The 61,632-nt window shown below is 31.9% G+C and overlaps 3 protein-coding genes across 6 annotated transcripts; 1 reads left to right on the forward strand and 2 right to left on the reverse strand.

The window, feature by feature from the left end:
• Window positions 1–4,404: 4,404 nt before the first annotated feature.
• On the reverse strand, window positions 4,405–8,986 carry LOC134727276 (transmembrane protease serine 9-like). Its single transcript, XM_063591655.1, has 7 exons — window positions 8,896–8,986; window positions 8,245–8,726; window positions 7,472–7,566; window positions 6,644–6,918; window positions 5,712–5,872; window positions 5,281–5,335; window positions 4,405–4,677 (listed from the first exon to the last, which is right to left on the reverse strand). Exons 1-7 carry the CDS (start codon window positions 8,954–8,956, stop codon window positions 4,556–4,558), a joined length of 1,251 nt encoding a protein of 416 aa, XP_063447725.1. The 5' UTR covers window positions 8,957–8,986; the 3' UTR covers window positions 4,405–4,555.
• A 7,862-nt stretch (window positions 8,987–16,848) lies between these two features.
• LOC134725925 (trypsin-1-like) lies at window positions 16,849–27,337 on the forward strand. Of its 4 annotated transcripts, none has more exons than XM_063590217.1 (7): window positions 16,849–17,069; window positions 19,896–19,969; window positions 20,607–20,710; window positions 21,990–22,261; window positions 23,641–23,783; window positions 24,064–24,118; window positions 27,173–27,337. In XM_063590217.1, exons 1-7 carry the CDS (start codon window positions 17,027–17,029, stop codon window positions 27,274–27,276), a joined length of 795 nt encoding a protein of 264 aa, XP_063446287.1. In that variant the 5' UTR covers window positions 16,849–17,026; the 3' UTR covers window positions 27,277–27,337. The 4 variants fall into 4 exon arrangements, with proteins under 4 accessions (XP_063446287.1, XP_063446290.1, XP_063446288.1 ...); XM_063590220.1 differs by having other exon boundaries at window positions 27,087–27,205; XM_063590218.1 differs by lacking the exon at window positions 27,173–27,337 and adding an exon at window positions 26,743–27,080.
• A 5,811-nt stretch (window positions 27,338–33,148) lies between these two features.
• On the reverse strand, window positions 33,149–57,215 carry LOC134727277 (uncharacterized). The gene is made up of 3 exons (XM_063591656.1): window positions 57,101–57,215; window positions 38,584–38,889; window positions 33,149–33,377 (listed from the first exon to the last, which is right to left on the reverse strand). Exons 1-3 carry the CDS (start codon window positions 57,153–57,155, stop codon window positions 33,175–33,177), a joined length of 564 nt encoding a protein of 187 aa, XP_063447726.1. The 5' UTR covers window positions 57,156–57,215; the 3' UTR covers window positions 33,149–33,174.
• Between the last annotated feature and the right edge of the window lie 4,417 nt (window positions 57,216–61,632).

The following is a 61,632-nucleotide window of genomic DNA, read 5'->3' on the forward strand; positions in this document are numbered from 1 at the left end:
TCAATTAAATGTTCCAGATAATTAATACAAATCATGTGTTGAAATTTTGAAAAAAAATATTGATGGTAGTCGGAAAAAGGAATGGTGCTTTTTGCTAAAAGAAAATAAACTTCTTTTGTTTAAGCGATTTATTTAATAGAATGATAAAATGATAAAAAAAAAAATCTCGCTACATGAACTACATATTTTTTTTCAGTTTTTACATCTGGACTAGAAAAGGCTGTGTACTACAGGGATATAAAGCGACAAAAGAAAAAAGAAAGACAACTAAAAAATAATGATAAGAATAAAGTCCTGTATAACGAGAAAAAACAACTGAAACGACGCGAGAGGCGGACAGAAGAACCTTCAAGAGTAGCGTTAAAGAAACAGATTTGTAGACGACAGAAGAAGGACGAGTTTATTAAGAAAAAAGAAAAAAGAGTCGAAATTAACCGAAAGAAAAAATATTACTTTTATTGCGGTAATATCTAAATGCAGAATAAAGTTGTACAAAAATCAAAAACGGATTCAACGTCAGAAGAATGTCACAAATTATGCTATGGATATATAATTTTCTTCACGTGTATGTCGTTGTGATAGCCGGCAATAGCGTGTGATATTGTATAGACGAATATGTCTGTCTTATTTATTACTTGGTTTTGATAAAAGTCCTTTTGTAGGGAAAAGAATAAGGACAAAGTTTTGACAACAGAAGTCTCAGCGTGGAAATTCACATCAAGAAAAACAAGAAGTGAAGCTTTATCTGAAGACATTAAACGGAAAATCTAAGAATACTGGATATCTCTCGACAATTCGAGACCTACTGCAAACAAGAATGATATAAAACGCAAAAGATTAAGTCCTAAAGTATACACCAGTCACACGAAGTACGTGCTTGAAAAAACTCAGACAGAAGTCTCTATTAATTTCAAAGAAAAATACCCTGATTTGAAAATTTCAGAGATTATTTGAACGGTTAAAGCCATATTTTGTTGTACCTGTACGTCCATATGACCGAGACACATGTTGTTGCAGTTATCATTTAGAGGTTAGGTATCTATTTAAAAGTTGCATGGATTTTCGAAAAAAACACACACCAACATCTGAACATTTTCCAATTTCCACCCATCTCACTGGCCTGACAAATCATACTTTGTGTCCAAAAACTGACGGTCAAGACTACCACCAATTAAAGTGTGTGGAGCGGAGGTGCGGTGACTGTGGCGTCACAAATTGCATTCATCAGAAGGAGAACTCTCCCTAACTACAGAATCACCAAATGTTGAATGAATGCGCTATGAGTATGTTTTCGAACAAAAAGCGGGGAAAAGAAAAAGCTGTGCCTTGTTAAGGTGAATACAAAACCGGGTGAAATGTCCAAGTACTTTCTTGAATTGATATCAAAGTTTTCAGCACACGTTTTTTTGTGCAATAGGGCAAACAGAAAAACTGAAATCAATTAAGAGCAACTTACAAAAAAAATGAAGCTATTTGCATTCATGACTTTTCTGAAAACTATTCGTGTTAAGATAAAATTAAAATCCAATCATGCTTTCTTCAGAAAACGGAAGTTTCGATACATGTATCTGTGATTTATAGGCATCCAACTGAAAATCTAGACGGTCCGTCCGATCCTGAAGGTAATGTTGGATTAGTTGAGGGACAGTTTTTTGTAATAAGTCCTTATCAAGTTTATGATCATAATTTTTCACATGAGGCTCAACGGCAAAAAGCGGATTACTAAAGAGTATTAAAACTATGATATGAAAACCATGGACGAATTTACTGACGGGTGCGCAACGCAGTATAAATCAAGGCACTGTTTCGGAGATTTCAAAACAAGATTTTGGTTTCAATATAATTAGAAACTATCATTTGAAACATCCCATACCAAAGGAGTATAAGATGCCGCAGGGGGGTTAATAAAATATCAAGCTGATTTTGCAGTTACTAGAGAAAAATTGTTTATTCAAAATGCAAATGATTTTTACAACTTTTGTAAAGACAATTTAGAGACTCCAAGGCAGTCCTCTATATGCAAACGTCCAATTTTCAGATATGTTGCGGAAGTTCCCCGAAATAGAACAAGATCTTTTAAAGTCGTCCCATCAGTAAGGTGTATTCACCAAATCAAAAGTACGAGTCCTCGAAATGTTTTAGTTCGAGACTTGTCCTGCTACGAATGTTACAACTGTCCTGATGAATCAAATGCTTGTACTAGCGAAGCCGGAATGAATTTTTCGCAAAAATAAACTTTGTCATGAGACGGAGTTAACCGAAAGACTTATACTTTCATTGAATTAATACAACCCGGGATTATTTTAGCCGTTTTTACGGACGATCTAGGAGAGGACTATTATATTTTAAAATATTTTTCAGACGTTAAAAAACTAAATCAATCAACTGGGGAAACACTTTTCAAGCTGAGGTTCAAATATTTGAAGGGCTGTATTTTGATAAATTATGTGTTAATGAAAATAATATTCAGTTCAAATTAATCAAGGGAAAAAATCTTTAATTTACTTGAACAGTGTCAGATATATTGGTATTGGGGTCGAATCAAGGTATGGAAAATTTATAATGACAGATGATATGCACCATGAAATTTTAGCAGCATGTGATTAAAAAGTTTTGTACATCTATAGTTTTGTTTTAATTTATTTATGGAGAAACTTTCCGTCTTATTTTCTCTTTTTGATTTACAATACAGCATTTTGCAGGTGTTAAATCGATATCCACAACGTGAGGCAATTCGTGGTTAAAAGACTTTAAAAAAATAATAACAGAGACCAAAAAAAACACCAATAACACAAAAAATAACGAATGAAACTTAGAAATTATTGATCTAGAGTCGATTAGTGTCCTGCCAAGACTAATGTTAAACATTTAAAACCTTGGTATTGCTGTGATTTATACTCTTGTCATCCCATGCAGACTGTACAAACTATATTTAATATTACCGCCTTTGTAACCTTTTGATTTCATTATCTAGTTACATCATTTACGAAAGAAGGCTGCAATTATTATCATGATATTTCAAATTTACTTATCAATATGTTTCTTCTATGCATTTAAACAGTCATGGATATATTCCTTATGCCGACAACATGTTCCAAAACACACAATAATATATACCTACCAGTGTTTTCGGTTGATTTATGAGGTACACCTAAACATAAGATGCAAAAGCGCAAAACAAGACTTCGGCAGATGATACATGTATATATTTTTTTGTGTATCATTGGGCATATACCCCAATAAATGGAGAAGACTTCATTAGTCTAATCCATTTGTGTTTGTGAATATAAAATATGTTTAAACAAAAAATCTGAAAACCTTGTTTAGCGTAAGTTTCCAACTGGTCGTCGAACGGGTACATGTTTTTGTTGTGTGTGTACTGATTGTGTGTCATGGATGGATGCCTCCTATCCTTTCTTTGGATTAACATCTATTTTATTACATACATGACTAAACTTTTATTTTAATTGTTTATGTAAACATATAATATGTATGTTTCGTATATTATAAATCAGACATTGCTTTAAGGTATTTTTGTCATGGTGAAAATGTTTACAAAAGACTTTTTAAGTAATAAAAACTATTTTAAAATACATGAATTAATTTTGAGGGTATTGTCTTATCGCGAATAGTCTAATCCGATTTTATTTATTTTTAATTATTTTATTTGTTTTACATTTTAATAACGGTTGAGTAAGCTAAGTAACCAATATATGAAGTCATCTACGTCTGTGGTAGTTTTTTAATCATGGTTTATTGATAATACACATTGCCTTTACTTTGATCCACTGCCGTTTTAGATTTACAAAACAGGTCTACCATTTTCTTCCAAACTTGTTTCAGAATCTTATATTTGACGTATAATGTATAATTATAAATTTTAATTTTCCATTTTTCTTTAATATTAAAAACTTAAAACGTGACCAAGTGCACAATAACAAGAAAAATTGCTGATACATACTGATAAATCGCACAACAACAAAAGGACGCCCTTAATGCAAGGGGTTGAATGCCAAACAGGATAACTTTCTAAATATGGTTCCTAGTCACCCCTTGTTGCCATGTTTATCAATGTATTGTAGCCCTTAGCGAAGAAAAAAATTGTCAGTTTCAACGTCCGAATTGATAGTCAAAAGTATTTTTATTTTCAATATATGGTCAATTTATGTTCACCCAAAAAAGCCTACTCTGGACGAAAGATGTTTGCTTGGTTTTTTTCGTGTGGCCCTTTATAGCTTGCTGTTAGGGTGAACCAACGCTCCATGGTAAAGGCTGTATTTTGAGCTTTAATTGTTTTCACATTATGACTAAGATGGAGAGTTGCTTATTATCACTCGTACCACATCTTATTTCTCTGTAAACATTTCATTACATACAAAATGTAAGATGAAGAAATGAGGACTGAAAATACCGTATAATAATCTTTAAAACAAAGTTCTAATGAAAACAATTCTTTAAGTCCTATACTTATAATCAAGAGCTAGATTAGTCCTCTTTCGTCTAAAACAACTGTCCCATCAAATTGTTCGTTAAAATTGTTTCTTTTTGTTTTGGATCACGTGTTTTCGAATATATTTTGCAATATCCAATCAACGTAGTTGTATACCTTTGTGTAAACTCCTGGTTGAAGTGGTTGTGCGCATTCTGTGTAAGTTATTCCTCCCCAACTTATTATTCCTGAAAGAATTTATAAAATGTTAAATACTGCATACTAGTATATCTGTATCACAGATTATTTCAATATTTGCGTATGTATTATCGTGAGATATCAACTGTCGAAATGCGCTTCTGGTGCATGAAAATTGGTATCGGTTTTTATAATATATTATTGGTGAGATATATCTTGTGAATTTAAAACTTATCTCTGATGTTTATTTCGATTTTGTATTTTCTGAATATCCTGTTATTTTAAATACTTAGCCATATATTTATTTTCAAATACGCATACATGAAATGAAAACTTTGTCTTAAAGGCGATAACTATTTGAATGGTAAAAGACAAATTTAGCCCGAAATATATTCCTGTGTCAGTCATAGGCCAGGAGTGTCGTCAGTTCTTGTTTGTCATATTTTTATTTTTTTTATGGAAATTAAGTGATAATTCGTTAATAAATGTGCTAGTTTACTGTTTCGCCATTTTTTTAGAGTCGGGGTGATATTAAGCTTGACATATGATATAGACATTTTTAAAACAACACATTTTATAGAATCCTATATTGATCTCTAGAAGTCTTTCTTTTTTTCTTCACCATGCATATATCGTCAAATAATATTGCGTACCTCTCAAGCACCAGCGTCCATCTTCCTGACATTGTAAGGGCCCACCACTGTCACCCTTCAGAGAAAATAGTACTATTTATATATAGTTAATGAGATTCAGTCAAAGTGTTCAGGACTACATATACATTATCAAAGGTTAGATCTTGTTACTTCGAAAACAAAAGGCAGACATGATACAAATTTTGATTGATTGAATTTTGATTGCTGATCGACTAGTGTCAAATATTTCATGTTTTGAAAAATTCAAGAAAAGAAAAGAAACAATGATAGTGTTTGGATAGTTGAAATTGCTATGAAGAACATCACTGTTTTGAAAAACCAAAATACTGAATAAAAAACTTGTCATTTGCATCACATTTAACCGTTTTTTGTATAAGACAGCCAGATTTTATATATATATTCATATTTCTTTGAAAAGATAGAAAACTTACTTGACATGCGTCGACACCTCCCTGTTCATATCCGGCACAAAACATATTGTCTGTGACTTTATTTTTATAGTTTGACATACATATCTCCTGTGGAAGTATTGGAACACGGGTTTGTTGTAAAATTTGAGGCCAAGCATCTGGATCGGGTGTCTTTTTTGGTTCTTCAAATAATGAAAAATAAAAACATTTGCTAGAAGAAAGAAAAAGGTGCAGCTGCCTTATTTAATTCAAATGAATGCAGACTTCTACATTAGAAAAAAAGTCTTTCATAAAATGTGTTTTAAGTCTCATGTCTCCCGTATAACATAAGTTGTTTTCAATTTTGTGAACCGTAACCATTGAAATTAAGAGCTTTAATGATAAAATGTATAAAATTTGAAAATATATAAAATATACATTTACATAGTGCCATAGATCAAATTTATTCGTTCAGTGTATGTTATCTTGTGTTGTGGTAATATGTCTTTTAATTGAGTTGAGTCATTTCAATTGATATTTTATAGTGTTTCTTTATATGTGATGTATATACTATTGTTTCAGATAAGTATGAAGGCTGGTACCCATTGAAACGTTTAAACCCGCTGCATTTGTTTGCACCTGTTCCAAGTCAGGAATCTGATGTTCAGTATTTGTCGTTTGTTGATGTGGTTTATAAGGATATCTCGTTTCTCGTTTTTTTCTATAGATTTTCAGTTTGAATGGTTTCGCGCTACTCATGTTTGGTGAGGCCCTTGAGAGCTATCTATTCGGCATGAGTCAAGGACCTGTATTGAAGATCGCACTTTGACCTATAATGGTTTACTTTTACAAAATGTGACATGGATGGAGAGTTGTTTCATTGGCACTCATACCACATATTCTTATATCTATATAGATCACTATGCATTCAAAAGTGGGTGTTATAAAAACGATGACTGTCTTTCATATCTAACCTCTGTAGCGTCCCCATCCACTGATAGCACATACTGTTTGGTCTATGTTTGTATTATCTGGTAGACACACCGGTCGAACAGCAGAACTGTATGTTACAGTCCGGTCAAGTTTGAGTAAAGCAATATCATTATTAAAAGGTACAGTACTGGCTTCAATTCCTTGGTGTTTTATAACTTTGATGATCTTAAATGCTTGCTCATTTGTATCTTCAGCAAACGCAGAAGCATTGTGCAGGCCTATTCTAGCAGTTATAAACGTTTCGTTGTCAAACATCCTGCAATAAACGTATCAAATAAAACTCTTTTTTTATAATCCCTGACACTTAAAGCTATTGGTGTATTTTCATGATGCACCACCTTTTTCATATGTCTTTATATTCCGTTTTTGGTAAAAGTATGATGTGACATTAAGCTTCGAATATTTAATATTCTATGTTGACCCCTGATTCCATGGAACCCATCCTAGCAACGTTTTGCTTAAATAAGTTTTTTAATTACAGATTAAGCTTTCGACTTCTTTCGGATCATCTATTTTTCACGTAATCCTTCTGTCGCTCTTAAGGCTGCAGTATTAGTGTAGTGTCTATATATTTATGTTCGGAGATTTTGAGAGCCTACAGTAACTTCAATATTTTTATTTACCAGGAGTAACATTGAAGAAATTAGTTTCGAATGATGTGTCTCCAACCAAAGTTAATTAATACTTTAAATAATGTTTTATATTTTGATAATAACAAAATTAATCTGCTAACTTTAAGTATAAGACCTCTATAAGCAAATAAAAATACTAAAAAGGATGGCAAGACTCTGAAAATTAAAAAAATGTACCTTGAAAAACAGTGACCTGCTGTTAATGCCCATTGTTCCGATATTAATACTGCTGCACAAGTTGGCTGTCTGAGAAGGTTGTTGAACAAGGAAATCTGCGAAATAATTCGGTTTTAGATATGGGAAAAATAGAAACAAGACACATTTTGTTATCTATCTGAATTCGTACATAGGAAAGAGTTAAACTATTAAAAAAATTTAACCTACCACATTTAAATATACGCATCCCAAGTTATATTGTTTTCTTTAAGGAATTTGATGTTGGTTACAGATATTTGACAGTCTCGTGTAGATTTGAAAACAACTGAGAGCATGTAATTGGGTATGGTACCTCTAAATGTCTTTTTAGTTTAATTGTTAGGTCGCTGACTCATTGACTTATATCTCTCATTTATCTATACCTCTGGACAACGCGCTTTGAAAGATCAAGTATGCTAATTTCTGTATTAAATCTTAATATTAGTAATAAGAAAATGCGAAAGGTTTACAGACTACTGTCATACGGACGCACTTATCAATGCGTTATGTCAATATATGTTTAGTGCTTAGCTAAAGATAAACTGAGTTGCTGTCTCGTTGAAATATACTTTGCGTCTCCTTTTGCTCATTATTCAAAATAGAAAATAGCATGACGTTAAACACGCTAAAATTAAATAAGGAAGGAAGAATAATGTATTTTGAATATAATATAATAAATAGTAAAGACTGATCAACATTCAACATATATCAATGTATATAGTTGTCAATTATCAAAAAAGTATTTTACAACATACCATCCACGGCCAGCTTCCTTTTATAGCTTCTCTTCCTCCTATTATTCTGCTTAACGAAAATCGTGGTTCTACTTCTTGTTTTCCACATATCTCTAAATGTTCATTCCACCAATTAGCCTTCCAACTTTCAAAGTGATTTGTATTTTGTTGATGAACAGATTTTTCTGTAGTAATGGACTGTTTTGTTAATTGGTGGTTTGGTAAATTATTGTTTAATGGCACATTGTAGCTATTTAGTAGGTGACCGAGGTTTGAGACTTTATGACCATTGTTTTGGCCATGCCCATGACCGTTCGAATTGTGACCTTTGCTATCTGGGTCCTGGTCATGACCATGACCGTTCGAATTGTGACCTTTGCTATCTTGTTCCTGATCATGAACATGACCCTGTCCAAAATGCGCATGAGAATGTCCGTGTCCATTTCCATGTCCATTTCCAGAGTTATGTTCTTTTGAACCATGGCGTTTAGAATAAGTAATATCTAAAACAAAGAAAGGTGTTTAAAACTGTGAATACATCAGTTTTACTAAATGATTTAGGATCAAAGCTTAATTCTTTTTAAAAGACAGATGGAAACAAAAAAAATCATTAAAAACACAGACCGTGGAATTATAAGATGTTTTAGACTAAAGACATATATTAATAAATACCTGTTACTGCCAGGAGAAACAAATAAAAAATACATAAAAATTTTGAGTTAATATCAACCATTGCGTCAGTTGCTCCTTATGATTACCAACACCTAAGTATTATAAGCCAAAGATTTTATATGTTTATCTTTACGGTATTGTAAATAATCGAGGCTAAATTTGAACATAAATACACTCATATTGAAGTTAATAAATATTTCATTATGAATAAATATACAGAATTCAATACTTCTAACTGATAATTAGAATCAGTTATGTTATAAATAGACTTCAGTATTCTTGATTAGAAATGAAAATGTTAACAACCCTGAAATGTCCACAATATGTTCCATATGACGTTGTAATCGCGTACCAAAGCTGATTATTCTAATAACTCGTCCAATGTTTGACCAAAAATAATATCAACACGTTGTCATATTTGAAAATTTCCATAAGATATCATTTAGTCCATGATGCATCTCTTATTAGCTCACCTGGCCCGAAGGGCCAAGTGAGCTTATGCCATCACTTGGCGTCCGTCGTCGTCTGTCGTCGTAAACTATTTCAAGAATCTTCTTCTCTGAAACTACTGGGCCAAATACTTCCAAACTTTAACTGTATGTTCCTTAGGGTATCTAGTTTATAAATTGTATCCGAAGTTTTGATCTATCAACAAACATGGTCACCATTGCTAAAAATAGAACATAGGGGTCAAATGCAGATTTTGGCTTATAACTAAAAAACAAAAGCATTTAGAGCAAATCTGACAAGGGGTAATATTGTTTATCAGGTCAAGATCTATCTGCCCTGAAATTTTCAGATGAATCAGACAACCCGTTGTTGGGTTGCTGCCCCTGAATTGGTAATTTTAAGGAAATTTTGCTGTTTTTTTGTTATTCTCTTGAATATTATTATAGATAGAGATAAACTGTAAACAGCAATAATGTTCAGCAAAGTAAGATTTACAAATAAGTCAGCATGACCGAAATGGTCAGTTGACCCCTTTAGGAGTTATTGCCCTTTATAGTCAATTTTTAACCATTTTTCGTAAATCTTAGTAATCTTTTACAAAAATCTTCTCCTCTGAAACTACTGGGCCAAATACTTCCAAACTTTTACTGAATGTTCCTTAGGGTATCTAGTTTATAAATTGTATCCGAAGTTTTGATCTATCAACAAACATGGTCGCCATTGCTAAAAATAGATCATAGGGGTCAAATGCAGTTTTTGGCTTATAACTCAAAAACCAAAGCATTTAGAGCAAATCTGACATGGGGTTAAATTGTTTATCAGGTCAAGATCTATCTGCCCTGATATTTTCAGATGAATCAGACAACCTGTTGATGGGTTGCTGCCCCTGAATTGATAATTTTAAGGAAATTATCTTGAATATTATTATAGATAGAGATAAACTGTAAACAGCAATAATGTTCAGCAAAGTAAGATCTACAAATAAGTCAATTTGACCAAAATTGTCAATTGACCCCTTAAGGAGTTATTGCCCTTTAAAGACTTTTTTTCACAATTTGTTCATCATGTTGACTTACTTTAAAAAATCTTCTCCTTTGAAACTGCTGTATTAATTTCAGCCAAACTTAGGCTAAATGAGTTTCAGAGTATCTAGTATAAATTTTATATTTTATTTCCTTGTATGTCAAGAAACATAGCTCCTATGGCTAAAATAGAACATAGGAGAAAATGATTATTTTTTTTGGCTTTTGAAGAAAAAAGGACGATCCAAAGAACATTTAAATAAATTGAAAAGCCAAAATAATCACTGATGAGAGATTTAACCAAAAGAATTAAGGTGAGCAATTCAGGCTCTTGAGAGCCTCTTTTATTATTTTTATGATAAAACGTAAATAAATTTCTTATATTACTAGATTAGGGGTCTTCCATATGATTTTCTAAGCGAGGGAGGATTTTAAAATAAATAACACAGCACAAGACAGGACAGGACAAAAAAAATATTCTTTACAAAATTATGTTTATCTTTTAGTTTTATTATCAGATTTGATAAAAAGAATGATTTACGACATATGGTCAAGAATTTGTATTATTTTTTGTTTGTTTGTTTTACAACATATGGTCAAGAAAGTAATATGGAAAGGTTTATACTGGTTTTATCCACAAAATCGTGGATTTTCGTTCGTTTCGGACTTGATGTTTAAAAACACCAATTCATTATACCTCTCTAATGCAAGGCAGCCAATTCCAAGTAGCTGTCTCTGCCTTTACCAATTGGATGTTGCGCCATTGCCAATGAATTAATTGTTCTCTCAGACTATAGATAAAGAAAGCAAAATACCTAGTTGCATTCCATTTTTACAGCGGATGACCGTGAGGGCATTCCGATGTATTGCTATTTCCTAGATTTCCATTACGTAACTTTCGTTTTGGATTTTAACCGATATATAAACATGATGAATACGTAGACATCATCAAGTGTAAACTAACATTCTTTATCGCTTGTTATAAATTCCTATCTTCAATGAATACTCAGCAAATACTTTTTAAAGAAGATAAACTAATAATATTAAAATGTTTACTTTTCTAAATTTGCTAGAAGTATAGGGGGGGAGTTGAGATCTCATAAACATGTTTAACCCTGCCGCATTTTCGCGCCTGTCCCAAGTCAGGTGCCTCTGGTCTTGGTTAGTTTTGTATTATTTTAATTTTAGTTTCTTGTGTTCAATTTGGAAATTAGTATGGTGTTTATTATCACTGAACTGGTATATATATTTGTTTAGTGGCCAGCTGAAGGACACCTCCGGGTGCGGGAATTTCTCGCTGTATTGGAGACCTGTTGGTGACCTTAAAAGTATGCTGTTGTCTGTTCCATGGTCGGATTGTTGTCTCTTTGACACATTCCTCATTTCCTTTCACAATTTTATTTGTTTAATGTATAAACATATAATTAAAAACAATCATTAATATCTATACACACGCATACGGAAGAACGTTTGCAATCTCAACGAACGATGACTCTGCATGGATGATTAACGGGTTTTTTTCGGAAAAGGGTGATCTCAGGTGCTTCGGAAGGGTCCTGCTCCACATGTGGCACCCGTCGTGTTGCTCATGTTATAACAAATCCGGTAAATAGACTAATTCGGTAGGTCACATTCATGAAAGGGAAGGGGATAGTAGTTACGACGTAAGGAACATATCTTAATCATCTGTGAAACGGTTATTACATAACGGTCAACCAACTCGTGATGGCGTCCGTAAAATTTACGAAGGAATGATTTCAACTTCACCATTTGGAACTCTTGGTTTAATAGCTTCAGGTATTTCACATCCAATCTTTTATGGTAATATTCTTTACAAAGCACAAAAATGTCAGTATTCACCTCAAAAGCTTACAAAACCTTTAAACAGACTTATAAAGAAAGGATATATAGACGATACTGTTGTCAGGTCATTAAAGATTGCATATTTCGGCTTTAATATTGATTCACTTATAGGGTCTTTGCATCGGAACTAAACACATTTATTTGAAAAACAGTTGTTGGCATGACACGGGTTATCTTTTTCTCATATATTTTATGATAGTATGATACTAAACCCCTAAAGAAAATCGTGATAGGAAATACAAGCACGGGAATATCGTATCTATTGGGAATAAATATACCCCGTATGCATGTGCTGCTGGAATGTTGCTACTAAGAAATGGAAAGTTCACAATTGGAAAGCTGAAATCATCTCTTTTGTCGTAAAGTTTTGTTTCCAACCGACCCTCATTGTCAATTTATACATTTAAGTCAAGATATGAGGCTGAATTAACTGTATTTGTTGTATCCTTTATCTCTAGTTCGATGGGATACAAGTATTAATATAATAATAATAAACGAGAGTATACTGATTTATATCACTACAATATAATAGTCATTACGGTGAGGTTGAAGTCCCTGTCATTAATTTATAATCCATGCACGAACTTGTCCCAGAAAAAAAAATTATATCTGTACATTAAACTCACTTTCGGGTATAGAGATGTGACTTTTTTCTGAGACAAGTGCTTGTCGGACCATCCACAAGAACTTGCGGTCATCCGATGTTCTGTACTCGAGTACTTTGATTAATTTAGACATACATGTGATAGATTTTGTTTGACAAATATTCTAGGACATATCTGTATGATTATCCATGTCCACATTATGCCCTATGATAGACTAAACGATTCGTAAATCTAAACCAAGATAATCTTTCAAACAGTATATGTGATGGAGGGTCATTATGTAGTTCAAGAATAAGAGACCAAAACTTGCTGCCCTTTTTGAAGTTTATCTATTCTTTTTTTTAACACTGAGAATTGATGCTTTACCAAAGTGCACAATCGTCAATATTCCAATAATAGGACGATTGAACATATTTAGTACGTAATTGCTCATGAGTTGCCAGAGAAATAGAAATATTTTCATCCGAACTTCTCTTGATTCCGGAATGGAAGCCATGCTTTCATTTCACTGCGGAGTTTATCTGAATTGGGATGTTTACTCCAATTTAAGAACGCGCGTTGCAACTCATTAAGGGTTTGGGTTATGACATTTCACAAGGCACTGTTGTGTGCTATCTGACTCATCATCATTTTCTATTGACAATCAAAATGTTTTTTCCTTCATTTTGGTTATTGATGAGATACTTATTGAATTGATTGTAAATATTCTAGTCCTGCACAGATATGCATAAAATATTTGCAACTGTTCATTTAGCATCAAACTTTTAATAAATCATGAGCTACTTGTTTTTCGTTTAATCGCATGGTAGTATTTCAGTGTTTTTCTTACTGATTAAACGATATATTCTAGAGTTTTTGGTTTATGTTGGATTTATTTTAAAGAGAATTTTGTTGCGATTTAAAAAGGAGCCAGTAAATTCGTAAATGTATGATCTGACTAGAAACAAATACCAATTTAAAAGTACTAGTTAAGATCATTGATAACGTCATTCATCTTACTACTTTTTGATATACCGATTATAATGTAATTTAATTTTTACAGAACATTTGTTTCACTAATAATAACAATGATAACAAAAATGGATTTATTGGGTTTAGTTAGTAGAGTGATATATTTTGTTGACAGTTTTTCTTTAAAGATATTTAAAACCAAAGTAATCAACAATTTTAGAAAGTAATATGTCTGAACTAAAATTGTTCTTAAAAGCGTGACATCAAAACTCTGTTAATTGAAAAGACTACTATACCTTCTGGTCATTTTCATTAGATAGTATCTATTGAGAAATTAAAACAATTTGTGACCGGCGATAGATTTTACTAGATAAATTGTCCGTCCTCGGACACCTATTATCAAAAGAACTTCGACTGTTTTTATATTTCACGGTCACTTACTTTGTTCAGTTTGTATCTGTGAAACATGATCGTTCGTGTTTATATTGTAAATACGAAAGTTAATACGTCATCAAGTTTGCACATCGTACAAGCTAGATATAGGAAGATGTGGTGTGAGTGCCAATGAGACAACTCTCCATCCAAATATCAATTTATAAAAGTGAACCATTATAGGTCAATGTACGGCCTTCAACACGGAGCCTTGGCTCTCGCCGAACAACAAGCTATAAAGGCCCCAAAAATTACTAATGTAAAACCATTCAAACGGGAAAACCAACGGTTTAATTTATATAAAAAACGATAAATGAGAAAAGTGTATAAATTATATAAACAAACGACAACTACTGTACATCAGATTCCTGACTTAGGACAGGTGCAAACATTGGCAGCGGGATCATAAACGTTGTAATGGTACCAAACCTTCTCCTTTTTTCTGAAACAATAGCATAACATCACAACATAGAAAAACGCACGATAAAATATCAATTGGAAGCTACTTTATATTATTCTGAAGTATTTATTTTAACAATGTTAAAACAAAATGTGTTAAAACAGTTAGAAAATTTTCACTATTGGGTTTGTTGTTTCGTTCATAATAATCTTTTAATACAATTAATTACCGTTTAGTCTTTAGTTATTTCATTCTGTTTTTAGCTCAGCCTTTCAAGAGTTCAAGAGGAGCAGTAACAATAATCATTTCCGATTTTAACTTATTTTTTTATCGCATGCATGTGTTCTTCGCTTATATTTTTCTAAAACTTACTTACAAACTCATAGATCGAAAATACACTGACAAAGCCATGGCTTAAAATGAAAATAAACAAACAGACAAATTATAGTACACATGACAAAACAAAACTAGAGACTAAGCAACAGGAACCCCACCAAAAACGGGGGGTGATCTCCGGTGCTCCGGAAGGGTCCTCACCACAAAATTCAATCTTGAAGCCAAATATGTCACCTGAAACTACACATGCATGCAGAAAGTTTTATCTGCCTCCCTTATCTAAATTGAAGGATTTTGTGTGTGTTGTTGCTAACTGATGGACATGAAAACACAGGACCAAAAGCTGAGATAGTGTAGAAATTGATATGTCCTTCCCAAAGATGATATAAATCATGAACTGTAATAATATCCCAGTGTTTGCGCCGAAGCGTATCCATAATGCAATATTTTGCTATAAATATTCTTGTAAGAGTCTTATTGGTATATCATATTTCAGTGCATGATCTTACGAAGGAGTTAAAAAATTTTATTCAGCTAAATAAAGACACGAAGAACATGCAAAATAAAAAGTTAAATCATACATGTAAATAAGGAGATGTGGTATGAGTGCCAATGAGACAACATTCCATCAGAGTTTAAATGACATGAAGTTTAGCAATTATATGCAACCGTACGGCTCTCAATATGAGAAAAAATCATACCGTAAGGTCGCCTATAAAAGACACCGACATGAAAATGTGAAACAATTCATACGATTAAACTATCAGCTTTAATGATAACAAAACAAGATACATAAACAAATACGACAGAAATCCCTGAACTACAAGGTCCTGACTTGGTATAGGCATAAGGTTTGTGGAGGGGTTGATATTAAAAAAGAAGATGTGGTATAATTTGCTATGAGACAACTTTCCACAAGAGACCAAACGGAACAAATATTAACAGCTATAGGTCACCGTACGGCCTTCGACAGTGACCAAAGCCAATTCCTCATATTCACCTATAAAAGGCCTGCACATGTTTGTAAGCTGGTAATAGTTAATCGGACAAGATTTACATCATATCGTTATTAAAGAGTTAAATGGTTTTTTTTTTTTTTTTTATAGTATTGACTTTTATCTCTCTTATGTTACTTTTTATGGTCAATATCAAAAGTTGATGGTTGACTGATCTTTAAATCACACGATCATATATAGAATGGAATAACTTGTAACCAAGACATCCATCATCCGTAGATGTATCTTGTATTATCACATATCAATTGATATATTTATATTAGGGCAATTAATAAAATCAGTTGAGTACGAATAACTTAAAACTTTCATATGTTTATATTCCAAATTAAGTTCTACAAATCTGCCATTTTTAATTCTATTGTATGCTCCTAGAAAGTAGATCCTGCATCTTAGTTGGTCAGAAATTTTGGTTATCTCCTTACCACGTGCGATTGCTCATGTACAAAGAGCCACATTAAGGGTCCTCGTTATTTTTTTTCATTTTCATATCCTCCTTTTTGGGGAGGGGGAGTGTCGTATGTATAGAACATTTAGGGTTGGTTATGGATCTTTTATGGAGATTTTTTACTAATCGGCCCGATTTAGAGTTTGGCATTTTGTTTAGACCTATGTTTTTAAAGATAACATAACCGCTGCAATTTTATAATTTTCTATGTGTTGTTGGGTTGTTGTCTCATTATCTAATATCACCTGATATATGTTTGTCGTTAATATGACCACGTTTATCCAATCTTCACTTTTTAATTCTTGAAAAGAATTGTCACGAAGTTTTATTTTCTTACCAAAATTGGTTAAATCTAGACTCTAATTAGATGTCAATTCAGTTGGAAAGCCATTTAATATTATTCACGTCATGGATAAACAATACGAGATTTTGTTCACGCACGAAATACGTTCCCCAAATCCTTCATATCTGTATAATATGTGACGTACATTTTATTGTTCTTTAGACTCCTAACACCGAACTATTTTTGCTGAAGGGTCTTAGCGGAAGAATTAGAAAGTATATAAACTTATTATGTGTACCCGTATTCAGAATTGTTCAGGATAGTAAAGATGAAGTATCTAATTTGCTGTGTGATCTTTGGTGTAGTTGCGGGTGAGTTCGTTTTATATTCTGTCCATATGTTATGTGTGCATGTATGTTTATTTCATACTCTGTTCATTGTTTTATGCGTGTATTGTGTTCATTTTATATTCTTTTCATACGTTGCGCGCTACATAACAATCGACGAGTCAAAAATATTGTTGTTTTACTTTATAAGCTATTGTTAAACAATCAATTAAGTCTGCACTTTATTATCTCGCTTTATATACATTAACTAGTCTTCGCCTCATCTAAATAAGTAACATTAACAGGAATAAACAATAATGGAAATACATATTTTGAATATGAATTCATATTTTGACTTCTTACTCTGGTAAACTTGTTGGTAATCACCATAAATCTGATGGATAACTGGATACCATGAGAAGAGGAAGAAGAAGAAAACTAACAATTTTGTTTTAGAAGTAAATAATGTGGCACTGACGAATATATATTCACTTGCTATAGACACTATCAATTATAAATATAGGGGCAGTTTTGCATATGATTAAGAAAATGTTTTCATTTCCCGATTTTTTAAAACATTTTCCCCACAAATCTAATAACTCTTACTGACTTAGCCAAAATCTTCAAATACTGGTTCTCGTAGTCCAACCTCACGTTAAAACAGTTCATTGACTTGTCAAATTGAAAGGAACAATTACATTTGATTATATAATTTATCACAGATAACTTTGTCTGGATTATTTTGTGTTTGAATTAATCTCATTGCATTGGATCATAGTACTTTTTATAGCCTGATTTTTATTTTGCTTGTGGAGTTTTCATTAAGAAAAAAATAAAGATTTAGAATTGTAAATATTATTTTTTAATTGGCAACATGTAAATAAACGGCCTTTTATTAGGATTTATTTAAACAAATTACATTTTTATCAATGAATTATAAAAACAAATATTGACCTAAAATGAAAACCAAAGCACAATATTTCTGAACATTTGGTGAAAACAGCCTCTTTTATTTCCATGTAATTGTTATTTGCAAAATGTATTGTCTAACAAACCCTAATTTTGGAAGGAACTTTATCATAACAAACCCGAAAACTAGTTTTTTTTTATAGAAAATCCAGAAGAGTCACAGATGGACAAAATTTCCATTCAAGATTAATAAGTCAGGTGGCTCAAAGCAATTAACTTTCATCCTAGATAACAGAGACGGTCCCCGAAATTAGAACATGATTCAACAATGCCTGACAAACACATTGTAGTGATTCGACAGCAACTGATACTTTCTTTGTTTTCAACTTTTTTGGGAAAGGGGGATCATTATATGAATACGAAGATTGTGTCTGTCAACGTATATTTGTACTACTAACAACATTTTTCTATTTTCTTGTACAGTAACTTTTCTTATAATTTAATTCTAAATTCCATTTTAACCCGTAGAAAACCATGAAAAACGTTAAAGACGTCACGGTCACATGACTAAATTATGTATATGGGCTGATAAAAAAATATGTCAGCCAATCAGAAGACGCGTTACATCCAAAATTAAATTATATTTTGATAGACGACGTTGAGCGAACTTCTTTTCGCAACCAATGTAAACAAGATGGCGGTGATAATAACATCGACGTTAACATAATTTATTTTCCCTGCACATAAACGTTAAATTAAATAATAAACACAAAAACATTTGTGTGAATGATGGTCAGAGTTTTTGTAGTTTATTATTTACTAGATAGGGTATTTCATGGAGTTCATATTTTTGCGTTAACCTACCTTATTCATGCGCCATGCCTACTCAATGACACAAATATACAATTTACGTGTGATAGAGGTTACGAGTAGTGAAAATGTATTCCCTATCTCCAATTTTAAAGAATTAAAAGGATTAAACGCATTTTGAAAGGAATTTATTGGTGAATAAACTGGACCAAGTCAGTCACTAACATATCATAAAAGTCCTTCGGACTTGTTTTTGTTTGTGAGTGAATTGGTCGAGTTTATACACCAACAAATATCTTTAAAAGGGCGTTTAAGACTATAGTAATAAAGAATTCTATAATATTTTTTCCTGTTTGAACAAATATTTCATTTCCGTTTTGAATACATACTGTAACTTTTCTTTCATTGGAAGTAATATTAAATTATAGTTTTTCCATTTTGAGTAATAATTCAGTAACGACTGAATGTTTCAAAAAAAAATATTAGAAAAACAAAAACAAAGCACATATGAAGAAAAAATGCATTATAAAAAAGGCGCAGTCAAACCACCCTGTTTTGGTGTTTTTTTCTATGCTGTGTTTGGTATACTGTTGTTTGTCTATTTGTTTTTTTTTCTTGTTTTGCCATGGCGTTGGTAGTTTGTTTTATTTGTAAGTTTGAATTTCCCTTTGGTATCTTTTACCACTCTTTATACTAATCAGTAGTCAGCTATATGTTCTTGACCTTTTTGTGTAAATGCATTTGTAAAATATTTTTTTTTAAGAATTTGTTTCGAGCACTATTATAAATGAAAATATTTCATCATCAAAACTTTGTTTGATCCAGCTTAAAGTTTTCGTATTAGACTTCAAATGTCCTAAATTGAGCACACATGCTACCAAAGTTGGCATGCAAGACGGTCCAACTTTTGGTCTACATGTAATTAGGAAACAGTTTGTAAATTTCCAATCGCTAATCGTCCCAATTTCTTATTTCGGTATGCATTTCCATACACAACCAAATGTTTCCATTAACATTTCATTAGCTTATATGTTGTACTGCATCTGTATACATGTTATGATACATAGATTTCCATAGTGTTGATATTAACCAGTTCTAGGTACATACTGTTTATATTCAACGTAATAAACTGATTGTATAATTGTATTTCAGCTTCCGGTAATCATGGAGGTCCAATGAGTATAGTTGGTGGAACAAATGCCTCACCCAATCAATATCCTTATCAGGTAGGCTATTTATAAAGAGAAAGTTGAAAATTAAATCGTTTGTCTACCTATTGTCAACTTCAATGTCATCATAGTGGTTGTTGTTTGTTGCTGTATATCTGAGACTACTATAACACATGTGTTTTAGTAGTCTCAGTGTATATGTTATCTGTTTTTTGTTCATAAATCAGGCAGTTTGTTTTCTCGCTTGAATTGTTTTGTCTTTGGCACTCCACCTGCGTAAATCAAATGGTTGTCCCTAATGCAATATTGATATTTACTTAGTGAAAATCAAAGGTCATAGTACGGCCTTCAACACGGAGTCTTGGATCACACCGAACAGCAAGCTATAAAGGGCCACAGAAATTACTAGTGTAAACCCATTCAAAAGAAAAACCAAAAGTCTTGCTAAATAAAACACGACAAACGATAAACACTTATGAACTACACCAACAAACAATCATCACAGGTTCCTCACTTGGGAAGTAGTAAACAAATGCAGCGGATTTAAACTTTTAAACAGGCGCCAACCTTTACCCTAAAAAGTATATATCAATTGATTACGGTTTCATCAGGAAAATTTAACAAATATAATTATGTGTGGCTCATTGTTTAAAGATATTTTTGATCATCATTATCACTATTTTATATTATTCAGATTTCAATAAAAGGGGCAGGTTATAACCATTTCTGTGGAGGGTCTCTGGTTCGAACTGGAAGCGGTGAAATAGTTGTAGTGACAGCTGCACATTGCTTAGAAGGGTAATAATTGTGTTATGTTCTATTTATAAAAATCTAACTTCTCTAGACAAATAAATACTAACGTTTATTGCGTTTAAGATTGCATCAATTACACATTGAATTTGCTTGGTACATTGACAGGGCAGACATCTTCTTCCATGTTATAGTTGTTATTGTAAACTTTACAGTAGAGACAGCTCAGGGCTAATACATTAAAAAAATAATTACGTATTGGATCAAATATCCCGTACTTTTCTCGCGTCGAAAAGCAAGACTTTAATAGGTTTGCTGTTTCCGGCATCGGTAGTAATATTTTGAGATTAGTCCATTTTATGGGGAAAATGCTATTTTGTATGCAGTTGAAAAAGCAATAGCACATGGTCTTTTGACTTTTTTTACGATGAGTCAATGGTATGCAGTTTGAAAAGTATGAGTATTTCTCATTTCCATAGAAGTGTTTTGGCCCCGCAACTCAAGGCATGGTTATTTAAACAAATGTAATTGATTGGTTGACATGGTTTACATGTTTAGATATCGCCTTTCAAATCTTTACAATTGCATTATACTATCAAAATTACAAAAAGCAAGATATATTTCTGTGTCGGACGGTTTATTCTACAATTTTACTCCATATATTTTGTTAATTTTCTGGTTTAAATTACAACGTACCGTTCCATGGAACTTAATTAATGCAGTTAACAGGGACCATGTATTTATTGTATTCGGGTTTTCCTCTTTGAATTCGTGAAATTATTGTCAATTTTTAATGTTTGGTACGCTTATCACTATGTTCAGATTTGTTGTGCTAGAATTATGAAATGTCTGGGATCGGAATACGGGGGACATGTCTATCATGTGCTCACGACACAGTTATTTATATATTCGTTTACTAGTGAGGATATATCCCAATGTTGTGTTTAGATTTATCATATATCTTATACATAGAATGATACTTCCAGTCCATGTATTTTCGTATAATGATTTATCCTTTTGCAATTTTCAGTCTCATTCACATATGCATGTATGTCCTTTGTTAGTCTTGTATGATTTTAAATTTTAGTTTCTTGTGTATAATTCGGAGTTTAGTATGACGTCCATTATCACTGTACTATTATGCATATTTTTAGGGGCCAGCTGAAGGACACCTACGGGTGCGGGAATTTTCGCTACATTGAAGACCCATTGGTTGTCTTCGGTTGTTATCTGCTCTATGGTCGGGTGGTTGTCGCTTTGACATATTCACCATTTCCTTTCTCAATTTTATGTTCTGAATGTTTTTTTATCCATTTGAATTTTGTAGTGAACCGGCATCTAACGTTCAAGTTGTTGTCGGTAGACATACCATTGATGGCAGCTCAGGAAACCAGTATACAAAGGAATACAAATTAAAGAAAATAATCCTGCATCCTGAATACGATAGCGATACAGTTAACAATGATGTTGCAATCATGTACCTAGATGGCACTGTAGACATCAATGCTGGTGTTCAACCAATAGAACTGTCAGATAAACCAACTGTTAACTATTTTAATAAAGAATGCATTATCACTGGATGGGGTGCACTAACTGAAGGTAAGCCGTTCGGAACATATTTACTCATACAATTTCCAATGTCGATCGTACCAGATGCAAGATGTTCAGTTTATAGAACACATGTCAATAGCATTGTAATCAGTATTTAATGTTTATATGTAAGTGCTAGTCTACCGAAGAATCAGGCAGTGGTGAAAACATGACATACAAAAACCCACTCAGGTTGACATTAATTAATGTTCAAAATGTATTAAGATGCAAAAAATATACCATTCATAAAATTTGGTTACAATGCACTAGAAATTGACAATTAAGGGAGCTAACTCTGAACTTTACTATCATTCTAACCAAAGTTTGTCTAAAGATTTCTCAAGTTACCAGACACGCAGACACTTAAGACCTACCATTTCTAACTCAGGATGAGTGTTACTTCAAAATAGGATGGCTAGGTAGTTTGCCTGATTCTTAGAAAGACTAACATTTAAATAAGAGTATCACTATAGTGAAACAGATCATAAACATAGTACTTTGTTTTGAGTCGTATGAAATTCCACACCTTCACAGAAGTAATCAATCTAATCTTTTTTGCACATACCCATAACCTCTGTTACTTTATATGAGCAGACAATGACCAAAACTAACACACATCAAACCACTACTTTTAAATCATATAAAACGACAAAAACTTTACCTATTCTTGTTTAAATCCTCGTCACTTGGACTCAAGTGGATATTTGTGCCATTGGCAACTATTCCAAATCTCCTTGTTCTTATAATAAAAGACAAAACTAACAAATAACTATAATGAAAGATACAAATTGGGAATATCTATGTGTTTGAATTAATGACAAAAGTTCACCAATCACACAGTTAACTTAAAATGATTACAAGTTTGAGAGCAACAGTGGTGTAATCTGGCGCCAGAATTGTAGTTTCAATCATAAGTGATAAAGGTAAAATGGGTGTCTTTTGTCATCTTGGATTGTAAAAAACAGAGAATTTAAGGTTCATATTTTTAATATTAGTTAGCAAAATTTGATGTAGGAATGAAGAAAAGTATGTTAATTTTCATTCAAAAGAACAAATTTACAAGGTAATAACTTATCTATATTAATATTTTTACAAATGTATTTTTGATCGATTTTTAATATTTTTAAAGTGTCATTGTAAGGGTAGGTAACTCTGAAATAGTGCATTTTTTTAAGGAATCTACATGGAATTTTCTTATCTTTTATATAAGCTGGAACAAACGAACGGTAACCCTATCTTTTGATATTCTCAAAGCATTTTTTTAAAAGCTATTTTCTTGTATTTTATTTTACAATTGTATCAACTAGTTTAGGTTCTAATAACAGTATGATGTTTTTTCCCTGTATAATCAACTTTTTTCAGCTGCATTTCATTATTGATATTTTCAGGCGGTAAAAGTCCAAATATACTTCAGCATGCCTCAGTCGATTTCTTCCCTGATGTCAAATGCACAAAAGATTACGGTGATGGGTATAAAAAGCAAACAATGCTTTGTGGTGGAAAACGTGCTGGTGGTATTGATGCATGCCAGGTGAATATCTTAATCCAGACTTAATTTAGCCTGTCCCTTAGTTATGAGCAGGTTGTACAGTAGTTGTCGTTGGTTCATGTCTGCCATACTTTGTCAAATTTTCTTTCTATGAATGAGTTGTTTTTCGTTGTAATTGTTTTATATTTTTAATAAACGAGGGAGTAATTATCAAGACATTTTTATATTGGTGTTAGTCCTATTTATTGTACAATTGCTGTTTCAATTTGAAAAAAATAACGTAAGGGCAGTGTAAGTTAATTTGTTTTTTTTAATGTTTTAGGGAGATTCTGGTGGACCATTTGCCTGTAAAGAAAATGGAAAACTGGTATTAAGCGGTGAGTACTATCGTTCTTATGTTACTTTAACTTATGTTAAAAACACAGCTTGTTTGCCTTTCTTTAAACATTGCAAACATACATGCCTCTACTATTTGTAATAAAAAAAGAGTAAATTTTGCACAATTATGACGTTCTTAGTTTAAGTCTAAATTAAATTGAGAAATATGTGCATATGTAAATGCTCTTTTGTTCCGACGTTGGAAAGTTCCGGGCGGAAAAAACTAACTTGCCGAAATGTTCCGGAGGAACTTATCAACTAGTTACTTAGTTCCTGCCTCTGTTTTAAAAGTTCCACCGGAACAAACTGACTAGTTGAAAAGTTCCAGCGGAACATATTAACCAGTTAGAAAGTACCTTTTTGCCAAATTCGTCAAAACCGGAACAAACAAACTAGCCCAAAAGTTCCAACGGAACTTATCAACTAGTCACAAAGTTCCTCTTTATCAAACAAGTCTATAAAGGAACTAACAAACAAGTCAAAATTACAAACAGAATTTATTAAATAGTCAGACAACTACATTCAGAAAATAAGCTAAAAAATGGAAGAACATATCAGCAATGAACTTTTAAAAACGGAACGCAGAGACTAAAATACCATAGCCACAAATGCACAACAGAACTTATCAAATAGCTAAAGTTTCACCTTCATCAGCGAATTAGCCCAAATTGGGAATAAACTGTACCTTTTAGTTTTCATTTGATATACACAACTATGAAATACATATTGTCCAACTAATTGTTTGTTACGGTGGAACTTTCCAACTAGTTGGTTTATACCGATTGTAATGTATAGTTATTATGATGGTTGATATGCTGGAATAAATTAACTAGCTGATTTGTTCCGGAACGATGTAACTAGTTGTTTTGTTCCGGAACTTTTCAACTGCACTCGGAATAAAACAACTAGTTGGAAAGTTCCATCGGAACGAAATAACTAGTTGAAAAGTTCCACCGGAACAAAGTAAATGGCGGAACATAGTGGCTGTTACATATACACATCAAAAAAAGCATTGCACCACCTTGATTTTTTAAACCTTGAAAAATTAGCCTCTCATTTTGGATAGAATTATGAAAGAATATTTGTTAAAAAAATGCATTTTACAACTTTTTCTATAGTCAAACTTTACAATGTCAGACATTTCAAAATTAATCTTAAGATGTTTTTTAACATCATGGTTGATCGTTATACGCCAAAGAATTAGTACTTGGTGCAGTCTTTACTCAAACGGATAACCGTCTCTTAATGTCATCTGATTCCTGCCACCAGTCGACTAATTTGTTGCTGAGGTAACCACAACCATTCCTGATGAAGGGCATTGTTTATTTTATGACATGTTTGAACTTGGGGTGTCCTTTCGCTTACTTTACGTCCAATAGTATCCCATAAATGCTTGATATTGTTCAAATCCGGGCTACGATCGGGCCAAGGAAGATAAATCGAATTCCATTGGAACAATGGATCTTCCTCCACGATGCTAATTTCCAACTTTGGTGAGCTCTGCACTACATTTGATATAGTACTGGGCCACTGTATTCTGTGCGTAAGACGAGGTCATCGAAATGGTCTTATCGCACGATAACTAGTAGCGATGAGTCGATCTCGAACAGTTCTTGTTTAAAGTCTCCTGTATGGCAACTGCTCTCTTTTTATGATTGTATTGTTGTATTAAATGGGTTTCCTTCTTACCAACCTTAATTATGCTTGATTTTCCCTAGCATATGCTGTATAGGGTCTTCTTGATCATGGAAAGTCTTTAACATCGTTTGTTGCCTGATTTTTATTCTCAAAACAACTTATAGTGGAATGGTGATGAGCAACACTACGTGTTATTGTAACAGTGACATACCTGCTTCTCTCGTGCTGATAATCTGCAATCTTGCTGCAGTTAAGAGTTGTGGAGGACCCATTACAAGGTGTCAGTCACATAACTTTATAAACTTGGTTAATGAGGATAAAAACATCTGTTTTTATTGTTTACGGTTAACGTAGCTGCATGCATGTGCAGATAAGAACTTATCGAGTCGATTTCTATTGATTAAACTCGGTTGAGATTTAAAGTGTTTAACTAGTTCAATTTCAACAAATTGTATCACAACAAAATAAAGAGTGTTTTTTTACTTTGAATTTCAATTCGGTGTTGCAATACTTTTTTCCATGTGTATAAATAAGTTCTGTGAACCCTAACTTTTGCTAATGTCATATAAAAAAAACACGTCACAGATACGCAAAAATATGTTATAAACATATGATGTAATGACACGTAAGTCATATATCGCTAAGAAAATATTATATAAAGACACACAGGTGTTAACAAAATAGTGTGTAATGACACATAGATCATATGTCGCGTTAAAAATATATTATATATAATGATACGCTGGTGTTATCAAAATATCAAGTAATGACACACAGGTGTTATCAAAGTTTAAAGTAATGACACGATGGTGCTATTCAAAATTTTAAGTAATGACACGTAGGTGTTAACAAAATTTCGTGTATTCCGAGTAAGGGTTGTCCAAATTTTATGTAATTCAAGTAGGGTTGTCAATATGTCATGTAGTGACTCGTAGATGTTATACTAAAACACGAATATTTAGGTACGTCTTGATCTATATTGTAGGAGTAACAAGCTGGGGACAAGGTTGTGCTCAAGCGGGAAAAGCTGGCATCTATACCGATGTATTTATGTCTTGATCTATATTGTAGGAGTAACAAGCTGGGGACAAGGTTGTGCTCAAGCTGGAAAAGCTGGCATCTATACCGATGTATTTACGTCTTGATCTATATTGTAGGAGTAACAAGCTGGGGACAAGGTTGTGCTCAAGCGGGAAAAGCTGGCATCTATACCGATGTATTTACGTCTTGATCTATATTGTAGGAGTAACAAGCTGGGGACAAGGTTGTGCTGAAGCGGGAAAAGCTGGCATCTATACCGATGTATTTATGTCTTGATCTATATTGTAGGAGTAACAAGCTGGGGACAAGGTTGTGCTCAAGCTGGAAAAGCTGGCATCTATACCGATGTATTTATGTCTTGATCTATATTGTAGGAGTAACAAGCTGGGGACAAGGTTGTGCTCAAGCTGGAAAAGCTGGCATCTATACCGATGTATTTATGATGAGAAGATTTCTTGATGGACGGCTTGGATTTTAATCTATCTAGAGAAAGCTGTGGCCTCTCTAATTTTCTATAAATAAATTTTATGTTGCAAATATCGCTATGTTGTTTATATTTGTGCATTAATTCATCATGAAAACAATGTACTTGTGGATTTAAAAAAAAAACCACAACATTTGATTTTATATTTCAACTGTTGACGTCTACAAAGTGTTCAAGTCTTGCATAAGCATACAATAGGCAATAGACCAACATTTTGAAATCCTTTAGACACAAATCAATAAAATGACCATGCAGTATCTTTCAAACTAATGTCAGTTCCTTGCGATAGTTTTTGGTTTAAAAAAGTAAAAATTACAAAAATACTGAACTAAGAAGAAAATTCCCCTATAAAGTAAATGGTATAATCAAAAAGCACAAACACATCAAATGAATACATGAATAACTACTGCCATACTCCTGACTTGGGACAGGCATTTTTTTATATAACAAATGGTGGATCGATCATGATTTTAAAGCTAGATAAACCTCTCACTTGTATGATCGGTCGCATCAAATTGCATTATATTGACAACGATGCGGGAATTTAACAAACAGACATAAGAGGGTAAAAATGTCAAAAATAGATACAGCAGTCAACTTTATGTAATTATCTAAACCAAACAAATATGTAATAAATAAGCACAAAATGGCATATGGAACAAGCATATAATAAATATTAAAGACAAGAATACACAAATACATGATAGTAAAATATCACAATGACGGAATGTATAAGTACAGAGCCACGGCATATATATATCAAAGAAACATAAATAGGTTTATAGACAAAGCACGTAGAAAAAATGAAAGACAAGCACGTGTTTTACAATAACATAATATCGGGGTGTATAAGTACAGAGCCACGCTATATGTAACGAACTATCATGAAAAGTCATACAGACAAAGCACATTAGCAGAAATGAAAGATAAGAAAAGAAAAATTATCATAAACAATAACATAATGACAGGATGTTTAACCTCCGCAATTTTGTTAATAATTATGAAAACTAAAAAAATACTTAACAAAGAAGCACAAAAAGGCACACATCAACCCAAACAACCATAATCATTGCTTTCTTACGTAAATTGTTATTTTCGTAACGTCAAACTGTGACTTTAAATACGATACAGTTTTGATCCCATATTTAAATTTTGCTGACAATTTGCATATAGGCTAATTTTTGTCTGATTAAACATATATATAAAAAAAAAATATACCTTCATGTGCTTCTTTTTGAGTAAAATAAATACAAATTTTATGTATTTGCTTAAAATTCGGATCTGTGGGCGTATTTATCTCGACAGAAATACATAACTTTTTGTTTAAATAGATAAACACAAGCTGTTTTTTTGTTAAATTATTTGTAAATTCTGTTTTGTATTAATGTCCTTTAAATTTTGTTTTTTAAATAACCCATATTTATCAAATGTTCACGAATATAGAAATAAAACGTCATTGTTTGCGGTATATTTATCAACATTTTTAAAAATGCACTTTTTACGTTTTCATAAAAATTGGCACACATAATCTTTTTAAGTTATCAAACCAAATGGTATTTAAAAAAAAAAGAGCGGTCCATAAACTCGATTTCAAGTGATATAAGTTTGAATGATAAAAATCAGTCCAAAATTACGAACAACACCAATTTGCGTTATCAACGTCATTACCTCCCCTGTAACTGTATAGTATGCCCTTAATATCGGGAAAAGATGCAGTTTTCGACTGATTTTTCTCATTCAAACTTGTTCATTGATATTTGTAAAATTGTGAGTTTTTGGTAATGTTTAAGGAACAGGGTAAATTGGTCACAGAGTTATGTTTCCTATTTATGCTGCATATTGACGTACATCAAAGGATTGGCAAGGGTATGGGGAGAACAATAAGAACGACGAAAGATTATTTCATCTTCCCAATTGTGAACTATCTATTTCTTAAAGAAGGAACATCCCAGTAGCGCCTGGGGTTATATCTCCCTGCCGTTACGATATTCCAGAACTTGTATTTCCTTTAATGATGTTCTTGATAGGTTGTTGCTAAAACATTACAAGGAATTTATTAAACCAAGAAATTCGAGTGGCAAAACTCGTAGCATCCCATCAAAAGTTATGCCATACAGACACGCGATCACGAGCTGGTTGATCGCTATGGAATATCTTTATACAGATAACGACGAATATTTTACATTTGTCGTAGCGACACTCTCGTGCTCTTTTATCAAATGTGACCTTTGAGTCAAGACTTATTACACGCTTTGTAATAACAAGAACAACACGATGGATACCACATACAGAGCAGGATCTGTTAGTGTATACCATTCCGGAGCATCTTAGACCACCCCAGATTTTGGTTGGGATGGGTTCGTGTTGCTCAGTCTTTAGTTTTCTATATTTTTGTTTTTTTTGTTATGTACCGTATAAGGTTGTTTTTCGTTATTTGGCATGCATGTCGGTTTGTTTTCGACTTAATTTTTTATGAGTTTTGAACAGCGGTATACTACTGTTGCCTTTATTTAATATATTTTGGTATCTTTCGACTCTTTTTTGTTAGACTGTCTAAATATAAAAAAATACTGATTAAAAAAATATATTTATCCGAATGATCAACAACAAATTAACGCAATAATTTTACGTTTGCTACTTTTGATACAATTTTACTGCTTTTATATTTTATTTTAAAGAAATGATGATGTCAGAATTAGCTCAGTTTGTATCTGGACGACATTGTGGATTAAATTTTGATAAAAATATGTATTCAATGGTAAATGCCCAATTTATTTGTGTTATCAAACTAGCAAAACTCTATTGATATTTGTACTATTGTGAGTTTTGGATAATGTTTAAGGTATAGGGTAAATTGTTTACAGAGTTATGTTTCGGATCCTATGCTGCAAATTGAAAATATATGCAATGATCAACAAAAGGAAATGTAATACATACTAAGAAATACGAAACTAACATTCCTTATCATTTGTTTATAAATACATCTCTTCAATCAATACTGATAAAATATTTTTGTTAAGAACATAAACTAATAATATGGAAATGTTTTGTCGTTAGATATATTTATCAGTAAAACTTCATTGATAATATCTATGCACACGTAGCACAATACAAAGATTTTATAACTCCAACTAACAAGTTTTAAAATGCTGTAACTTTCTTAATAATGCTTGAAAATTTATAAAAGTGGTAGTTTTGGATAGCTAACAGATTACTCTTTCAAATTAATGCATTGTTAGTATTTTATGCAACAATAATGTAACCAATTATAATGTTAACTGTGTCTAAAATATTTTTCACCAAATTTCAACTTTCAAATGAAATTAGCTTCTGCATAGGTATCCCCAGAGGGTTGATTTTATTAAATGTTGTTCCAAAAGCCATTATCTACAAAAGGGTGTCTCAGATTTCAGATAGAATGTATAGAACAAATTTTATACTTAATTAAATATTATCTTCTTTTATGTGGTTAGGATGTTTACACTAATTAGAGATTTATGAGAGAATGGAACACCATAGAGACAATCTGAGACACCCTTTTGAAGCCAATGGTGTGTTGATTAAGATTTCGTTAAAATTTTCCGTATAGTTAAAGAGATGATAGAGCTAAATTCATTCGAGTGAACTTACCCAGATATTGCCGCTAATTACATAATAATTGATTACATAATGATTGCATAATAAAAATATTGCATTCATTTAAAAGATGAATCTTTTATCTATCTATATATACCTCTTTTATTATTTTCTATGCATTCATAAGAAAGTTACAGCATTTCAAAGGTTGGTGATTGGAAGTAAAAAAATCTTTGTATTGTGCTACCTTAAAGCATGCGGAAGAATATATTAAGAACGTTTTGTGACAATCCCGACAAAGTCCGGTAACTCTGTACTTGTTTTTGCAATTTTTGATAATTTAACTATCTCGATTGGATAAATCCGATAATCCACTGGTATCAATGTAAGAATCTATATATATACATGTAACTGTTATATTAATATAATATGTATCACTACACCATTATAAGTATTCATCCACGCACGAACTTGTCTCATCTCTGTACATTAACCTCAGCTTCAGGTATAGATATGTGATCTTTTTCTGTGACAGGTGATTTTGACCGTCCACTAGAACTTGCGGTCATCCGATGTTCAATACTTCAGTACTTTCATTTAAATTTAAAAAAAAAAAAGACAATGAGATAATGACTTGGAATTACAAAAATGACAAAAAAAACATCTATTCAGATGAAGTATATCAATATTTAACCGATCGGATGGAAATTCAAATGTTGTCAGGTATATGTTTGATCGTTAATTTTAGCTTCCTTCTCGACATATATCTTTTCAAGTATTCAGTGTGTATTCAACCTTGGTTTCAAATATTTGCACTTAGAATTTCTGATTCCGAAAATCTTTTGTTAATGTTTTGAGAAAGGAAGAACGAAAGAAAATACGCGTAGAAATTCAAATGACTTACATCACACGCCAGCCAGGGAACGAACCGAACAAATCAGCAATACCATTTTGAAAACACATAACCACTTGACAAATTGATTTCATTAAAATCGTATTGTGATTCTAAACTGGAGTCATAAAATTTCAATCTGAGTATGTATATAATGTTTTAATTAAAGCTCAATGTAAATGATAAATCAGTATGAAGTGAAACTGTAATGATATGTAACTATACATGAAAAATACAGACAATATATATTGATATTATGTATAGAAATATTGGCATTTAAAATTGTAATAGTTCAGCCGCTATAGTTTTACTCAGAACATAAAAAATTTCAGAAATTCTCTGATTAAATATATAATATTTTCATTGCAGCTTTTTTTTCTTAAAGGGGCAGTAGCTGACAAATAAGTATTCACCGATTTGAATCAAATCTCATATTTCATTTATAATATTCTAAAACTAGTATCTAAATTATAAAAAATATAAAATGAAAAAAATACGATGCATGTATTCGATAATATTTATCAGCATCGTACATATTTAAAACTGGATGCCATATAAAAACCATCCTTGTGACCTTCAAAGACTATCAACGGTCATATAAGTAAGCTTGCTTGTCATGTTTTGGATTTTATTGTCAGATTTTCGGTATCCTCTGGTTTTATTCATTTAAATGCCTTGAAAAAATTTGCCCGGTGACCACCAATTTTTTTTTTTTTAAATACCTTAACATGTATAATGATAAGCCATATGTAAAAGTCTTATAAAATTTTAATTATTTTTTAACAGTTTTTGAGAACTTTAACCTGTCCATGATAAAGCTATGAAGAGTCAAGAGAGAACATTTTCCCGTCAAAATTTCAATGGCTCATATCTCGAAAACAAGTACAGTGACCTATATATTTATTTTTTTGCTTTTTGGATTCCTTTATTAATTCCTTATCAATATAAACTAGTGTTTTGAAAAGTTGATTACTTTGAAACTGAGAATCGAGCTCCCATAAGCCGATAAAAACATAAATATAGATATGAACAGATAGCGAACACGTGCAATTTGATTTTTCTACGTTTGATTTTATATTATTGGTTTAAAAATATGGAGATGATCGTTTTTTTGTGTATCTTATCATTCAACCAAATGGTTTACCGTTGTTTCACGTTCAATGTTGATATTATTCATAGTTTATGCATAACCAATCTCTAGCTAAGGAGTAAAATTGAAAGTTATATGCATACAAATTAATCACAATAATTAAGTGAATAATACAACAGCAATGTTTTTCAGCTTATTTTGACAAAATTGATTCAAACTGACAACTAAAATCGAATTAGTATTTCACGATTTCACTTTTTTTAATTGAACAAGACAAAAATCATATTTTTTTAATATCTCACAGCCCCTTTAACATTTGTGACACATTAAATTTTTATAATAATCGATCATGGATCACTTTTTTTACCATCAGTTTCATAATTCTATATCTGTGAATAGGAGACAATTGTTTCGATGAATTATAATTTCTTTCTAGTTGGAGGATGCAATCTCGCACGATTGCACAGTCTCGTTTCAAGTCTCGAATTTGGCCACGTAAGACTTTATTTTCGTTTGTAATTTCTTCTTTTGTCATTGCTGTAAATAAAAAAAACATAAGTGTTATAAAACTACATACACAAATCATTTTACAGAAAATACAGGACCGTTTTCAATTATAAAGTCCACAAGGGTGACTAGGCAATACCTGAAAAGTACGATCACCATTGGTTTTCCTCCGACCGGCAGTAAAACCTTCTCAAAAGTAGTTCTTCCGTTCGGATGTGATGTACACATTTGTCGCCTCGCCCGGTCAAAATGTGGACATTGCACACGGTCATGTTTTTCTCTGGCTGTTTATGACGTCTTTACACTAAATCCATTGGATGTTGGATGTGTACGGATTGACAGTTTAGTCTTAGATGCATGATTTTTTTTATTAGTTGTTAGTGGCTTTGAACTAGCTGTCAGATAACTGCGAGTACTCTCAGATCTGTTCATGGTGTCTTTTTGTGTGTCGGGATGTATAAATACCCGGCCACGTCCACTTGTATGTTTGTCCATCTGATGAGTTAAGCATTTTTTAACTGATTTCTATAGTTCGTTCTTATTTTGTACTGTTATTCTATTGTCCAAGGTTGGGAGAGGGTTGGGATCACGCTAACATGTTTAACCCCGCTACATTATTGATGTATGTGCCTGTCCCAAGTTAGGAGCCTGTAATTCAGTGGTTGTCGTTTGTTTATGTGTTACATATTTGTTTTTCGTTCATTTTTTTTACATAAATAAGGCCGTTAGTTTTCTCGTTTGAATTGTTTTACATTGTCTTGTCGGGGTCTTTTATAGCTGACTATGCGGTGTGGGCTTTGCTCATTGTTGAAGGCCGTACGGTGACCTATAGTTATTAATGTCTGTGCCATTTTGGTCTTTTGTGGATAGTTGTCTCATTGGCAATCATACCACAATTCTTTTTTGCTCCCATCAGTATGATATTGTTCTATTAAATGGCATTATGATATATTTCTATTATGAATTACTATATACGTTGAACCACAAAAGTCAAAATCATTCAATCGCGTAGTGGAATTAACTATTTTTGGATTCTTATAAATTCTATATATAACTTTTGGACTAGTTTAAATCTCGGGTCTATTTCTGAAATTTTTTGATTTTGATTTTTTAACCCTGTATGCGAACATTGCATATGTAAATTTTAAAATTGTTTGTATGCACATTGAACGACAAATTTATGTGACGTATAAAAAAAATTCTGACGTCAGACACTTAAATCAATCAATGTGTTCGTAGATAGTAGATGTTTTTTGTGTTCTGTTAAATTGTTCCTTTTAAAATTGGTATACGATGATGACTGATGTACCCATATTTTGACTATTTTATATTATTGTGGTTGTTTATTTAACGCATCAATGTAAATATAACGGAATTTGATAAGACTGTTATTAAAGTGTGAGGGTTAGCGCTAAAGAACCAGGTTTAATCCACCATTTTCTACATTTGAAAATGCCTGTACCAAGTCAGGAATATGACAGTTCTTGTCCATTCGTTTTTGATGCGTTTTGTTATTTGATTTTGCCATGTGATTATGGAATTTCCGAATTGATTTTCCTCTAAGTTCAGTATTTTTGTGATTTTACTTTTTTGCAATCTCCAACCTGATCGTACTGTTTTGCTTGTTTTTTTTTCTTTTCTAAGAAATGATGCCAAGATATTCAATGACGATATATTTTTAATACCTAGAATTTAATCTCAACTTTTATTGATATGTCGACATTATAACTTTGACTCACCATAAAGACATATGTCTTCCGTGGAATGGCATTGAATAAGAATGAACTTATAACAATAGACGCTAAGTAAACTCTTAATTCAAAATTAATATTTTCTTGAAAAATGTATATTGAAATCGAAATGTCTTAGCTTCTAAGTTCTATGGTTTTGCTAGAACATTGTATAATTCAAGTATACAATTCATCTCTTTCCATTAAATATTCAATCCAAACCTACTTGTATTGTACTTTACATTAAGACTGACTTCACTGTAAAGGAGAATTTGCAAATTAAATTCTTTTCTCAAACTATGCATCAAGGTCATCCAGTTTATCCAGTTCAAAACTTAACATCATTTATAAGAGGGCGAAAACAGAAACAAGATAAATATTTGATAGAATTTTGTGTTTGAGTTGAAATTTCTTATTTTGCATAAGGACCTAAAATGTGTATCTGTAGGACAAACAATTAAAAAAAAAAGGTCGAACCAGTGGTAGCAAGATAATGAATTGTACTGGTGAGGTGGTACTGTTTGTGAATTACAATAAAAATGTCGAACCAGGGTAGTATGCATACTGAATCGTATGGGTGGTACTTAGAGATAACGAACAAATAGTAGTGTAACATTTTATGGTACTGGTGATACTATTTGGGGTTTGCGTAATTGTTATTAAAACAGTAATATTAAATGGTACTAACTATTCGAGGTATAAAAATATATAACCAGTGCATATTAGAAAGAATTGGGATACTATTTTAGCTTAACAATAGAATATCAAACCAGTGGTGTAATGGACATTAAATAGTAATCAGGGGGTGATACCTTAATGGGAATAACAATAGAGAAATCGAACATGTGGTAGTTTGAACATTACATGGTACTGGTTGTATCCTTTAGTATAACAATAGATAGACCGAACAATGCAGTGGAAGTATGCATATTAGATAATTATATTAGATGTCGGTTTCATTATAATACGTTATTCTGTTTGGCTAACTGTATATCACATGTTATTCCTTAAGCAATTGCAATACTCAATAAAACTTATCATTTATGATAACACGTGGTCTTACAATAAAGAGAACAGGTAAATTAAATATGAAATTGATAAAATTCGTGTTTTCATGATCCTAGCTAAAACATGTAAATGCTTCTTTTTGTAACTTCATGGGGTTGTAAAAGCGTTGACCGTACGCACATTTTTAGAATGAAGCGCTTCCGCGCTTCATACAAATAGTACTTCTGTCAACGCTTGAAGTTGACACCCCAAATGAAGTTACAAAAAGAAGCATTCAATTCTTAAGTACATTTGGTACTCTTTAATGCCAACAATTAAATAGTAAACCAGTGGTAGTATGAACATTTAGTGGTACAGGTGAATCGTCCTAAAGGGCTAATATTAATACTAAGATCGGACTAGTGGTACTATGAACATCAAAAGGTACTAACAGTGTATGTAAAAACCACATGTACAAATCTTCTGTATGAGCCGCTATTGCCAATTTAAGAACAATCAATAGCAAAATAGGAGAGTATTACATTAAAATTAAAGATATCTTCGGCCCAATCCGAAGTCTTTCAAATCCTCAGATATAGTAATGCAAGACTAATCACTTAATGTCGTATAACAAATCACGGTTATCAATCTTCAGTTGTTGATTGCAATGGTATGCCTATATTCACGACTTTATACCGTTTTTTATCCCCTTTTCGTTAATTGCTTATCATTATGAAACCGTCACCAAAGTAGTTATCCAAGATTCAATTAAATTCACTGTTGTGAAAATATTCAATATTTTGTCACATACGGTTTTATAATATTTTAAAGTTTGTGAGCATTTTCTTCACCTAGAAAGCTAACTATTTCGTGGCGTCATCAAATGAGATGGTGTTGTATCAGCTACTGAGGTGACGATTGAACTGGACAAATCCTTATCAACAATTTAATAAGTCATCGTCTATCTTGTACTTATTTTGTTCTTTACATAATTTTGAATTGTCAACTGCTAGATTTGTCTGGATTTTTCAATCAAAAATAAAAACCAGTAGTGTACAAAAGGGAGAGTGTAGGTATATAAAAACTCATCATAGATACCAGGATTGAAATGCGCCGGACTTGCGTTTCGTCTACAAAAGACTTGTCAAATACAGCTAAGGTAATCTATTCCTATATATTGTGTAAGAAAAGCTTAGGTTTCTAAAAAAATCATAGTTGTGTACACAGTTAGGAGAAAGAACTGTTATTTAAAAAAACACGATAGACTTTATTGGCATTTTTCTGTCAAGCGCAATGTTTTCCAGTTAGCGATTTTTTTCACTGACTTTTTTTTTTAAATTGTTTAATTCTGATTTTTCCCCCCTAAAGCGTCTTCAAAGTGTATAATAACTCGCCTAAGTCAACATAATGATCCCAACAAACACATGCTTTTGACATTTAAGTACGATAGAGAGCAAATTGGATTTAATAATCTTGTCTTATATCTGATATAAATATACGGTGACAGAAATTTACATTTTGTCATGGATGTAATTTGTCAATTCAGATGAAGACAATGATTTAAGCAAAGCAATCAAGCAGAAATCACATTTTGTAACACATCAATCAATATAAAATGTCGTTATAGCCCACTCACTTGATAGCCTTTTAGATGGACGATTTGCAGTTGAAATGAGAATTTTATTAGAGGTAAAATTTGCATCATGGTAAGATATAAAGCAGACTTAAGTTATTAACAAACCCGGACAACATACAATATTACTCCGTCAAATTGACAATTATATTAATAATTTACACATGTTGAAATGGAAATTGTTCGGTTCAGTTTGTTCCAATAGATTACAAAACCTGGTAAACTATGATTCAATGCTATATTCTGTATTTTTTACTGGCTATCTATGAAATGTATTGCTCAAGCTGCATCCGTTTAACGTAAGGATAGTTTTCAAAGTGCACTCTTAATAATAAGAAATATGTATAAAATGTATAGCATAATACGAAGTAAAATACGTGAAAACGTATGACGTACGTTACCGATGATCAGGACCTCTAGCTGACCCTTGGAGCTGCAAAAAAACCTTAAATTTCTTCAACTTTATCAATCAATCTTCAGCAGTAAATGTTAAGTCACCAAGTAAGGTACTTTCAGCTTACTTTCAGTTTAGAACACGACGGTGAAAAAGAATGAAAGCTAGTATTATTTCTATAGTATATCATCAAGTTAGGTACATTAACAAGCTTTCATGGTTTTTGTTTGCATTTTTTTCCTAAACTTTTAAAAAGTATGCAGTGCTTTTTCGGTTTTATTGAGTCACATGTTAGTTTGTATTTAATTTTCATTGTACATTATCCTATACGTTTCACGTTTTTTGTACTTTCGAACTTCTTGTAATCAGTGCGCTCTTAAATGTACTTACAGAGTCAGTGCGATGTTACTTATTTTTTGAATAATTAAACATTGTTAGAATAGTATAAGTAACAGATCTTCATTAATGACAATGCAAAATTGAAATATATACCTGAATATTTTCCTTCTCTATTTTTGGCTACCTCTAAGTTGTGAGAAAACTCTTTGCTGTTTTGGAGGTCATCACTCGATTCATCTACTTTAATATGAAGATGAAGAACACATCTTTTTACCAAGCCCTTAAGTTCTCTGTATCGTCGGAATGGATCCAACTCCTTGGAATGTTCATATTCATTTGATAAGTGTTCGACGATCTGTTTTAGTCTTTTGTACTCTTTCTGTAAAGTTTCAGCTTCTGCTGACAAATGTTCGTTTAATTGTCTTGGGTCATTTTTTGTGGCAACTCGATTACTACACGCTGAAAAAGTAAAATACAAAAAGTGCCTTTAAAGAACTTTTTTTTATTCTTAGTTTTTACAAAATGTGTTATATACACTGTCTTACCGCGCCTCGTTGTTTTTGTGGAAGCGTGTTCGCATCAATACCAGGTTAAGACTTTAAAATGATATATTTGCTGCTTCTCGGTTTAGCGCTCGGCATTAAGGAGTACAAGCAAAGACTGTTCCGCTCAAAGACAGAATGTGTCCAAGTAGGGTGACATGTCTGGTTGTGATTACCTTATATAACACGTACAAAAAATAGCTCAGTGTGTCAGTCAAGTTCACAGCAGTGTTAATACTCATAGAAAATTAACTTATTGTCCTGAATATGCATTTGATTTACCGTAGGAAGTGCATCATTTTTTTTTGCTACCACTTACTGCTGAAACATATCAAAACTGTGTGTTAACTGATATAAAGTATATTTTATCAATAATCGCATAATCTCTTTACAAATATTCTGTTAATCGTATAAATTGAGACGAACCAAATGATTTTTAAAAATATTCATCTTTACTGATAAACACACAGAGTTAACCATCAAATCTCGACCAAATGGATTAGCGAGAAAAACACTTTACTGGAACTTCGTGTTGAAATTTTCTTGTGGAAACAAATATAGGTAGTGACGGTATAATGTTTATCAATTGATTGTCAATCTCTGAATTTTGTGTTTAACAGGAACTTTTATGCCATAGATGCAATGTAACTAAATAGGAGCATAAAATTGTCTAGTCTATTGCTTGGGAAAATTTAATTTAAGATGACATCGGTATGACTTTTCTCCTGTAGGTTAGTACGACCAGTACAGTCAGTTATTGACAAAATTATAGTAGCTAACATTTATATCAGTTTATTGGTATTCTGCTTAATCAATAGTTTTCTAGTTCTTTTCTATCATTTTATAAATTTTTAGGAATCACTACTTTCTACTTTCATGAATGATGTCGGTGCAACTTATAAAAACATATCATTTTATCTATAGTCCAAAGTCACATTTAGCGAGACTGAAAATAGTACATTTTTTCTATTTCTTTTTCTATCATTTTGTAAATTTTTAGAAATCACTACTTTCATGAAGATTTATAGGTGCAACTTACCATTTTATCTATACTCCAAAGCCACATTTAGCGACAATAAAGATACTCAAAAAGATCATACAAATTTATATTCAATTTAACTTAGATCAATGATATAATTAAAGGATATGTGGTATGATTGCCAATGAGACTATCCACCAGATTTCAAATGAAGTGGATTTAAGGAATTACAGGCCACCTTACCTAGTCAGTCGTAAATGTGAATGTCTGTTATCTTCAAGGTGTTGTATGTTGATATTAGTTTATTTCCGGACAGAAGGCTAATTAAATTAAGAAATTCTTCCTAAAGGCCTTGTACATGTCATGTATCTAAGTCAATATAATTGACAGACGCAAGACGTATTTGTTGTGACGCGGGGAAAAACAGGAGACAATCAGATTTTCTCTTGAAACCAATTATTGCTCCTTTGCAAAATTGATAGAATGTCAACAATCGATGTGTTTATACTTCGATTAATAAGAACGTCGTATTAACAAAAACATACTGGCATACTCACAAACAAATAGAAGTGAACATTGACAAAAATCAAATTCTTCGGTTTGGTATGATTTCAAATAAAACATTTAAGGCTGCAATTGTTCAGATTATGTAAATTAGGAAATTTAACGAAAACTGAATTAAGGCAACAATAACTGTTTACCGAAGTTCAAACAAAGGGACAAATCAAGTTAAAAAAAAAAGAAGGATAAAACGTTCTAAGATGGCAAATTTTTCATTCGAAAATTAAATGACTTTTTTAATAATACTAATGCATTATATGCCTTATCTTGTAAAACGGATTTCTGCTTTCAAACAACGCGTGATATTAAAAACAAATGCCAATATTGGGATAGAAAATGAGCCTTTGTTGAAGATGGTCAACACATCACTGCAAGTTCAGTCAACGTTAAGTGAAATTGACGCGTAATTGACTAATTGGTATGATTCCAGAGATGACCTCGAACAAAAATTACAATGGTTTGTATACTACATCCTTGACTTATCCTTGAAGCCAGTTCAATAAAACAATTTTATGGTAAACAATATCTGTGTATGTGTAATGGATCTACCTATTGAAAACTTATGTCATACATTTTTTTTTAAATTACCATATCAAAATTCATTTCATCTATGTTGGTTAATGTCTTAAAGGTATATACCCCTCATTACTAGTATTCAAAATCCAAAAGTGAAAATAAGAAAGATACCTTATTTCAAAAAAAGACTATCCGAATAAAAAAGGTAGTTTCTCACACAAAAAGAACATGTTCACAAAACTCGAGAAGTAAACTAAACATTTAAAAATATGAACCCTTATAAAAATCAGTGAAGTTCATGTGCTCCAAAAGGGTTAATATTTTCCAATTAACCAGTGATATAATGTCAAATACAAATGAGCAGCATGTATTCAATGATGACATAGATGAATAACTGTGGCTTCGTGAAAATAACCATGGTCATCTGAGACAGTTTCCGTAACGGCAATTCAAATCATAATGGTATCTGTAAAAATTTCAAAGAGACTTTACCATCAGAAACATTATCCGCGAGTTAAATGAAACTCTCCAATTTTCAATATTAAAGTTTCAGATATTATCTTACTTTCCATAGATGCAAAATTGTAGTGATTACAGTGAATTTTAAACCACAGACATACACAAAACATGAAATAGTTGGGTAATATTTTTTTTGGTTTCCAATCATATCTACGATGTTCATGTTTCAATCTTATTTGTGTTACCGTGTCAGAAAGAAATAATCTTAATTTACATTCACAGTAGGTTATGGTCCAATTAAAGTCTGTCTGTTGGGGGTTGTCGTCATACGATTGATGACATATTGAGTGATTTACTGACTGATAATGAATAAATAAAACAAAATTGAGAATAGAAATGGGGAATGTGTCAAAGAGACAACAACCCGACCAAAGAAAAATACAACAGCAGAAGGTCACCAACAGATCTTCAATGTAGCATGAAATTCCCGCACCCAGAGGCGTCCTTCAGCTGGCCCCTAAACAAATGTATACTAGTAAATAAACATTCTTCAGTCAAAAGAAAAATCACAAAAATACTGAATTACGAGGAAAATTCGAAACGGAAAGTCCATTATCAAATAGAAAAATCAAAAGCTCGAACACATCAAACGAATGGATATCAACTGTCATATTCCTGACTTGTTACAGGCAATTTTTTTGTAGAAAATGATGAATTGAACCTGGTTTTATAGCTATCTAAACCTCTCAGTTGTATGACAGTCAAAACATTGTAATTGTGACTTTTTCCAAATAAAGTAAATAACACAATCAACATAATCAAAAAACCAACAATTGTCATTACATAAAAGTATCGATATCAGCATTTCAATTGTAGTTTAGAAACATTAAGTTGGATAAATAGACCGATTTTATTGTGCCAAGATGACATATGTCATGGTTCTATAAAACCTTACACAAGTTTTGGGAAGGTGTTGGATTCACTTACATTGTAAATGAAATGAAGTATGTCACAATTGTTCCCATAGGTATTATAGGAAGCATTTTAGTCATAGGGTGCATTTTGCTTCCATTATCGCTCTTCAGACTCTTTTAATTATTGGCAACCTTTTTCGGTCAATTTAAAATTGAAGTATGTATGAATAGGGTTGAAACAAGCCAATGTCGGACCTCTTCATTAACGTGTTCTTAAACAATGATGGAGCTAGCCACTCATCATTGTTTCCAAAAAAAGATTATCCGAATACAAAAAGAAGTTTCTAAAAAAAGAGATAAATAGACAAAGTACATGTTCACAACATTAAACACAAATCAGTTGAAAAACTAAACATTTAGAAATATGAACCAGTCATGACTTCACGTACACCAGACAATTAAGTAGTTTCTGGACCAGTATTGAAACATGACAAACAAGCAGCATGTATTAAATGATGTCATAAATGAAAAACTGTAGTCACGACAAAATAAACATGGTCATGTGCAACAGTTTAACATAACGTTCAACAAATTATAACTTCCAAAGAGATGACTTTAGTTTAACAATAAGAATTCGAACCTGTAAGTCGCGTCATCTTTAGCAGAAAACCTTTAATAAGGAAATAATGGAAGGGAACACAAGCCCTGGAAAATCATAGCAACTGGGAATATAAACTTCGTTTGCAGGTGCATTTGAATTATACATTGAGTAAAACCTTTACTATATAATCAGCTAAAAACAAAGGTCGTTAAATGACAAAATATGAAACAATCCAAACGAAAATGCAATTGACAACAAAATAAAAAAAAATCTCAAACATGTCAGACGACAACTAACGACAAACAGATCCTGACGTGGGACAGGCATACAACATTAAATGTGACAGATCCTGACGTGGGACAGGCATACAACATTAAATGTGACAGATCCTGACGTGGGACAGGCATACAACATTAAATGTGACAGATCCTGACGTGGGACAGGCATACAACATTGAATGTGACAGGATGATTGTAAGAACAGATCCTGACGTGGGACAGGCATACAACATTGAATGTGACAGGATGATTGTAAGAACAGATCCTGACGTGGGACAGGCATACAACATTGAATGTGACAGGATGATTGTAAGAACAGATCCTGACGTGGGACAGGCTTACAACATTGAATGTGACAGGATGATTGTAAGCGACTAACCCTTCCCTAACTCTTGGGCAGTGTGTAATAGTTACAGATCCTGACGTGGGACAGGCATACAACATTGAATGTGACAGGATGATTGTAAGAACAGATCCTGACGTGGGACAGGCATACAACATTGAATGTGACAGGATGATTGTAAGAACAGATCCTGACGTGGGACAGGCATACAACATTGAATGTGACAGGATGATTGTAAGAACAGATCCTGACGTGGGACAGGCATACAACATTGAATGTGACAGGATGATTGTAAGAACAGATCCTGACGTGGGACAGGCAGACAACATGGAATGTGACAGGATGATTGTAAGCGACTAACCCTTCCCTAACTCTTGGGCAGTGTGTAATAGTTCAACTTTGGAACAAACCTTTATAAACAATATATTCGTATCGCCGTTTGACAATTTCCTTATCCTTGATAGAAATAAGGAGGAAAGTTGTGAATAGACTGGAGAAGTAAAATGTGCTTACTGCTGCAGGAGAATAGGAGAAGAAAAGTGTATATTAATGTTTCAATATAACCAAAGTATGTGGTTTACAGTAACGCTGAAGCGCGATTAGTTTTACAGCTGATAGAATCTATGTTAGTAATTAGAAAAGGAAGTTTCGTTCGGCCTTTTGGCAGATACAATTTTTTATAAAGTTGTTTGTTAAGGTCACTTAATGACTAGCAATGCAATTATGGAGTATATAGTGTTGAAAGCAATAAAACTTGGAAGACGGTGATGGAACGAGCAATAGCTTTATTCTGGTATTTAAATTATCAACAGAAGATACTAGAAGATGTCATATCCATTAGTACGACAGAAGCTGTGTATCTAGTCATTTGAAATTGGATCATTTTTTTTCTCCAGCTTCTGAAAATGTATGCTTTTTTTATTTAGTGATCTGGTAAGATATAAAAAAGAAGATATGATAGTTTGTGTTAACCTTTACTTTTTTCAAGTTCTAAGAAATGAGAAGAAATAAGATATCACGATGAAGTTTCAATCGAATGATGAACAAGAACAAGCCAAACACACATAGTATAATAACACAAATACTGAACTCCAAGGAAAATTCGAACCGGAAAGTCCCTAATCAAATGGCAAAATCAAAAGCTCAAACACATCTATCAAATGGGAGACAACCGTGATATTTTGACTTGATGCAGGCATTTCTATGTAGATTCAATATAAATCTGTTGTTCACAAACAAGCCTTTAGCAGGAATGATCAGGAATGTGATTGTTTGGATTGCCAGATAAATCGAAAGAGAAACAGTGCCTTGAGTAAAACTCTCCAATTTTTCAATATTAAAGTTTCAGATATAATCTTACTTTCCACAGATGCAAAGTTGTAGTGATTACAGTGAATTTTAAACTGCAGACATTTTTTTAAATTGTCGGTTAATGATTAGTTTGTTTCCAATAATATCTATGATGTTCATGTTTCAATCTTATTTGTGGTACCGTGTCAAAAAACAATTATCTTAATTTACCTTCACAGTGGGTTATGGTCCATTTAAAATCTGTCTGTTGGAGATTGTCGTCACAAGATTGATGACGTATTGAGTGAATGATGTTCACAGACTGATAATGAAATAATGATAGCATCGAAACGTATATTCTTCAGTCAAAGCAATGTGATTTTGACTCTTCCCAAATAAAGTAAATAACACGATTATCGTTATCAAAAACCAACAAATGCCATTGCATTAAAATATAAATATAAAAATTTCAATTATATATTTAGAAACATTTAGATGAATAAATTTAAAAAGGCTGATTTCTTTACCAGGAGTACACCTGTTTGGAATCTATAAATTCTTACTACAGTGTTGAAACGGTGTTGAATTCAATTAAATTGTAAATGAAATGAATTATATAATTGTTCCCATAGGAATTATAGGAACCAATTCCAAATTGCACGTCGTTTCCATTATCTCTTTTCATGCTATTTCGTTTATTGGCAACCAAAATTTTCGGTCAATCATATTGGAGTATGTATGAATAGCGTTGAGGCATGCCATCAACAGACCTCTTCGTTATGGTGTACTCTAACAAACATATAGCTACTCACTTATCCTACATGATATTATAATACATCTATACCTAATACAATACAACCCTTAAGGTCGGAACAATTAGACAATAATAAAACTGATAGAAGGTGATAGATATTCAATTAAATTTACATATTTAAAGAATGCAACGGCCACGAATATACTTTTATCTTGTATGAGTTTAACAAGAAATTATTTCTATTTCTCACAAACAAGTTTTTAGCCTTTTGAACACGACTCATTAAAGGTATTACAGATTTATACCTTTGCTTTTGTCAATTTATAGTTATGGTTATTAAAACATCAAAACAGCACTAATTTGCTTTCCATTTTGTCAACTGTTGGTTTTTTTATTGGGATTGTTATACAAATTTTATCTTTAATCCTTACTAATTTATTTCCCTTGTACCAAACGATGATTATCAGATCAATTGGATTTTGTCCGTTTTATTGTTGACATATTTCAAGCCTAAACTTGATATCACTTATGTTTAGTAGCCATAGTACTTTTGGGATTATGACATTTCCTTTCGATTAAACTGTCAACGAAATGTTTGGCATTTTACAACTGTTGACAAAAATACATCATAGCAAATCTATGATTCTAAATAAAATGTTGCAAACTCCGATGGTCAAAGCATATCGCAGAAAAGATTGCTGTATGAAATGGGTTTATGCAATAATAAAAGGGATGTCTTAGTTATATAGATTTGATTATAAAAAAAGTGACCAAATAAGAAACAAGAATCATTCTGTCTTAGGAAATGATAAATCATTCTTAAAAAAAAACACACTCCGATTCAAATAAAAAATCTTTGAAACTGCCATTTGCAAGATGCTTGATTATTTTGTTGACCAACATGTTGTTAAGGTTAGAAGGACGTGTTTTTAAAAAAAAAGCAATGGGCATTCCAATGGGAACTAACTCTGACCCTTCTTGTTGGCTTGTTTCTTTATTCAATGAGTAACTTCTTAAGAAGAAAGAAAAGAAGTTAGCAGTATCCTTCAACTTCACTTTCCGCTATACAGATGATGTTCGCTCACAAAATAATTCAAAATTTGGTGACTGTGTTGAACGCATCTATTCAAACGAACTTGAGATATAGAATACAACAGATACAGTTAAGTCCGTTTTATATAAATTGACAATGACGTCCAGTTGAAATAAAACTTTACGGCACAAGAGATGATGAGTTCAGCTTCCCAATTGTGAACTTTCCAGTTTTATGTAGCAAAATTGCAGAAGCGCCTTCATGCGTAGTATAGTATATATCTCCCGGTTTATAAGATATTCCAGCGCTTTAATTTCCTTTCATTATGTTCTATTTAGAGGGTTGCTTCTGACAATGGTGCTATCAAGCCAAGAGTAACAAGGGTGCAGTTGAAATGTTCTCTTTGTAAATTTTACGGACGCCATCACGAGTTGATTGACCATAATGAAAAATATGTTTTGCAGATGACCATGCATATGTTTTCATTCTCGAAACTATAATCCCGTTTCCTTTTCCCCGAATGTGACATACCGAATTATACAATGCAGTGCAACATGTGGAACAGGATTTGATTAACCTTTAGGAGCATCTTTTTTTGTGAGGTTCGTGTTACTCAGTCTTTACTTTTCTATGTTTAGTTTTATGTAATAGTGTTTGTTTGTTTTTTAGCCATGTCGTTGTTAGTTCATGTTCGGAGTAGAAGATTGAACGTCATTTTGGTAGCTTTCACCTTTTTTTAACAGACAAGTATGTACATGTATTGGTATACAAAAAAAACATGGGACGGATAAATTTCTATTTTACCTTCTCTAATCATAAAACGGGTGTCTACACAATTTGTCAAACTCTTATTTTCATAAATTACTTTCCATACGTTCGGTGACCTATAGTTGTTAATGTCTGTATTATTTTGGTCTCTTGTGGACAGTTGTCTCATTGGCAATCATACTTCTTTTATATATATATAACATGCGTGAAATAAATTCATTGTTACTTCGGGGTCCGCATTAGGAGAGATTACTTAGTATTCAGTTTTACAAAAAGTTTTCTAAACCGTTAAGTCTTACCAAATTCTGCTTTGGTTGTGTTTTAAAGTAGGGCATTGACAATTCTTTTATTTTTTTTATTCAAATGTTGAGAGTATTGTTGTTTTCAAACAACTGTGAACTTTCTGATTTTAAAAAGTAAAATAACAAAAATACCGAACTCCAATGAAAATTTCTAAAAATCCTGACTTGTTTGCTTCATCTAATTATTGTCACTAGGTTTACATTAATCTGACAACACAGTTCCAGGATGTTCGTGATTATTGTAATAGATTAAAATACGAGGAAGGCATTGAACATTCTTAATTAGAATTAATCACAGATCTACATACCACACTCATTCGTTCAAGGCAACATTTAATGTTCACGATTTCATGTTTCTTTATTTAAATCTTTATCCAATTAGTTTCATTTCCTTAATTTCCTGTCTTTTTTTATGAAATGAGACTTTCTCAGCATAGTTTTTCCGCGAAAAGGATAAAGATAATAGAAAATTCTATATGCCATAATGGTGAAGGTCAGAGAAAATACTAGAGCGTTCTTGTTGACATTATCACTATAGCCATTGAAAATATTGAGAAAAATGAAAACTGATCATTTTTGTCATTTCATTTTTCCAATATATTTTAAGAAATGCTGTTTTTATCCTCGTGTTTTACTTCTAAATTGAGCTTTGCAAACAAAATAATTCACTTGCTTGCAAGCAGTTCAGATACCTATTTCAATTAAAAGTCTGTCATTGGGAACATAGAGGCTATCTCCTCCTGTTTTGTATTTTTTATTTGAACGTTTCTATCATAATTTATATGACTATTGAACATCGGACGGTATACTACTGTTACTTTTTTATATGGTAATCTTCCATATAAATTTATTATTTTCAATCAAGGTTATGAAGTAACATCATAAATCGGCAACAATCTAACTATGAAAAATGAACAACTTCAAATAATATGTAACTAAACAGTGTTCAGTCATTGTAAGAAATCAGGATTTTCAGAATAGAACAACATCATTATGTGCCCTTTGTCTTCTCAAATTGCTGGATTGTTCACTGGAACAATGTTATTGCATGACAGGAAACCAACAACGAACTAAATTATAATCCTGGTACCTTTGATAACTACTTGCTTTAATGTTTATCAATATCTCGTGCACAGTACATATTTATTTGATTCTTTGTGTAGGAGTGGATGAACTTTTAAATGTCATTAAGACAATATCTGGTTAAAACATCAAGAATATAACAATTTGAAAATGGAAATTAAATATCAAATTTCTAAAATGAGTAATACAGTAGAAAGAACACATTTAGAATATCTGGTCCTCCAAAACAAATGCCAATTTATTAAGAAACGAACACAAAAGATTCGGCAAAATTACGTCCTGCGTAATATAAAAACATCGGGTATGCATGGAAGCCTTGATTTATAAGAATATATTTATAGAAGAATACCATATCAATTAAATGAGATGGGAGTTGAATTTCAATGGACAGAACAGAAAGTTTAAATTTAAGCTTTGAAGTTACTATGGTGGATAAACAAAAGCAAACTATTAACTACATGCTTTACAATGGGTATAGACACAGCAAGTGAAATAAGGTCATCTTAGGTAACGTTTTATGGAATTCGACCAAAATATAGTCCTGATGTTATGGTATATGTATTTATCTGAAATAAAATTGACAATGGAAATTGGGAATGTATCAAAGAGACAACAACCCGACCATAGAAAAAACCACAGCAGAAGGTCACCAACAGGTCTTCAATGTAACGAGAAATTCCCGCACTCGGAGGCGTCCTTCAGCTGGCCCCTAAACAAATATATACTAGTTCAGTAATAATGAACGCCATCCTAATTTCCAAATTGTACACAAGAAACTAAAATTAAAGTAATACAAGACTAACAAAGACCAGAGGCTCCTGACTTCGGATAGGCGCAAAAAAAGTGGCGGGGTTAAACATGTTTATGAGATCTCAACCCTCCCCCTATACCTCTAGCCAATGAAGAAAAGTAAACGCATAACAATACGTACATTTAAAATTCAATTCAAAAGAAGTCCGAAATGTATTACTTATTCCAATGGACCAGAAAAATGAAAAATCGTCTTATCCGGATAAAGTCCAGCAAAAAAATATAATTTGCAAATAATTTGTTCGAGTTTGAGCCTATTTGTTCTCCTACGAATATTTATTCCAATGGACCAGAAACAAATGAAAAAAAAACTTTTTATCCGGATAAAGTCCAGCAAAAAAACCTAATTGCCTGATAATTTTTTCGAGTTTGAGCCTATTTGTTCTCCTATGGATATATTATGTGTAGTAGTTTTTACAACTTCTGTACTGTGATTCTTGCAAGTTAAATGCTGAAGTGTTATTTTTCATTAAGAGGATATTTGATTACTTTTTTTAATTCAAGCTGTCAACATCATCGGCATCTTTACTAGTACTTCCAATAATTAACTGCCCTTAAAATGTGGAGATATAATATTAATTGAATGCTCTTTTTTCTTGATTGAAACATAGTCATATTTCGTATTAGTATAAAATAATATGCCTTATACATCTTTATCGATAGAAAGCTACGTTTGATTAGCATATGTAATTTTCAACATAAAATACACAAATGTGGTTATACCATGTTGTTGTTTGTATCTTCACTTCTTAACACTCGTAACTTATTAATCTTGCATAATGAAACATAATGGTGAAACATGTACAAATTATAATATCTTATTATACAGAAAGTTTGAATAATGGTCCATATAAATGTAAAAGAAATGAGGAATGTAGTTTCACAATAGAAAATTTCATTATAGGAATGGTGAATTCATTGTTTTTTCGTTCACAAATAAGGTCATCAGCTTTTTCGTTTCAATTGTTTTACATTTGTCATTACATTGCCTATCATAGCAGACTATTCAGTATGGGTTTTACTCATAGTTAAAGGCCGTATGATGACTAAATGTGTTAATTTCTGTGTCATTTTGGTCTCGTGTGGAGAGTTATCTCATTGGCAATCATCCAAAATTTTAACAATAGTTTACCGATGTTCTTATCTCATTAATCTAAGAACTCTAGGAATGGTACACATTTCTTTCCCCTAAAAGGACTATTGAAATAAACTAAAACAAAGCAACTGTATGTCGACACGAAAAATTCAAACAATTTTGATGACTTAGAACGTTTTGTTTAAAACAGTCTGATTAGTTTTAACAACTTTTCTATTACAAGAAATGTTTTGATTCATGTTTGTCATTACTTTTCATGAAGAAAAAAAGCTAAACTTATTATGTGTATTCGTCATGTAGAAAATAGTTGTTTGTAACGCAGAATTATCAAAATGTCTGATTAGACTTTCTAAATTTCTACAGTTGTTTAAAAAAGCTGCAATCTGAATATGATAAAATAAAAAAATATAAAGAAGTTAGTGTAAGGAATGTGTAACATCATCAACTCGAGTATTTAACAACATATTATTCTATTTATTCAACCACACACCAGGGTTCGATTCCAAACTTTAACAATCTGATCGACACAAAGACACATTCATACTTTGATTGATATGAGACGGTATACAAGTCTTCCCTTGCTCATTGATAACTAAACAAAAAGTACGCTATACAGTTTACCTTTATTTGTGAACTAAATTTATTTTTGATAGTTTTGCATATATTTTGTTTGACACCTACAATATGCGCTTTAAGTATTCACCTTAAACCATCTATCAAAACTAAAAAAAAAATTTCAATTTTAATAACTGCAGCACTCTTAAACTAATTATATTAATATAAAAAGGTTGTGAGGTAAATGTCAATGAGACTTCAACCTAACGACACTATATTAACTTAATAAGTAATTCAACATACGGTCTACAACGCGAGACAAATGTCTCTACAATTAAATCGACTAGAGTCTTATTATGTTATAACAGACTCAAGAATATTCCATTAAACTGATATATTCCAAAAAGAATTAAAAAACAAATTTGCGATAATACGATAGAAAACAAGGACATACTATAGCAAACATGTTGAGGGGAAAGCTGGTTTTTTTATTCAGATCTCAAACTGTTCCCTTTTAATCTCAATAAGTGGATTAATGAAATGTACGGAGAACAACAACGCATATGACAACAAATTCAGTAAAATCATGTCAATCTATACTACTGGAACAATTGACAGCAAAAACACATAAAGCAGATCAAGAATAATTGAAGAATTTACACTGCTAAGTTGCTAAAAGAGACTCATGTCACCCCACAGTGTAATATTGGCAGCTGTACGTTTGAATAGAAACCATGCAGTATCGTTACAAACTGTACTACATAAAGCCACGACCACGTTAGGTCAATAATGATACGTTTTGATCTATAAATAAACAAATTATGATTGATTAACAAGTGATAATTATAACCTTCACCAAAAATGAAATACCATTTTTGTTTGATAAATTAAAGCGCAGTGGTAATTTAAGGTGGTACCTAACACTACAGGGAGATAACTCTGTAAAATTAGCTGAACGTTTTAATTACGTTGGGTTGTTAAGAGAATATTAAGCTTCACAATGATCAAAAGTAGTGTTTGTCAAACTGCTATATAACCAGTGTAATTTTTCTGATAAAATGGTTGGTTCAAATTTTTGGAAATTTCTATATTTTTGTCAAAGGGTCAAAGTAAATACTTTGTCAAAATTCTATGAAATTTAAACGAGCCAAATTTAATTTAGTGAAAGTGTTAGGTACCACATTAACAATGAGTGCCTGTTTTATGGCAAAATTTAATAGGATGTTTAACCAATTTTATATCTGTACAATATTTCTGTTGATTTTTTTTAATATGAAAATATTACGTTAATTAGCATCTAATACCAAAGCATCGAACCACTATAAAATGTTCTCAAAGAAAATGATTCAGCAGTCTTCCATTATCGAGGAAAGGAAAATTGACAATAAGAAAGAACAATTTTCCTATTCGTCTGAAAAAAATAGTTTGAACTACAATTTGGATTATTTGACACAAATTCAAGAAAACACATTTGTTCATCAATCTAGAAACGAAACATCTTTTAAGGGTGTCTGGGTTATTTATATAACATTACACTTGCATATGCATACTGTTTGTATATTGACGGGTAAAATAAGTATCGGTTTTACAGTTACCTTCTAAAAGTCAATTTATTGAAGAACATTTACATAAGAGTTTTGATTTGGGTTTTCTTCAACGAATCTTTTCATTCTCGACTCATTATATTAAATTTGTCTTTATTTAGTATTGATTGAAAAATTTAAAACAATGAAGTGGGTTTAAACTGAAAACCTTTTACATGTATTATCAGTTAAAACTTTGTAAATGATTAACAAAAATATCTATTAAAATGACATAAAAATAAGTATGAAATGTCTTCTCTGTATCATTTTATTTTTCTCATATTACTGAAGTCGCATTAAAAATTTAAAAACTAACTTGTGAGGGTTGTCATTTTCAATTTGTATTCGTGCCTGATAACATTATCGGTAAAACAAAACGCTTAATCCTTCACTGTATTGACGTTGATATAGTAATCATTATGTTTTGCACAATTCAATAGAATAACACATTATGTAAAACAAGTTCGGAAATAAAAGTGCAAATTTAGGCAATCTATAATTTCAAACATGATGAAAAATCAACGACCATGTTTCAGAAATCACAGGTTTTTCATTTCTGTAGACTTAGATAAAAGAACTTTATATTAAAATTAACACAATCTTATGTGATAAGTAAAACAACAAAATTCCGAACTCAGAGACAAATTTCAAAGGGAAAGACCGTAATCAAATAGCAAAAAAAATTATTTTTAAACACATCAAACGATTAGAAAGCAACTATTTTTTTGTCAAAAACGGTGGATTAATATAAAAAAAAAAAAAGATGTGGTATGATGGCTAATGAAACAACTCTCCACAAGATACCAAAATGACACAGAAATGAACAACTACAGGTCGCCGTACGGCATTCGAAAATGAGTAAAGCCCATACCGCATTGTCAGCTATAATGGGCCCGAATGATAATGTAAAACAATTCAAACGAAGAAAACTAACGGCCATATTTATTTTTAAAAAATTGAACGAAAATCAAATATGTAACACATAAACAAATGACAAACACTGAATAACAGGCACTTGACTTTGGACGGACACAAACATACATAAAGTGGCTGGTTAAACATGTAAGCAGGATCCCAACACTCCCCCTAACCTAGGACAGTGGTTAACCGGGTTTTATAGCTAGCTAAACTCCTCACTTGTAAAACAATATTGAAGTTCCATCTTATTGACAATGATTTGTGAACGAAACAAATAGACATACAGTAAAAATGTCAAAAATAGGGATACAGCAGTCAACAGTGTCTTATAATCTTTAATCACTATAAAACAAACAAACATACAAGAAAGGCAGACAGACTTAGCACAGCAGTAAAATCCACAGATAAAAATACAAAAATTCACTGTAGAAACAACTACACAATGACGGAATGTACAGGTACCAAACCACGTCAAATGTATATTACCAAAAATTATTTGACTACACAGTTAAAGTGTACTATAAAACGTTATTAAGATGATATACTATACCTAGGATCTACACATCATGATTTATCTCTTGTCGCAACGTATGTTATGTTCTATAAAACCAGATCGTTAAAATACAAGCACAAAGTTAAAGTGCATGTTGATTTTTTAACATGAGCTCAACGTAACTAAAATTCAGTTAAATGTCAAATTCCGAATTGAATGTTATGTATATTAATGACGGATTATGAAGCAGTATATGATTCATGTTAAAAAAACGCAGTTGTGCTATTTAGTATTACTATTGTATGTCTTACGCTTTTTGTTCTGAACCTTAATCTAAATCATACATTGCTTGTTTTGACATATAATTAGTGTATATTGTAACTAGTACGAATATAAAGGGAATCAGAGAAAGATCGGCAATTCGTTTCTTTCTTTGAATACGCCAAATTATTGAGGATTTACTGAATTTATTCCATTATCAAATTTTTAATCATTTGTAGAAAAAAAATCTAGACCCTAATTTAATTTCAGAACATGTTATGTGCTGCAGTAAAAACAAAATTCAAGTGTCATTTTTATGTTAATTATTTCAATAGAATTTTAAAATCGATTATTTATGCTTATTATGCAATTCAAATGGGATAGGAGAGATGTTTCTTGTTGATCCTAAGTGTATTTGGAGTCACTGTTTTCGTCAACGCAAGACTGTTTGCAAGGTTGCAAGGTCACGTCAATGTATTAGGTTAGGAATAGATTACCGTAACTGTATATGGCAAAACTTTGAGGAATTGTTGGTCCTCGCCGGGTGCTCTTCAACTTCTTACTATATTTTGCTTTTTTAATTTATTCTTTTTTTATTTGAACGTCACTGATGGAGTCTTTTGTAGACGAAACGCGCGTCTGGTACAATTACAAAATTTCAAACCTTGTATTTATTATGAGTTTAATTGCAGTTCTTTCATCAGGATATATACACTATATATATTAACAAAAATAGAAAGAGCGAAATTCTCTGAATTTGTTTCATTCAAGGGTCATTTTAAAAAAAAACATTTCAATATTTCTTTAAATTCACAGTATCACAGTAAAATGTATGTTTCGTAAAATTTATCAATATATTTGTTTATTTCTAAACAGATCACCTACTCATAAACACAGGAAGATAACCGAAAAGCGCAATTTTTACAGATTTTATAAATTTTTTTTGATTTCCCCTCCACAAATATATGAAGACATTGTAATCCAAAACCTAAATTCTGTTTGAAATATATATAAAAGCATGTTTTGTCTTTCAAGTACAATACTTTAGATTATTGTCATACAAGCAGGAGGTTTTAATAGCTATGAAAACAGGTTTTACCCACCATTTATCTAGAAAAATATATGTACCAAATCAGAATAATGACAGTTGTTTATATCAACCGTTCCAATAATTGATAACGTTTTATTTTGTCCGTTTTTTTTTATGGATTTCCTCCTTTTTAAATTAACCTTGGAGTTAAGTATTTTGTAAAACTTTTTTTCATCACTAGACTCTGCAATCTAACAACACCTTAAGCTTATGAAGTATGCAACAACAGGCCGTAGGGAACCTGAATCGCTCACACCTGGTGTTACCAGGTTTGGTCCAGATATAACTGGAGTATATTAATAAAAATAGTAAAGTCATTTAAGGATAATCTTCCATACAGCTGATTGTTAATTTAACACTTTGTTTTCTAACATCTGTCTCTGTTTATTACAGTTTTCAATATTATAACCAAACAACAACAAAAACGTGTGAACACTGTAATTGAGGGCAATAGTTCCTTAATGAATCGATTGACGATTTCGGTCATATTGACTTACTTCATAGATCTTATTTTGCTGATTATTTTCTTACGTTTAAAGATTTCTCTATCTTCTATAGCCTATATGATTACCACTAATGCAGAAAAAATGTAAAAATCACAACTGAACGACGATTATTCATAATATTAAAGGGTATTAACTGTACGGATTGACTATTTGACTTATTTCTATATCAAGTCTATTTGATACCATTACGTTTTTTTTCCTTTTCATCTATTTTAGTTTTAAGATTATAGCAAAAATTCCGGTTTTGAACATCGATATTTAGGGGGGTGTCTCCTTTTTGAAGTAGACTGATGCGTTTTGATATATTTGTAAAGCTTGTCTTACTTAATATGTTTGCCTAAAACTATAATTTGTACATTTATCTTGTTTATATCGCACGTGAATAATATCTATATTTATACGTTGAATATGTAGATATAATTTACTCGGAGTGTTTCTAAATTATTGTCACAACTTTCAAAAACTTGAAAATACACAACAACGCAACAAATAAAGTCAGTTCGATATGAGAGCATTACTAGATTTCTTTCAAACTTTCTCACAAAGAAAATCGGCATAGACTGTCTTAATTATAGATAATAAAGATACTCAATCATGCAAGACACCCAACACGAACATTTCTACTCTTTTATCATAATAGCTCGTAAGAAGAAAAGCCACACTACTTGTCAAACTGTAACTAAAAGTACTTACAAATGTAACACCGCATTGTATCTTAAAATATTAAACATGTCATGATAAAATATAAATAATCATTGTGTTAAAATATAAAAACATGCATAATTATTTACATTTCTCCTCTCGCTATAAACGCGATAAAGAATATTGAGGTAAACCGTATTTTGCTAAAATGAAAAATACAAAGAACTTCAAATATATCTTATTTTATAATCTGAAAATTGAATAAGTCTTAATATAAACGAAGTCTGCCTTACCTTGGACAGTGGCGGCCAAAGACAGCCACTGACTGAAAACTTTAGTCTTCCTCATTCCAATACAAATCTGAGTCTGTTTGTTTATTGATTATGGAATGAAAGTCGTTCTTACATTTCTATTTAATATAACTGAATTGTTTCTCGTGTTGATTTCCACCAATGCTACTTGTCAAATCGTCAATAATTTTCCAATTAGGTAGATTCGTCTTTTAATTTGTTCTTCTCTATTGCTAAATTCACAGCACTTTAGGCAATAATTGTGTAAAGATTTCTTCTGTTGTAAACAAAGATGTGTCGGGACAGTTTTGCATTGAAAGTTTAATTTAGCAGTAGTATAGTTCCTATTAGGCTGAAAAGTTGCTTAATTGTAGAACAAAACAGATAAAAAACATATGACGTTAATAGACCAGACAAATACAATAGAAATCGTTACCTTAATATAAACATGCAGGAGGATTCTTTATTTATGTTTTAAAGGTTTAATGTTCTTGCTTAATCATGACCTGCATTAGAATTACTCGCAATCAAATGCATGTAACTATCGATCCAACCGAACATTGGTTTATTCAGAATTCCATTCATGAAAACGAGAGAAATACTATTGATGAAACAAAGCAACAATTCGTTCTTTATCATTCAAAAGACCTTAACGAGGCTTTTTAACACTTGTATCAAAGAGTTGTTGCTCAGAAAAAATGTTATAGTTTATAGCTTGCAATTACGTTATTTGCGGAAAAAATAGAAATTTCAAACAAAACACGCAATAATTAGTGATTGTTCATACATTATACAAATTGCATATTTAAAAAGTTGTCAATGCTTAAGATGAAAATCATGTTTAAGTAATTTAACACTACAATTCGAGCATACGAGATCCGCTAAGGATAATTTAAATAGAACTTATTTGCTTGTACAAACAAGATATACACGAAAACAACATTGCACTCTACCAATTTGAAAGTTCTTTCATATTCGGTATTAAAGTACAAATCTGAGCTTAACTTTGGGCAAAAAGATAAGCTATATTTTTTTCTTTTTCATTTTATAACTGAACAAAATGATCAAATTAAATGATCAGAACACTTATTTTTAGTGATATAATTCTCAATTCCAGTTTCTAAATGATAAAACAATTACAAAGTGATCTTTTACCTTTAAAACACCCATTGCTGTCAAGTGGAAATCTTAGTTCAAGCCATTTCTATGTAAATATAACAATATTTACAAAATCAACTCAAAACTTGCTCGTTTAAATTTTTCATTTTCAGGTAAATAAACTCATCATAGATACCAGGATTGAAATTTCGTATAAACGCCAGACGCGCGTTTCCTCTACAAACACTCATCAGTGACGCTCTTATAAAAAATGTTATAAAGGCCAAATAAAGTATGAAGTTGAAGAGCATTGAGGACCAAAAGTTCCTAATAGTTTTGCCAAAAATAAGTGTTAACTGTACGTTGTGTGCTAGTATCGCTTTTGTGGACATGGATCAGTCATTGTATAAGTCAACCACCCAGTAAAATGTACTCCAAGTACCGCAAGATTTAATTTTTACATTTTCTTAGTTAATTTCTATTTCTTGTTTATGTAGGTGTACTATGAATAATTAAGGTTGTATATATGTCTTCCTTACACGAAGTTAAAGTTAGCCTTGAGACTTTGATGGTTTTGGTTGTTCTCTTTAAAACCTTTTGTTTTTTTTGCCTTCAAATGTTTCATATTTTTAATGTTGAAAATATTGTTAATTTGAAGTTAATTATGTATGGCATCAATCGGTATAATATTGTTTTATCATGACCACTTACAAGACTGTTCATTATGGCAAACACACCAACACGGAAATTTTCCAGAACACTTCACCCATCCCGATTTCATTTCAATCGGTGTTGCAACAAAGGGTATATAGAAGAAGTCAAATACTGTTAGACAGATCTTCTACAGCAGATCATTTAAGGTAAATCTTCTACAGTAGATCATTTTAGGTCAATCTTATACGGTAGATCATTTAAGGTAAATCTTATACGGTAGATCATTTAAGGTAAATCTTATACGGTACATCGGGTAAGGTAGTTTTGTACGGCTAATTGTGTGATCTTCTTCAGTAGATCATTTAAGGTAAATCTTATACGGTAGATCATTTAAGGTAAATCTTATACAGTAGATCGGGTAAGGTAAATCTTATACGGTATATCATTTAAGGTAAATCGTATACGGTAGATCGGGTAAGGTAGTTTTGTACGGCTAATTGTGTGAACGATAATTTTTTATATGACTTTACTCGGAAGAAAAATAAGAAGTTAGCAATAAACTTTACCTTTACGTTCCGCTATATAGAAGATGTTCTGTCACTAAATAATACAAAATTTGGTGACTATGTTGAACGAATTTATCCCCATCGAACTAGAGATAAAGGATACTATAAATACAGTTAAGTCTGACTCATATCTTGAATTACATCTAGAAATTGACAATGAGGGTCGGTCGAAATCAAACCTTTACGACGAAAGAGATGATTTCAACTTCCCAATTGTGAACTTTCTATCACTATGTAGCTTTCTTTATTATTTTTCTATTGTATGATTTTTTTCCTATCATGATTTCCTTAATAGAGGGTTGCTGATCACAAGGAAGCTATTAAACCAAGAGTTCCGAATTGTGAAGTTTAAACCATCCCTTTGTAAATTTCACGGACGCCAACACGAGTTGGTTGACCTTTATGGAATTGCCCTTTCACAGATGATATCGAATATGTTCCTTATGTCGTAATTACAATCAATACCCTTCACTTTTCAATAATGTGACCTACTGAATTAGACTATTTACCGGATTTGCAATAACATACGCAGGATCTGCTTACCCTTTCGGAGCACCTGAGATCACCTCCAGTTTTTGGTGAGGTTCGTGTTCCTTAGTCCTTAGTGTTCTATGTTGTGTCTTGTGTACTATGGTTTGTCTGTTTGTCTTTTTATTTTTTAGCCATGGCGTTGTCATTTTATTTTCAATCTATGAGTATGACTGTCCCTTTGGTATCTTTCGCCCCTCTTTTACTCTATGTACTAATAATAACTGATAATGACAAATGTTATTTTGTCTAGTTTTAAACAGATAGCCATGTACAAATATTTACTAAAAGTTTAATGGATGCAACCATAAGTTGGATTACCATAATTGAATAGCTGTTTGACATGATAGTAAGAATATATTCCATTTGTCAAAACCCCAATCTCCTTCTCTTTTCCACAGCGGTTTTTGGTAGGGTTCGTGTTGCTCAGTCTTTCATTTTTTCAGGTAGTTCATTTCGAACTTTTTTGTAGATTTTGGTCAAGGCTATATAATTTTCTCTCATCTTGTGAGTTTTGAATATCCCTTAGTATATTTCATGATTTCGCCTCTTCATTTAATTCACGACTTAACATTTGCTTGTTCAACACAAAATTCATTTACATGTGTTGGTCAATGAGGTATATCTCCTGTTTGTGATAAAATATCTGATAAATTGAAATCAAATATAACTGTTGATATTTAATTACAATACTAAATTGATTCGAAGCATAAGTATCAATGAAATTAAAATTGGTTTCCTATTATACATTTCGAAAGTTCATGTTTTGTTTATTTAAGATAACAAGTGAACAGGTTTGGATAGTTATAATTGTACATTTTTCAAGTCAAAAGTTATTTCGTCAACCGTTACCTGGCTTTCCATTAGACAGCTCTATAAAGTGATTTTTTTAAGAAGAAAAAAAAATCCATGCCGGATTCCGAATAAAAGTTAAGAATGTCGTTACAAAAATATTTAGTGGTATACAGACATCGGAAAATTCAATCGTTAATTTAATCATCATTTCTACAAAAGCCATCGACGAAACAAAGATACTGCAAATCTAGAACTTGAGGGTTTAGCAAACATTAATTTAAAACAATAGAATGGTTTAGTTCAAGAAACCGGCTTATCTATTGACACAATGACATTATTACTAACACTCAAGTCATTATACGAATGATTATCTTTATTAGAAAGCTTATAGAATCGATTAAAATGCTAGTTTTGGATCTCCTTATTTCCTTCAATTAGTCCGAAAAGGTAATTTATTTGTTTCCACCATTAGGAAACAAATAACAGATGATCCCGGCGTAATTTAACGTTTGTTTATTGCTTTTCAGGAAGTGTTTTGTACCGAACAAAGCAAGATTCAAATCCGAGAACAGAAATTTATGACTTTACTTAAATAGATTTTTGAATAATATTGAAAGATCTAACACAAACAGGAGCTCTTTGTCATTCAATGATCAAAAGACATATCGCAGATGTACACCTACTTTTAAAAGCCATGAGTAATATACTATTAAGTTAATTCCCATTTGGTTTTATGTTTGGTCAACTATAGTTACATTATACGTTTTATTTTTGATAGATACTGTATGATAATATGCGAGTAGTTAAGAGGTTAGGCATTTTTGAAAATCCTTGCTGACTTGCTGAAACGTAGTAGTGGGTGTCAGTTGGACGGTACGGAATAAATAAATAAGT

This window comes from Mytilus trossulus, chromosome 7, assembly GCF_036588685.1.
Source record: "Mytilus trossulus isolate FHL-02 chromosome 7, PNRI_Mtr1.1.1.hap1, whole genome shotgun sequence".
NCBI lineage: Eukaryota > Metazoa > Mollusca > Bivalvia > Mytilida > Mytilidae > Mytilus > Mytilus trossulus.

What these genes read in the sequence shown, in the direction of transcription:
- LOC134727276 (XM_063591655.1), bottom strand. Translation starts at nt 8,956, where the DNA reads ATGGTTGATATTAACTCAAAATTTTTATGTATTTTTTATTTGTTTCTC. An exon ending in TGGATGGGGACGCTACAGAG is followed by an intron (nt 5,873 to 6,643) that starts GTTAGATATGAA and finishes CATTATTTGAAG; the next exon opens with AACCAAAAAAGACACCCGAT. An exon ending in TGGACGCTGGTGCTTGAGAG is followed by an intron (nt 4,678 to 5,280) that starts GTACGCAATATT and finishes AAATTCTTTCAG; the next exon opens with GAATAATAAGTTGGGGAGGA.
- LOC134725925 (XM_063590217.1), top strand. Translation starts at nt 17,027, where the DNA reads ATGAAGTATCTAATTTGCTGTGTGATCTTTGGTGTAGTTGCGG. An exon ending in GATCTTTGGTGTAGTTGCGG is followed by an intron (nt 17,070 to 19,895) that starts GTGAGTTCGTTT and finishes ATTGTATTTCAG; the next exon opens with CTTCCGGTAATCATGGAGGT. An exon ending in CCAATCAATATCCTTATCAG is followed by an intron (nt 19,970 to 20,606) that starts GTAGGCTATTTA and finishes TATATTATTCAG; the next exon opens with ATTTCAATAAAAGGGGCAGG.
- LOC134727277 (XM_063591656.1), bottom strand. Translation starts at nt 57,155, where the DNA reads ATGAGGAAGACTAAAGTTTTCAGTCAGTGGCTGTCTTTGGCCGCCACT. An exon ending in TTTGGCCGCCACTGTCCAAG is followed by an intron (nt 38,890 to 57,100) that starts GTAAGGCAGACT and finishes TTACTTTTTCAG; the next exon opens with CGTGTAGTAATCGAGTTGCC. An exon ending in TAGAGAAGGAAAATATTCAG is followed by an intron (nt 33,378 to 38,583) that starts GTATATATTTCA and finishes TTTTATTTACAG; the next exon opens with CAATGACAAAAGAAGAAATT.